Raw genomic sequence first — 72,089 nt, 5'->3', positions numbered from 1 at the left:
GGTAAGGGTTTTTGGTTTTGATATTAAGATCTGGTGCACTGGGATTGTAATCGCTACTTTTGGAAAATTATTGCTATTTTGTTCATGATGAATATTCCATAGGCATTTGAGAAAAGGGAATAACCTCTATTTTCAAGATATAGTGTTTGATATTTTATCTATTAATTGTATTATTTAGCATATATGTCCAATTTTTGTACTATTACAAATAATTTGTAAATTATATATTGATAAATTATAAATAGCACATAGCTGTATCATTAGTATATATGTGTATATACAAACACACACACACACACACACACACACACACAGTGGCTTTCTGTTTGTCTAGTTGAACTGTCATGGAAAAATACTAGTAAATTTATCTCCTATTACCAGTATGTTTCTACTTATCCCCGGTATTTGTGCAGTTTTTGACACATGAGGAAACTATGATGCCCTACTGGTAGGTATTCACTACGATTTTGTTTTCATTTTGAACTGCATGCTCCAGCATTATAATGTGTCTTTTCATTTTTAACTGCACGCTTTGGGATCATAACACACCTTTCTTTGCTTGTTTAATGCTTTTTTATCCTGAATTCAACCAGGCCTGGCATTGACATCATGACCTCTGCTTTTTTGTTTGCATTTATGTAATATGGGTTTGCCTGTCCTTTCACTTCCAACTTTTGTTACAAGTGTGTTCCTTATATTAGCATCATGTACTTCACCTTCGTTTATGATGGTTGCGTGGATCCTAGATTTCAGTTACAGAGAGTGCTGGTATCTTTAGAGTTGTTCAGGGCACAACATCCTTTGTCTACTTGAGCCCTATTCGGAATAGAATTGGGTTTTGTTCTGTAAGTTAATCTAAAATTACTTTCCTTTTAATAGTGGATTTAGTTATCTAAAGCACAGATATGTTTAACCTTACATTTATTATATTATTTTGAGTTATATTTGCTGCAGTCATGATTACCATCATCATCATCATTTTATCTTTCAGTATGTGGTTTGTTTCCTTTCACGGTGTGTGTGTGTGTGTGTGTGTGTGTGTGTGTGTGTGTTATGTTAGTTCCCCAGTAGGAAAAAAATAATAAACTTGGCATGTTTTTTCTTCCTATTTATCTTCTCTCTCCCCTGCACAACCTTATATTAGCCGATAAGATTATTTGTTGTTTCTGCTTTCATGTGATTATGATATGTATATAAATCTATTACTTTGTCAATTTTGAATACCATTTGACTTCCAGTGATTAGAGATGGGATAGCAGAGTCAGGCTACTACCCGTCAGTATACTTAACGTCTCCTTCCTTCTTTCCTCTTATAATTTTTGTCGGTAATATTTCTAATTTATGGGGCATTATAATATTTATATTCTGATGTGTCACTGAAAACTTTTAGTTCTACTGTTGAATATATCCAATTGCATTATCTCACAGTGGCTAAAGTTATTTTCCTGTAGTTTCCCCCAAGAAGAGATCATGAGAATAGTAATTTCTGGTTTCTTGCATGTTGAAAACTATTTGTCTGTGGTCTTTATACACACATGTCAGTTTGGCCATATGAAGTATCTGACTCATATTTTTTTTCTTTAGATGGCTGTCATTGTCTTCTGATCTTACACATTGCAATGGACATTGAAGGAGCATAATTTTTGCTACCTTTTTAAGTGACATGATTAGTTTGCCTGACTATGCAGAAAGATCCTTGCAATCTGCAATATTTCCTAGATTATATTTCAGTATTGACTTTTTTAGATTACTTATCCTTGGAATGTGATGTGTTCTATATATATATATTTTTTTAATTTCAAAACATTTTCTTGAATTATATCTCTAAATATTTATTTTATCATTTTATCTTGGTTTTCTTTAGGATCTCTAATTATGTGTATGTTCCATCATCTTTGTCTTTTTTTTTAACTTTTTTCTATTTAATTTTGTCTTCAGTTTTATCTCATCTTTTCTACTTTTCTCATTTCTATTCTGTTTTTTACTACATTTTCCAAAGTTTCTATTTGCTTATTCTTTCTCATGTCCTTTTTATTTCTTTGCTGATTTTATACTTTTCCTTTTTAACTTAAGTTCACTGAGCACAATTACATCTCTTCTGCTCTTTTGCCATCTTTTCCCTGAGTTCTATTTTTTGTTTTGTGTTCCTACATCACAGAAACAATTGAAAGAAAGAAAGAAAGAAAGAAAGAAAGAAAGAAAGAAAGAAAGAAAGAAAGGGAAAGAAAGAAAGAAAAAGAAAGAAAGAAATAAAGAAAGAAAGAAAGAAAGAAAAGAGAAGAGAAAAGAAAAGAAGCAATTCCTTCACTAAATTTTGGTTTTTTGCTTATTTTGCTTTAATCCAGGGGAAATTTTTGGTCCAGCTTTTCATTTACTCCATGTCAACCTTTTTTCCCCTGGCATATCCATTTATTTTTAAATTTTCTGACATTTCCCTTTTTTTTTCCTTTTAGCATCTTTATATGAATAATGTGCTAATCATTTTTTCACTTACCTTTAAATGAGTTGCACTAGTTCTTTGCAAATTATTATTGTGACTTGTCTTTGGATGAGTTGGATAGCTATTTACAAGGGATTCTAACCTGCTGGGGTAAAATAAAATTGTAGCATATTTATATTTCAAAACCTAAGGGCTTTTTTCTAAGCTGCCACAAAGACATACTTCTTCCTGCAAATGTGATTTTCATGAATAGATCTCCCCTCCCTCTCTGAATGTAATTCAATCCTGAAGGACTTCTGGTATCAAGCTGCTCACCACATTGTTCTCACCTGCTATTCCAGTACAGAGCATAGTTTTTATGCATGAGCATGTATAAAAGCATGGCCATTGCCTTTAGAAAATGTATTCTTTTGGGGGTTTTCTGAAGTCTGCAGCTGCTGGGTTCTCTCCTCAGCTTTTCTATATCTATCTGTTTAGTTCCTACATTCAGTTGGAAGCCTTAAATATACTTTAAAATATCTTGTAGTAAAAAAAATGTGTATCTTGTAGTTTGTCTTCTAATTTCACTAAGAATAGAACTTTTACTGTTATTATCAATTCTCATGGTTATTTTGAGAGGAGAGGAAAGAAGGCTTAGTTGAGGTAGCTACATCTGTCTTATAAATCTGTACCTCATTTATCCATCCCAAATGATAAAAGACATTAGAGCATTATAACTTGCCTGTCTTTCTCTGAGATTTGTGATTTTCAGAACTGTGGACAGCAATACAAAAAATAACCCAAAAAGAGTCTATTTCTAGTTTCACATCACTGTTTTTAATGATCATAATAGTTCTCTTCTCTTTTATGGTTCATGCTACATCTGCTCCACAGGCACAAAAGCAAATCTCACTCCCATTTCTTTTCTGTATTACTTCCTTTCCAAGAGCCAGGTCTTTCTGCCTTTCAGGGGCCCAGCGCCATAAAGACTCTTTGGGGGCCTGGTTGTTTCTAGTCATTGCCAAGCATGTTGTGCCTGTGCTCTAGAGCTGATAAGAGCCACTGGCTCATCCCTGTGTATAACTTAAGCTTCTGAATTTGCTATGTAAAATTATGCAGGTTCTGATTCTTGGCTCCTTCAGGAACTTCTGTTCCTCTCTTTCATTCATGTAGGCAGAAACAGCTGGGGCACCTCTGTTGACAGTACCCAGGTTTGAAATGCAGAGTAATGGGAGCCAAGTCATCCTTAGGAGTCTGGAACACATTTTCTCCTAGGATCTCTGACATAACCTGAATACTGTTGACATTCAGGGCAGAGTGCCAGACTCATCCAAGCACATAGCTATTTCCCTAGGAAACCATCTCTAGTACAGGACTTTTTAACACCACTATTTGATTGCTATTAGATGCCATTACACACTGGTTTATGAACCAGGAAAACAAAACATTTCAAGTGAACAAATAGAAAATTCCTCCCAAAATGGCTGAATCTGTGGGGGGGCATTTAAATATAACACATAGAAAAAAACAGTAAGCATAGAAATGAGACAATACGCTTTTACCTTATGAATTCTCCTTTTAACAGCCTTGTTATCTTTGTATCCTGATCATATTTTAATAAAATGTAAAAGCACAAGTATTATCCAGTGTTTACCTAAGCTTAGTACTCTGCTGTATATGAGCATCTTTTTTTCTTTTTTTACTCTTAGGGCATTTTGATAAATGAAAAACAGAACATGCTACTTTGCTGTACTTGTTCACATACACTTGTTCCTAGCCAGTTCTTAGCATTAGAAAACTGTAAGCTCTCCCTCAAACCCACTTCCAAAATTTGTCAATCTAAAATATACATATTTTAAAAACTTATTTATTTATTTTTAAAATATTTTATTTATTTATTCATAATAGACATAGAGAGAGAGAGAGGCAGAGACACAGGCAGAGAGAGAAGCAGGCTCCATGCCAGGAGCCCGACGCGGGACTCAATCCTGAGACTCCAGGATTGTGCCCTGGGCCAAAGGCAGGTGCCAAACCGCTGAGCCACCCAGGGATCCCCAAACTTATTTATTTATTTTAGAGAAAGAACAGGGTGGGGATGGGCAGAGGGAGAGAGAGAGAGAAAGACATCCCTTCCTGGGATCCAAATGAGATAGATACTATTATTCCTTCTTCTAAATGAGGAACCTGAGGTCACAGAGTGATTGCACGTCTGAACAGAGATTTTAAACTTTTTGCCACACTAGTCTGGAGAGAGGAGCTAACCACATATAGCACAATATTTTTCTGAATAAACAGACCCAAAGATTCGTCCTCAGTGAACACTGTGTGGATACAGAATCCTATAAACACAATGAGATATTAACTGGGGATACACATATGTGTTTTGTGTGTAACACATATATACACACGACGCTCCTTAAAATCTAACACCAACACATCACTCCAATTTCATTGCCAACACCCTTATACTTTGTGACTTTGGTCATTTTATACCTTCTGCCTGGAGTTCCATCCCAGGAACATTAGCCCAAAATTCTACTGTCATCTGCAAGTTCCTCAACAGCCAATCCCCCACCTCCACCTAAGTTTCCTCCTGGTGCTCCCTTGACATTTTTATTTTACTCCTCTTTTAATACTTATCATGGTAGAACTTTCATTAGAGGTAATCACGTACTTTCCTTATGTTTCCAGTAGTTTGTGAGGTCCTTCAACAAGGAAATTAGACTTCACTTATTTTTCTCTAGCATTTAGCATAACACTTTGTTCGTAGTGGTCTCCAAAGAGATGCTTGTTCAGCTAAACTGCCAACTTTCCCAAGATTTTTCTACAAGTGAACAAGGTGTTTACTTTTGCATATCATGTTGTTTTATGCTTAGTTCATGCGGGCGAGTTGTACTGATTCGTTAGTGCTACTCTGACTGGAGATGGAGTTTATTGGAAGAGAGAATCTCAGAGGTCAGCTCCACACAGATCTCATTTCTGGAGTTAATGATGCTGCTCCAGGGACATTCTCAATGTTCAGACACAAAATTCATTTCACTGAGGATAGTTAATGCTTTTCAAGAAGAATAATTGGTTCTCGTGGTGTTTTCAGTGACAGGCAGTCACGCATGGTAGGTAAAAGCATGTTTAGAGCCAGACTCCCTGGTTTTGAATCCTGGCTCTGCCACTTGCTAGTCACATGACCCTGGGAAAATTACTTATCTGTGCCTTAACTTCTTCATTTGTAAAATAGGAATATTCAAAGTACCCACCAAATTGAATTCATATGAATTCATGAATGGGTAATGAAGGCAAATCACATCGAACATTTCCCTGCACGTGGTCAAGCGTATGTAGGTACTGGCTGTTAGTGATGTTTAGCATACATTCCTGTCTCCCTTCCCTTGAATGGTAGATTTTTTTTTTTTTTGAAACAGCAGCCAACCATAAAATATTCTTTCACTTTCAAAAACTCTCAGAATAACATGAAAGAATATTTCTTTTTCTTTTTTTAGATTTTATTTATTTATTCATGAGAGACACACACAGAGAGAGAGGCAGAGACACAGGCAGAAGAAGAAGCAGGCTCCATGCAGGGAGCCCGACGTGGGACTCAGTCCTGGGACCCCAGGATCATGCCCTGGGCCGAAGGCAGATGCTCAACTGCTGAGCCACCTGGGGATCCCAAGAATATTTCTTAAAATGTCTGAATTTTGGAAACACAAACTATTTCAAATAAAATATCAGGCTTAACAAAACTATGCAAGTCATAAATATAAAAAGCTTAAGGGAATGTAGACAAAGGAGCATCACTATTTTGTAGTTATTGTTATACTCTGATGTAGTTAATTCCATCTGCTATCTAAATTATATTTTAAACTCTATAGATCCGGCTCATACCAAATAAAATCTCTTTTATGTATGTGTGCCTGTGTGTGATCTTATAATATCTAAGTATCATAAATCCAAATTGAAATGCCAGATTAGGTGAAAAAAAAAATTCTCCTTTAATGAACCAGAAAAGCAATGCCAGGTAACATATTTAAATTTTCCTGGGTAATATAATCAGTGATTTTATTATCTCACAATTTGCCATTTTTAAACCGCAGTTCTAAATTTATTGTGCAATTATTTTACCTCATTTACCCATAAAGTGCCACAGTTTCTAGAGTAAGATACTTGCCTTGTGGAATTTACCAGCAATTATAGATGCTATCTTTTGAACAGAATTGAATGTGTGTCATCCAGTTGAAGTGATGAAGGAAGGTGGGCAAGCTGGATGTAATGATCAAAGTTGGCGTGTGCCCAGCTCCTGTAGATGGCAGCCAGATGCTCTCATGAATGATGGGGTTGCTAGGCTCGTTTCTAGATGGATTGCATGCCATCGGCCTTGCCGAGTCTTAAAATTATTTTCTCTTTTTCACTATGCAAACTTGTAAAGATCACTCAGAGTTTTTGAAATGAAATTAGAGCAGCTAGTGGTAGGTCATATCAAGGATGTTAGAGCAATCTGACAGTGACATCTGTCACTCCGTTGTATGCCAAGTTTGATTTGAGGGATTTGGCTAGCAGGAAGATGTCCAGTGATTCCCTCACTGTGCTATATTTGTCATCCTGCCTTTGGCATTGGGCGCATCCTCAGGATGTCACTCAAGTCAAAGAGGGTGATACTCCCAGATGGAGGAGGACCGTTCTGTAGTCCAAGCAATAGGATTAGCTAAACACTCCTCCTAAAACCTCAAAATAGATCTACAAGGTGCATACTGAACTGCCAGTTCATGTTTTAGTTTGTAAAACATTAAACGTATTTTAAAATGTAGTGAAATTATTCAATTGAAGGTAAATAGACTCAAGGAATCTACTTGTTGATGAGGCTTTAATGTAATCTGTCCTGGGAAAAAATTACTCATTTAGTCATTCATTCAACAAATATTTACCAATCTCATTCCAGGCAGAAAGAACAGTATTTGAAAGGGCTTGGAAATGAGAGAGGATATGGACATTTGAAGAAGGGAGAGAAGTCCTTATGGGCAGACCAGGTTGGGACTAAGAACAATAAGAAGAAATGTATCAGTTTTAAGCACGGAATAGCTTTTCAGACTTAATTTTCTGATATATTATTTTGGTGCACAATGTAGAGGTACATTGGAGAGGAGGGGAAAGAAAAAAATGTGAGAAGAACCACTAGGAGGTTATTACAGAAATCTAGGTAAGAGGCGGTACCCTGACATAAGATGGTGAAAATGAAAATAAGTGGATGACTTTAGAAGACATTTAGGGAAAGAATAAAGTTTGTAAGGAAGTGGATATGAGTGGTGGCAAGATTCTGAGAGAGAAGGCACAGAAATGGCCCAGGTTGCTGATAGGTAACCAGGTAGAAGGTAGACCTATTTATTGAGACCGGAAACTTAGACAGGAGATCAGGGGAAATGATGAGTTCAACTCAGGTATTCAGGATTCAAGGAAGATGTGAGATATCTAATAGACAAATCCAGTAGGCAGTTGCAAATATAAGTAGAAGATCAGGAAGAAAGACTGGAGAGATCTTCATTTGAGTCAAAGATGTGCTCACCAAAGCTATTTTTTTTAAAGATTTTATTTATTGGGACCCCTGGGTAGCTCAGTGGTTGAACATCTGCCTTCAGTTCAGGTCATGATCCCAGGATCCTGGGATGGAGTCCAACACTGGGCTCCCTGCTCAGGGGGGAGCCTGCTTCTCCCTCTGCCTATGTCTCTGCCTCTCTCTGTGTGTCTGTCATGAATAAATAAATAAAATCTTTTTTAAAAAAATATTTTAAAAATTTATTTATTTATTTGTTTGTTTATTTATTTGAGAGAGAGAGAAAGCAGGGGGGGGAGAAGAGGACTCCTTATACTTGTCCTTCCCCTTCTCCTCCCCTGTTCTCTTTCTCTCTCTCAAATAAATAAAGAATGTCTTAAAAGAAATAATGGAAGGCGTCATGAGACCCAGCATAAATCCCTGAAACATCAGGCGTTAGCAGGTCTTGGCTCACATGGCCCATACGCAGCATCAGCAGAGGAATGGCAGGGCCCTGGTAGATAGGACGAGCTTAGACTGGACCTACTACCAGGAAAGTAGAAAGTGCTCTAGAAACATTAAGATGACTGGTTAGTGAAAGATATGTGAGATTGGGTGGGTAGAATTAATTTAAAGAGTGAGTCGGCATGTCCTTGAACATGGTGGGGACAGAGCCAGAGCCATTCTCTTGCTATTGTCTGAGGGACCTTGCCTTTAACACCAAGCTGGGGCAACCTAAGGCGGGGGGGCGGGGAGGACGGTCTACTTATTGCTTATCTGTAGTACATATCGGAAAGTCAGGTCTTTACATTTGTTTTTAAAAATGAATTTTATATCTCACATTTCTATTTTTAAAAACTAGTCAATTGCTTTTTAATAATATGGATTCTAGTTTGTTATTCTAGATTAGTGGTCTTAAATAAAAGAGTGTGTCTCTGCTTCTCCTTATAGTCAAATGGAAGGAATTTTGCTAATTATAGTTATGCGATTATATTTTATATCAGGGATAATACTTAACAGAAACGAGTCTCCTGCCACGAGCGAAAAGTGAAGAATATGCTCCTCTAATTTAGATTTTAATTTCACCTGATCATTAATTCATTCTCACACATAAACTATGTTTTGTCAAATTAATTAATTAGGGCAATTGCTTCTGGTCTCACGTGCCGAACATTATATGAGGTTGGAGAAGTGCTATCAAATTACGTTTTTAATTTGTTAAGAAGCAATATCTGATGATAAAAGTTGCAAAGAGAAATAAGAAGCTTGCTAACTTTGAATTAGAACACTCAAAAACTTCAAGTTTCATCATGCTATCATTCAGCTTTACAGCTGGGCTTTGAAGCTGCTAGGATCTGCTACTTTGCAATCAAGTTACTTTAACCTCTTTGAGCTTAAATTTCTCTTGGGTAAAATGAATATAATACTTGGAAAATATTAAATCATTGTGCTCTTATTTCTTTCTATAAATCAAGTTCCCTTGATGCCACCTCCATTAGGAAGAAGCCGGGGAAAATCCCTGACGTATAATAATGGGGAAGACAAGAAAGCTTTTCTGGCCCTAGAAGAGGAGGGCAAGGGACTAGGTTATAAGAGAGGGAATCTGGCAGGTAACTAACTTCCAAACCCCTCCTCCCATATGCACTGTCAAGTTAAATCCTCAAGTATGTATGGAAAAGCCGTGATTCATGTGACAAAAGAAGGATGGAGCGGTATATAGGGTAAAGCTCCAGTGTCCTTGCTCAGGCTCTGGAAGAAGGGTGTCTCATGGGAAACCAAATGGAGAAGTACATCAGAATAAAATGGTGGCTAGATAATGAGACGCCCGACCCCACTGCCCTGAATGAGACTTTCCTCCAAGCCATGGGGAGAGTTGAGTGAGACACAGTGAAAGCCGAGAGCGGGCTGAGGCAGTAGAGGAGATAAACGGCCAAACAACCTGAGAGCTTTGCCAACATTTCATCACCGTGGACTTTAGCACCACAATCTGCGATGCCTTGAAGCTTAATAAGAGCCAGCTCGCCATTATGAGGCCCTGTCCCACTACCAGAAGGCGCGTAAAGCTTAACTTCCTTCTTTCTCAGGAGGCCATCTTCAAAGGATGAGATGGAAGCAAGCATGCAACGCAGAGTATTGATACTCTCTACCTAGGGAGTATACTAAAAGAACCTGAATTTCTTTTCTTTTTTTCTGAATTTCTTTTATTTGGTAAAATTGTCTCTATTTCCCATCCCACTACAGATTGAGGCCCATAAGGAAGTTAAAATCAGTTATGGAGCATTTTGAAAACTATATACATTTGGCACTGAGCTATATGTGTAAATTTCTAACCACAATTCCTTTTAAAAAGTACAAGCAAGGCCTAGCCAATATTTCAAATATTTGTTAATATTTGAAAAAAGAATTTTTTATTCACATTTTTTCAGTATTATTGAGATGTAATTGACATATAACGCTGTTTAAGGTATACAAAATAATAATTTGATGTGTGTATATATTGTGAGATGATTGCCACAATAAGTTTAGTTATCATCCATCATCTCATATGGTCACATTCTTTATCCTGTGATGAAATGCTTTAAGATCTACTCTCCAGGCAAATTTCAAATATACAACACAGTATTGTTGATTATAGTCACCATGCTTTGCATTACATCCCCAGAACTTTCTTATAACTGGAAGTCTCTACCTTTTGACCATATCCCCCACCCTCACCCCATTCACATTTAACAAATATTCATCGAATTGTTGAATGTAGCATGGCAGGCTCTCTGCTAAACCTAGAGACAGGTGGGCAGGCACAGTGACACATCCCTGGCTACAGTAGTTTGTAATATCGCAGGAGGGGAGAGTTAATTCAAGGTGACCACTGGACTGAATTAATGGCTCTGGCTGTACTGGCAAGCCTAAAGTGTATCCGTGAAGAAAAAATTAGATGAAAAGAAGGGAGGTGAAGAGAGGCAAAGGTGTAGATAAGGTAGCATGTCATCAACAATTATCCCAACTGCCATTCAAGGACATTTTTGCCTCACCCTGCCTACGCTCGGGCTTGATCTAATTCTGAAAAGGAGTTTCATGGGGTTGAAACCATGAATGGCAATGGCATGGCTCACTGCCTCTTCATGAGCTGACTCAACGTGCCCCAAGGAGATTTACTTTGCTGGTGAAACCTCATCTCTTGAGAACTAAGCAAATTCAAGACTTTTGCTGCAAGTAATCTTAGATACTAAAAGCTAGTCCTAGTTGTTATTTTTATTTTCTAAGTTAAACACAATCTCACAATCTTACACTTCAAAAATTTTATACTTTACAACAATAATGTCATTTACTTATTTAAGAAGAACAGGAGGGAGGATGTTTATTTTTCTGCAGTACACAAAACTCACTCAAAGAGACTGTTATTAATGCCTTGGGGTATTTCACATACTTAATTGCAAACCGTATAGGATAACAATGAGGCTCTTAGAGACTAAGTGACCAGGGATCATTATTACTTTAATGATTTAAGTTTAAATACTGCAACAGAAGAAACCCAGACATCAAAAAAGGATCTCAATTCCAACAAATTAACTCAAATTTATTACTTTCATTGAGTTTATTTAAAATTTCTAAAGGAAATGTTTAGGTTTGATCTAGCAGAACATGGAGAGAGTAGCATGGAAATTCTCATACTTTGAGCCAAGGAACTGGTCAAGAGAGAACTTGTAAACAAAGATATATTCTTGTTCTAACACAAGGCCTTGGGTATGTGGAGATGGTCCCTTAATTTGGTTGTAGCCCGGAGACTAGAAAAGTATTATTTATCTACTAAGTTGGTAAGGGCTTCAGCTAAGAGGCTCACAGCTCATCCCAGGAAGACTCAGGAAAATGATATCATGGCCAAGTTCCATGTAAACTGCAGCACAGAGTACAGTAATACCTTAACATCGTTAGGAATGTTTAATTGTAAAAAACAACACACCATTTTCTGAATTTTCCAGACTTTCTTATTTAAACATATTGATTCCTCTGCTTGAAATTTCTTTCTTCTGCCTGAAATGGTCTCCTTCCTTCTGCCCCATGGAAAGCTTCTTCTCACCCTTCCATTTATTTCATGTGTCTCCTCTGGAGAGTGTTCCTTTCTTTGTCTACTCTCCACAGGCATCTCCTAACAAACTCCATTAAAGCACTTTCAATGCTGTATTTCAGTTGTTTGATGGCATGTCTGTTCTAGCCTGTGAGCAATGTGAAGACAGAGACGGACCCTGATTTCAATTTTCATAATTCCAGTGCCTCACAGAGTGACTGGCACATAGGAGTGGCCCAATATGTATTTATTGAATCGATTTTTAAAATATCAGAAGTGAGTCAGACAAGGTCAGTAGGCCGGTAGATATCAATCACAAAACTAGCTTTGTATTTATGTACCTCCCCTTGCCCTCTATTCTGGTTAATCGTATAACCACCCTATCATTCACGTGGCAGGTCCCACACAGCAAGCAACACTCCAGCTGGTGGAGTGTTGTCCTTGCAGGACAAGGAGGGCAAGAGCAAGCTGGTGAAAAGACCATCACATACAAAGGTAGAGGTGGAGCATGGAGCAGCAAATAGATCTTGAATTTCACAAACGGAATTTAGATTTGACTGTGGGCACTGAGGAGCATTGAAGAGTTGAGTGGATTTTCATTTATTTGAAAAATAAAACAGCAGAGACTATAGAGGAAGAGCATGGTTAGCAGTAAAGATGATGCTCACTTCTTATTTTACTATTTTTTTTATTTTTTGATGCTCACTTTTTAAAAAGTATTCATCTTGACTACACTACAGGAAGACCAGGCCAGAAGTAATACACTGGTGACCAATGAACTGCATCTGGCATTGCCCATCTACTGCTTAAAATAATATGGGGAAAATTTAAAATTCAGAGAATTTCACAGAAAAATCCAGATTTCTGAAATTTCTTTAAAATTTTGGAAATCTGGTGATATTTTGTTCACATGTCCACATGGCAACACTCTTGAGGAAGCAGCAACAACATGGAGCAGTAAGGACTGGGCAGGGGAGCCAAACTATTCAAGTTTTTTTTTTTTTTTTAAGACATTATTTATTTGACAAAGAGAACACAAACAAGGAGAGCTGCAGAGGGAGAGGAAGAAGCAGGCTCTCCGCTGAGCAGGGAGCCTAGTGTGGGGCTCGATCCCAGGATCCCGGGACCATGACCTGAGCCGAAGGCAGACACCTAACTGACTGGGCCACTCAGACACCCCTGTTCTTAAATTTAGTACAATTTATATTAAAAGAAAAGTGAAAATTACTAAATATATACTTTCATCCCTATATTGAATAGCAAATGGATATTCTGGTGTTCTTGTCTCCTGGCCCCATTTGGTTTTCAAGCACCTTCCTCTCCACCTGCCATACACCAAATTTTTAGGAAGGACACACTCCTCCCGTCTCCTTACCAAATCATTTCAAATGTAGCTGTGAAAGAAAGAATTCTCCTCGGAAGCTAAGGGGTGAATCACCGCACACACTCTCTTCTTGTCCATGGCTGTGAAGAAACCCATCCCCAACATGAGCAAACGTCATCCGAGAACTTGGATAAGTAACCAGAAAATAATCCTCTGTCTTGATTCTTAATCGTGACCTCTAACCATCCGTCAAAAAACTGAAATAAAGTCGGCATGAATGCAAGTCTTTCAACATCGTAGAGAGAGATTTCATGTAAATACAAGGTCCTATTCACAGATACCACACCTTAAATAGCTTTCTCCTTTCAATAGAAAAGAAGATGCAATCGAGCCAACCACCTCCCCCCCAAGCCTGCTGATGGACTTGGCTACCAGGTGACAGTGATGATAGACTGAGGAAGGTTAGCATAGCTATTTGGAACCATTAGGGTTTTGATCATTCACTGAACAGTCTAAACAAGATTTAACTCTGAGTTAGATTTGTATCTATTTAAAATACGCCTTTTGAGACTCTTCATTTACTGTGACTATAATAGCATCTGCGCCTACCCCTCAAGGGAGGATTAAGAGCCTGCCCCACCCCACCCCACTCAGAAGTAAATCTTTTGTAGTCCAGTTCTTTTCTGAGCCTCAGATAAATCGTCATTCCACTAAGAGTCAACTCAGGTCAGGGAGCACTTCTTTTAGTGGAATCATACGCTTGTGCAGATAGTGATGTGGGAACGTGCTGGAATCCAGCTGTCCGTGCTCATAGCTAATGCCAACCGTGAGTAGCTGTGCAAACCTGGCCAGACTACTTCGTCTCTGTGACTCAGTTTATTCATTTGCAAAAGGAGGAGGATAACATTACCCACCTCTCAGGACCGTGGGGATCGGTCAGGTAATTTCGTTGCATGCCAAGTGCACGTGTGCTCACGTAAAACCCCTCCAGCAGAAGCAAGCGTCTTGTAGACGGGGACTGGCGGCCAGCACACAGCAGGTGTTTTTTAATGAATATCTATTATTTTTCTATAGTCTCTCTATATTTAGAAAGACGTATTTATTACATGCTAAAAACACTGTTCTAGGTGTTCTACAAATATTCGCTCATTTAATTCTCAGAACATCCCCATGAGGAAGGCACTGATATTAACCTATTTTTCAGAGGAAGAAACTGAGGCTTAGTATAGGTAACTTGTCTGAGTTTACCCTGTTCTTTTGTTTGTTTGTTTGGTTGGCTTTTTTTATTTTTGTTTTTTCACTTTACTCTGTTCTTTTTTTTTTTTTTTTAATTTATTTATGATAGTCACACAGAGAGAGAGAGGCAGAGACACAGGCAGAGGGAGAAGCAGGCTCCATGCACCGGGAGCCCAACATGGGATTCGATCCCGGGTCTCCAGGATCGCGCCCTGGGCCAAAGGCAGGCGCTAAACCGCCGTGCCACCCAGGGATCCCACTTTACTCTGTTCTTAATAGGGGTTCAAACTCAGACAATCTAGCCCCTAAGTCCATGCTGCACTATGCAGAGATTCTCAACCTTCAGCACATAAGAGTCTCCTGGAGCGCTTGTCAAAGATATGGATTCCAGGGCCCCATCGTTAATATTCAAGCATAGCAGGTCAAAGGTGAGATCCAGGAATTACCATTTCTGACAGCGCCAGGGAGTGTCGAGTGCGGGTGATCCTTCACTCACGCTCTACAAAAACACTGGACCATAGAGATGACATTAATCTGTTTAACTAGTCCCTATATTAAATGAATGGCAGGAATGAGAATAAGCCAACCTTTAGATCAATGTGATACTGAAGTTATACTCCTGAGCCTAAAGTAACACTTCTGTTCCACTCTGGAATAAAGTCTGGGCTTTGACACACTTCTGAATAAAATAAGACCTACAAGAAGGGACGTCTGGGTGGCTCAGTGGTTGAGCCTCTGCCTTCAGCTCAGGGTGTGACCCCGGGGTCCAGGGATCGAGTCCTGCATCGAGCTCCCCACAAGGAGCCTGCTTCTCCCTCTGCCTGTGTCTCTGCCTCTCTCTCTGGGTCTCTCATGAATAAATAAATAAAATCTTTTTTAAAATAAGAAATAAATTAAAAAAGAGAGATATAAGAAAATACACCAGAGTCAAATGATGGACTGGTAACAAAATCCCAATACCGAAATGCAGACAGAAAACCAGCACAGCTTTGGTAAGAGTCATTGGAAGTACTGCCATTTCTTCATGGGAGAAATTATGCTTTTCCTTTAGTCATATTTAGAAACCAGCTGAAATTCACTGTGTCCATTCAATGCATTTAAATGAGAAACTGTAGGATACACTTGTATGGCAAGGGCCACATAATCAAGCTTGATTTCCGGCATGTACTATGTACCATGAAAAAGTACATAGTATATCTTTGATTTCAAAGTGCTCATTTTTATGCATTTAATGTTCTAAAACTGGGATATGCTTTACAATCAGTACATTCACTAAATGAGGTAGTATTTTTACCTCTTTATCCAAAACGAGATCTTAGAATTAAAGAAATATGGTAACTTACTTTTGAATCGGTTTTTAGACGGCAGAGATTACAATATATATGTGTACAGGTATGTGTGCTGCTTTATGTAATAGTTAATTTTAAGTTGTAATGAAAGAAAATGGTTTGTAACTACCAATTTTTTAAAAAAAAAATCAAATAAATCTGATATTTTTTAACATACAGATCAAGACTCAAAATTTTGAAATATGAAGTAAGTAGCCAAAAAGTGAATGCTTTCATTACAATGATTTAAATGTCTCTGGTAGTAGACATTTACGAATGATCGTCTTTTTCTCACATTCTTTCTCCACCCCCTGCACGTCTCCCCAAAGCGGCCTAGCGGATTCTCCTCAGAACATGTTTTAGCAGAGAAAATAGTTGATGAAATTAATAGATGATACCATTTTTTTTTCTCTGTCTTGTACCTTTTGTTGCATTAGATGGGCTCCAATGTGGAGTAACTGGGAATAAAGAATGATAACAAAGAAAAGAAAGATGGTAAGGACGAGACATTCCCTAAACACAGTTCTGAGGGATCCGCCCTGAAGCACGGAGTTAAGTAAAAGTTTTGTTAAACAGGTGATGCTGGGATGATTCAAAGTCGTGTTTACAAAGGAGGAATATAACCCTCTAAGTCGAAGGCCACAACCACTTGAAAACGGCATTTGCGGAGCAGCAGAATTCTAAAAATTCATGAAGAAATTACTGGGGCCAAGGCCTAGACGGCGAGCGTGACGTTGGTGAAAGATGAGGGCCGAGAAGACACCCCAGCCCGCGCCTTAGAAATGGGGTTGCCTAGTGGCGCCTTACTCGTTCACCTTTATCATCATCGACAACTGGTTTCGGAGGAAGGGGTCAAGGGGTCGGGCGGGGAGGCCGGCGTGCTGGGGCCCGGCCAGGAGGGAGGCCGCGCGGAGGGCGCCGGGGTCTGGGGAGCCGAGAGGGAAGACTCGCACCCAGAGCACCTGCTGGCCGGGCGCCCCGGGCCCTGATGGAGCCCCACCGGCCCGGCCCCCCGCCAACAAACACAGAAGATGTTTCAAACAAACCACCCAGGGCCTTGATGTTGACTTCTAGAGAAGGCTGCCCCGGGCCTTCTCCCGGACTGTTACCGTATGATATTCCGGGCTCTATGGCTGGTGTGTAGCTGCAGGCGACCCCAAACCAGCCTCGGCGCCACGGCCTTGCGTCGGAGGCCAGACAAGCCTCTGTGCCCTGGACCAGCGCTGGTGGGACTGGGACGAGCGGGGCAGAGGCTGCAACACTAAGTGGCCAAAACGAGGCTCCTTAGCCTGAGGTCCCTCCCTGAGGCCGAGACGCAGGACACAGCGCTAAGTGCATGATGCTCTGGCAAAGAGCGAAGCCCTCGAAGCCCTCGAGTGAAGCTGAAGCCCCTGAGGAGGGTGCGGTGTTTCGGGGAGAAGCCCACGATCCGCGCGGGAGGGGAGCTGACCTAACGGGTGCGCACCTGCTCGCCCGCCCGGCCTGCAGAAGCGCCCCCCGCGGCTCCCCGACCTACCCAAGTGCTTTACCTTCTTTGCCAATTGACTTTAAAGCTCTGCCCCTGCATGCTCTGCCCTGGGCGTCCGGGCTGGGGGCTGGGGGGTCGAGGGGCCGGGGCAGCACCGACTAGGCCCTGGGGCCCAGGCCCCCTCGAGATCTCCCCTCGGCTCCTCCTGGCAGGTGGGTGCCATCCGTACCCTCTTACTGGGCAAGGCCACTGGGAACAGCCAGTGTGGACAGAGCCCTGCCCGCCTACCCCGAGGTCTGAAGTCTCCCCTGCCTTTGGGTCATCACTTAAAAAAAAAAAAAAGTTCCCTCCAGACCTGGCGTGGACGGCGGTCACCGGCCCACTAACCTGGCAGCTGTTGGCTGACGCCGAGGCCCGGCGCTCTCCCAGGGGCTCTCCTCCCAGACCCCACGCCTGGCCTCAGCGGGTCACTGTGTTTCTCCGGTGTCAACCAGAAGTGGATCAGGAGCTGGAAGTGCTACGTGAGCAACAAGACGTGCCCGCAGTCACTCGCTCTGCCAGACGTGACGTGGTCATGAGGCGAAGCATAAAATCACTGCCTGTGGCTTTGCTTAAACCAAAGTGGAGCCGTTGCTTAGCCCCACGTCGGGCTCCCTGTGCCTCTGGCCCTCCCCACCCTCATGCTCCTCCGTCTCTCTCTCTCTCTCTCTCTCTCTCTCTCCTTCTCTCAAATAAATAAGATCTTTAAAAATAAATAGAATAATTTAAACAGTGTGATGTATACATAAGTTGATTTTATGTACACCCCAGGGATGGGGGGTTAAGTTAGGGGCGTGCTAAGGCCTCTCCTCAGCCATACATACCTCCAGGATGGTCGTCAGCATCAGAAAAGCTCTCATCAGATCCAGAGGCGGCCTCTAAAGACTTCAACACTTCATACCCGAGTCTTCACTAGAAGGTTCTCAACGGCCTGAAGGATATCAGGAATAATTTCTAACTGGAAAACTGAATGTGTCCGAGCTTTAGGAACTGGCACAAAATATCATACGAGCACTTCCTTGCGTAAACTCTATGAATGCCTGAGGCGAGGATTTCAATTTGGTGCCGAGTCTCACCACTTAAGGAAACCGCAGATCGCATTCAAGTTCCTGGACCTAAATTCTGACCAAAAGGCTAGCTAGATCCTTCTAGAATGGTATCACATCTGTCTTGAACAAACGGTTCATGCAAACTACCTGAGGATGCATTAAAGGACTGAGGCCCGGAACTGGCCAGCACAGTTAATGCTTTGGTGTCCGCTTACTCATGAATCTTAGCGCCGGGGCACGTTTGTTCTGAAACTTGCTTTGGTTTGACATTCCCTTAGCAGGCGTGGAAGCAGAAGTTTGTAGACTTCCCCATCTCCAAGGTTAGGTTCTGCTGCTGCGTCCCAGTGGCGAGTGGCCAAATTGGCGCGGGTTGGTCTATGACCCAAGGCTCCGAATGAGAATGTACTCACTTTACGATTTTAATTGTAGATCCAGAATCTCCCCTAACCGATCACCGAAAAGACACAGAGTGGTGAACATCCAGGCATTACATGATTTTATTTTTGCTGTTGAGATAGGGAAGTTGAGTAACATGTTAGGTATCGGTAAGCGTTTCCTCTTCTCATTTCTAATTGCTCAGGTTCTTGTCAGGAGTTACTTTATGCTTCTTTCCAGGACGCTCCACGTTCCTTTCATTGACCTGCCTCTAGTCCCCTTCTCATGAAGAACAAGGTGGGCACCGACCACCTTCTCAGCCCCCTTTCTTTGAAGGGCATCTAGGCGCGTCACTAGGCCCGTCTGTGGGAAAAGAATCCAAGCACCTAGTACATTTATTAACTAACCTTGATAAACAACCAGGGATTCAGCTTCTGAGCTGAAGCCCCGGAGAATCACGGGGTCTTGGGGACTTACACTGCAGTCCCCAAGGTCAGAGTCCCAGCACAGGTTTCTAGGAGATACTCGGCCATCCGTCAGCTAGCAAGACATCTCAATGAGCTTTCGCATTTCAGTACTCCACTAAAGACACTGGAAAGCGGGAGGAACCTTTTTAGAGGTTACTGGGACAAGGAGGAAGGGAAAGACAAGGGGGAAAACTGGGAAGAGGCAGGAGGCAGGAAGAAGAGGAGAGTCATAAGGAGGCAGGAATTGAACAATGTCCCATTCCTATTCCCCTTAAAGGCTCGAAAAGAGTCCCATGTGCTGGGCTCCTGCAGCTCTCCCGGGAGCTGCCATACGTACTTTCTGCAACGAGATTCCAGCCTCCAGTAAGCTCATTGGTCACCTTCCACCGACAGGACAAAGTCTATATTTTTACATTTATCAGTACGTTGTCCGTGTCTTCTTGGCACTATCACCCAGTGAGTCCCACGTCGGGCTCCCTGCATGGAGCCTGCTTCTCCCTCTGCCTGGGTCTCTGCCTATCTCTCTCGGTCTCTCACGAATAAATAAATAAAATCTTTTTAAAAAAATTAGAAATTATAAAAATTCTCATTAGACATTAAAAAATGTTTTACTTTTTGTACTAATTTTCTAAGGCCGCTGTAACAAAGCACTAAAACTTGATGGTTTAAAACAACAGAAATGCATTCTTTCCCAGTTCTGGAGTCCAGAAGTCTGAAATCAAGTTATTGGTGGGGCCACGCTTCCTGTGACTTCTCTAGGGGAGGATCTTTCTCGATTTTTCCAGCTCCTGCTGGCTCGGGCATTCCTAGGCTTATAGCAGCATAGCCCCGATGTTTGCTTCAGTGTCACACACTGTCCCGCGTGTGTTTCTCTCTGTGTCTCTTCTCTTCTCATAAAATCAGTTCTATTGGATTCAGTCCTGCTCTAAGGCCCTCATCTTAACTTGATTGCAGGTGCCGAGACCCTTTTCCCATGTAAAGTCCCAATCACAGGTCCTGGGAGGTTAGGGTTGGCACCTATCTTTCGGGAGAACAACAGCCCTCCAGAAATACAAACTTAAGAGGCACAAAGTGAGGCAAGGAGGAGGACGACAGCTGCCAAGGGCACTGAATTTATCCGACAGCAAATCGCCAGCCTATGATAATAATTGTGACGTGTCCTGCCTGTAATACCTTTATGAATATTGTTATTATTCTGTTTTGTTCTTTTCAAAAAAATCTGCTATTCGTTCGATTCCTTTTTTTTTTTTTTTTTAATTTTTTTTTTTTATTATTTATTTATGATAGTCACAGAGAGAGAGAGAGAGAGGGGCAGAGACACAGGCAGAGGGAGAAGCAGGCTCCATGCACTGGGAGCCCGACGTGGGATTCGATCCAGGGTCTCCAGGATCGCGCCCTGGGCCAAAGGCAGGCGCCAAACCGCTGCGCCACCCAGGGATCCCTATTCATTCGATTCCTATAGCAAACCGTGAACTCTCGCAAATGAAGGAGGCCGGGATGATCACATCTTTTTTATTTTCTAAGTCATAACAAAATGTCCTGTCCGCCTTATCATCAGCCATGTCACTCTGCAGGGCTGTGTGTTTCTGTCGCATGAAGCGTCAAAGGCCGCACAGTGATAGGCGCGGCAAGGACAGGTCAGTGCAACTCTCCCGTGGACGTGGGGGGAACCCTGGAGACCTCAGTCCAGGCTGCTTTTTCTTCTCTCTGCCACATGGTGTCGCCCCTGAGAACCGGTGCTGCTGTGCTAGAAGATTCTCCAGGACCTTGAGAATCTCTGCAGACGGAGGGTCTGATTGTCTCAGACCAAGTTAGCCTAGGGGACCCGGCACGTCTGCAGCACTGAGCCCAACCTTTCGGGCCTACACCATCATTCATTCATTCAGGTTACCCCCCGGCCTCAAGAAGGCTGCTGAGTCTGACAGCCTCCCCCTGGCATCGTGGGGACGCCTTGCTCTGTCTTCCCAGGTCACCTTGACCCCACGGCTAAGGTGGCTCCGACTCATCTCCTGCTACAAATACAAGGAAGAGTTCGGAGAGTGTGTCCTAAAGGGACCGGGCCATCCGGGCTTGGGATGCGGGGTGGAGGCCCGTCCTCACTACAGTCCTCCTTCCGGGCAGGTGCTCCCAGGGCAGCGGCGCCTCCTCGCTTCGGCTTCATTCTCAGAGCTGCACCCTGAGCCTCCCAGTGGCCTTGAGACACTGGGTCCCAATGGGCTCGGCCGTGCTCCACCTTTCCCATCTCGTTCCTGTCTCCCCGAGGGAACCCGTCTTGCTCAGATCTGCCAATTTTTCCATTTTCAGTCCTGGGGAAGCACCCCTCTTTCCATACTAGATAAAGTTGTGTTCTGTAATTGCCAGCCACGAAGGGTCCCCTTCTACGCGCACGTCGTCAGCAGAAGGCCCCGCCGCCCTATCCCCGGCCGTCTGAGCGCGGCCGTCTCAGTGGCACAGGATGCCCTTCTCCTCCACGATCTCATGGGTGGGGACAGCTCCTCTCCTTACATCTCAGGTGGCTTCCTCCTACTTCCCTCCTCGCCACGGCGCCCGGTGCTGTAAACACAATGTTTCTTTAGGTGACAACGTGTCTGAAGCCAATCGGGCCAACTGGCCATGTTAGGTTTGGGAAATCCGAGGTGGACAGAGCACGGATCTCCCCCCCAACAACCTCACTAAGTGATGGAAAGTCTTATCCTGTCTCTTGCCCTTTATGCACCTGTCCATCAGCAGGCCGACACTAAAACAGTCAACGCAGCCTGTTGTATAAGCTAGGTGTCGTCTCCATTCTTGTCCTTGCAGGGACCCTGACAAAACTTGGCAAAAAGAAGAAAATCCTGTCATTTGTGAAAGACGCCAGCATCCTTGCCACCCCTGCCGGAGACTGTGATTCGCTAAGTCTGAGCCCTTCAACAGCTGGTTACTAGTTACGACAGAGACCTCCAGCCCACCGATCCTAAAAGATTTAGTGCCAGGCCTTTACCAAAAAAGCGTGTTGACCCCTCATTTAGAGCAGTGCCTTTCAGGTACTTCTCTGTGTCGAAGGGCCTGTTGTTTTTCTTTCTTTGTTTCTCATTTCCGGTCAACAGTGGACCAACACTTTTGCTTAAATACAATAAAGATGAATTCTTATAAAACAAAAAGATGCAAAAATATAAAGCCTGATTGTGTTACCTATGAGGTTCAGCAAACATAACATTACTTTGTCAAATTGCTAAGAATGGGAGGAGGCAAGGGCTTTCTCCTGATGTCTGCACCTACTGCGGGCTGATTCCTGCTGCCCGTGCACTGCTCCTCGGGTGGCTCCTGCCGTCGGGCGGCTTGGGCAGCTGCACGGTAGTGACACCGAGGACTGAGAAATGTTTCCTGCGTACAGGACGCCACCCCTCTTTGGTACGATAGTCTTTTAGGACTTAGCTGACGTTTCATTGACCAATCTGTCTCCCGTCCCAGCTGCTGGCTTCCATCTGCCTTCTTATTTCAGAAATGTATGCAGCCGCCACTGCTACTTTGCATTAAGTGCTGCTCGCTGACTTACTCCTGAGCTTTCAGTTTTAAATATAGTATCTACACGCACACTGTTGAAGGAACAGAACCCCCAAAGGAGAGATCACTCTGCACACAGGGAGAACTCACTAAATTTTGTTGTCTAATTGACATGCAGAGAAAATGAAAGACTCCAGAAAAAAAAAAAAAGATACAGGAAAACACTCTCCAAAGTCCCCCTGGACAAATTACCTGCAGTCTAGGAAAATAAAAAGCCTGCGAATCCCCTTTATTAGCTGGTGTCATGTTGCTAGGCAACAAGCTCTCCCTGCTCTCGGCCTGCGGCTGCAGCCAGGCTCTTAGGAGTCAGGCTCGTCTCCCCTAAGTCCCTAAGAGGCCTCAACCCTGACTTCTACCTTTTCCATCTCCTAGTGAGTTGCTTTTTGGGGACTGCCTGGTTCCAGGACCCAAGCAGGATCCCTCCCTTACAGCCCACTAGCGCTATGGCCCTTAGGAATCACAGGCGGGAGAAAACTTAACAGGGCGTCTGCCCCTGTGTCCCTAGCCTGGGCGAAACCCTTCAGGCCACCAACTGCATCGCGGGCTGACCAAATGCTTCCGTGCAGACCTCTCGGAATCTCGAATGCGTGCACGAAACAGACTGAGCATATATATAGGACAGGGCTGGACGGCACGCGGGCTCAGACAGTGGCACCCCCTGCCAGCGCACAACTGTTCTCTACTGTTTACCCTTCAAGGACATGGATAGAGCTAGCTGTCCATCATCGGAGAGGACGAGCTCCTGAAGCCCAGAAAGTGGGCATTTTTTTTGCATTATCTGTACAGCACACACCACCAGGTAGGCACATAAATAAATGTTAAATATTAATAAATGTTACTTTCTAAGACATGAAAGAATAGAATGAAATCAGCTGCCAAGTAAAGTTGCTATAATAATAGTCAGTTTATTTCAATAATATGTTCCATTTATCACTATACAGAAGAACAGGAAAAATGGTCCAGGACCTTCCATCAGCACATCACAGTTTTGAGCATCAATTCCCAAATGAGAAATCCAGGAGGGGGGAGAGGGAACTGAAATCACATAATTTTCCTGATGAAGGTCAAGGAGAGAGCAAGGTGAAAGGAACAGTGCTCATTGCCTGGTCAGACGCGTCACTGAGGGCTAACTGTGCACCAGGCCACTTATTTTTAACCTTGACAATAGTTAAATAGTAACTACCTTAAGTAGTAAAGGTACAGAAACCTTTTCTCACCTTAAAAACAAGGACATGGAGGCTCAGGCAAGTATTTTGTCCAAGTTGGAGTTTTTAAATGGCAGAGGCAAGATTCGAAGCCGGATCTCTTTTTGTTCATTCTATTCCTACTAATTGCAACATGTCTATCAGTGTCTCCTCGGTGGTGAATCCTAGTGCTCAGACAATTACAGGATCTCAAAAATGTAGCTGGAGATAGAAAAAAAAAACAAAAAACAAACAAAAAACAAAAACAAAAAAAACTCCTTGGGGCCCCTGCATGGCACAGTTGGTTAAGTGTCTGACTCTTGGTTTTGGCTCAGGTCATGATCCCGGGGTTGTGGGATTGAGTCCCATGTCAGGCTCCGTGTTCAGTGCAGTCTCCCTGAGATTCTCTCTCTCTCTCCCTCTGCTCTTCCGTCTCTCTATCTAAAATAAAGAAATAAAATCTTTTTGAAAACCGCCAATATCAGAGACCGTGATAAAAAACAAAAACAGCAGCTCAGGAATCCTCAGTTAGGCTTTCGATAGCAACTGCAAACTGGAGATGGGGTGGGCGTGGGAGGCGGAGTAGGGAGCCTGCAGGAAACGCACCAACAGGAATTTGAAACTCTCTTTGAAGCTTTTTGTGTTTTGTTTCTCAGTCTAATCTGGCATTTAAAGTGTCGAATATACTAAAATAGTAGCTTCTGAGAATAGATTCAGGACATGGTGTTTTCCAGTTATGTTGTACTTGTACTTCAAAGGGTAAACATTTCGAGCTAAATTATTCAGTGAGGATTTAGTATTCATCTATTGCTGCTGAATACTAATGAGAAAATGAGATCGTGGTTTATCATTTTCTATTATAATAGCAGAGAAAGCTATTGGCAGGATCCCTGAGAAATGTCTTTCCCAGGTCACTAGCCTTGAAATATTTTGCATATCAAGCAAAAAGCCAATGCTTATGAAGTTATCAGTTGTGTACGATCACCGGCAGAGAATGTGTGTGCGTCTGTATACCTCAGTGTCTCTCCAGCACGTCTCCAACATGTGTGTCCAGCAGAGGGTGAGTTTGGGGATTGAAAGCATGGAAAGCCAAACAGGAGAATGACCTGTCACTAAAGAACTAAAAAACATATGCACAGAAAGCTCAAACAATCCATCAGGGAAATAAATAATTAATAGTTTTTCAGGAATGACAGCATCTTGATTGTCTCTTGTCCCCTTGAACCTCTTTCCCTCCTTTTATATGATTTCTTCCTATCAAGATCTAAACTTTTTCCATTAAAAACAACACTTTTCCTTCAACTTTATGTTATGATTCAGCTGCCACCTTATGCCTCTCCTGTCCTTTGCACTTAAACTTCTCAATCCAATGCCTACCTCAGAATCTCCAATCATTCAATCTGGTCACATTTCCCATTGCTCCACCTAACTCAGCCTCTGAGATTGCTGTTTACCCCAGATCACCAAACCCAGTGCACCTGTTGTTACATCGTTCTACTTCTTACCTGAAATGCCCTTTTTTTTTTTTTTTTTTTTGCTCCCAACATCACTCTCAGTTCTCTGCTATCTCTTTTCCAACTTCTTTTGCTGATTTCTACCCAAACCAATTTTCAAATGTTGGCATTAAGGGACTTTTCTCTTCTTGTATATACTTGCTACCTCTCAGCTATGCACATAGGTTTAATAATTCTGAACCTATATGACCTCTAATTATATGCAAATTAGTCTCAAATTTGTATCTGGAGTCCATACCTTGCTTTTCCTGAATTCCAGATATGAATACATTTCCCTAGTCAGCACCTCTACTTTAATGTCTCCCAGGTACCTCAACTTAAAATATCCCAAGATGAATTCATATTCTTTCTTCCTGCCTTCCCCCACAACTGAAAATGTAGCATTCTGAAACTTATGGTTGCAGTAAAAGCAGTGCTCAGAGGAAAACATTAGCTGAACATTTAAAAAAGAGAAACAGGGACCCCACGGTGGCACAATCAATTGAGCATCTGATTCTTGGTTTCGCATCAGGTCCTGATCCCAGGGTCATGAAATCCACCCCATGTCTGCTCTGAGCAAGGTATCTGCTAAAATTTCTTTCTCCCTCTCTCTCTCTGTCCCTCCCCCTGCTGTCTCTCTCTCTCTCTCTCCCTCTCTCTCTCTCTCTCTCAAATAAATAAATAAATCTTTGGGGAAAAAAAGGAAGAAATATCTCACACCAACAACATAACCTTACACAATAAGGAACTAGAAAAAGAAGAGTTAATTAAACCCCAAACTAGCAGAAGAAAGGAAAAAACAAAGATTAGTACAGAGATAAATGAAATAGCGAACAAACAAACAAAAAAAGAAATAGCAAACAGAACAACAATAGACAGAATTGAAGAAATCAAAAATTGGCTCTTGGAGAAGATTAACAAAACTGACCCATCCTTAGCTAGACTAAGAGAAAAGAGAGAACATACAACCAAAATCAGAAGCGAAAGTGAAGACATTACTGTAATCCTACAGAAATAAAAAAGATTATAAGAGAATGCTATGAACAACAGCTTACCAACAAAATAGATAACCTAGATGAAATAGAAGAGTTCCTAGAAATAGATAAATTACCAAAACTGACATAAGAAGAAATAGAAAATCTGAATAGACTTATAAAGAGTAAAGAGATGGAATCAATTGAAAAAATTCCAGTGAGACCTACAGTCTCACTTGACAACATTTCTTCCTTTATGGATGGCCCTGGGGCTTTGGAAAAACACCATCCATCAAAATCTCTGTTTCTGAGACAGCTTTGAGAAAATTCCAATCAGCATACAGAATTAGGCCAGTACAAGGCCTTGATCCTGCCTCTGAAGCTGACTGAGAAGGAACACCATTCCTTTTTGAGGAGGCCACAACTTTGGCCTCTACTAAGCTAGAAAGTATCCAGAAGTCCCTGAGCTAGCCAGATGTGATACCCTTCCTCTATAACCTATAATTCCAAAAGCAAGAGCATGCTTCTTGGCATGACAAACCTGTACATTTACGGCCAACTGATTTTTGAGAAGGGTGCAAGATCATTCAATGGGGAATGAATAATCTCTTCAATAAATGGTGCTGAGACAATTGAACAGCCGTACACAAAGGAATGAAGTTGAACATTTCAGTTATGCAAAATGAGTAAGTTATGAGATTTAATGTACAACATGGTGATTATAGTTAATGATACAGTATTATATACTTGAAACTTGCTAAGAGGGTAGATCCAAAGCACTCACAACAGAAAGGAAGGAAGGCAGGAAGGCAGAAAGGCAGGAAGGAAGGAAGGAAATAGTAACTATGTGAGGTAATGAATATGTTAATTAGCCTGATTGTAGTGGTCATTTCACAATGTATACATATGTCAATGTATATATATCATGAAGTATTAAGCCAGGAAAAGACAGAGAAGAACCTTATGCATGTTATTAAGTGAAAGAAGCCAATCCAAAAAGGCTATACACTGTATGGTTCCAACTATACAGCATTCTGGAAAAGGCAAAACTATAGAGAGAGTAAAAAATCAGTAGATGTCAGGGTTTTGAGGGGAGGTAGAAATAAGTAAGTAGAGCATAGATTTTTTTTTTTTAGGGCACTGAAATAACTCTGTATGATACTATAATGAGAGATACATGTCATTATACATTTGTTCAAACCCATAGAGCATACAACACCAAGAGTGAACCCTAATGTAAGCCACAGGCTTCGGGTAACTACTATGTGTCAGTGTAGGTTCATCAATTACAACAAATGTACTGCTTTGATGTAGAAATTGTTGATAATGAGGAGATTATGCATGTGTGGGAATAGGGCATACATAGGAAATCCCTATACCTTCATCTTAATTTTGCTTTATTTAAAACTTAAAACTGCTCTTAAAAAAAATAGGCCTTTTAAACCTTTTAAAAAGTAAGAAAATAGTGCCTATGTGAAGTGATGGATATGTTTGTTACCCGGGTTGTGGCAATCATTTCACAGTGTGTATGTGTTATCAGAACATTAAGTTGAACATCTTAAATGTATACAACTTTTGTTAGTTAAACCTCAATAATGCTGAAAAACATAAACATTAACTCAAAATGCATTAGTAACCTAAATACAAGAACTACTAATAGGAAACTCTTAGAGGAAAACATAGAGGTAAATCTTTAGGGCCCAAATCTTTAGGATTTGACACTAGATTCTTATATATGAAACCAAAAGCACAAGCAACAAAAGAAAAAAATAATAAACTGAACTTCACCAAAATTAAAGACTTTTGTGCATCAAAGGACATAATCAAAAAAGTGAAAAGACAACATATCAAGTGGGAGAAAACATTTTCAGACCATATATCTGATAATGTCCATAATATATAAAGCTCGTTATATATCTAGTGTCCAGAAATATAAAGAACTCTTACAATGAAACAACAAAAAGATAAATAACCCAATTTAAAAATAGGCAGGAGATTTGAGAATCTCTCCAAGTGTATATAGTGACCAACAAGCACATAGAAAGATCTTCAACATCATTAGTCATTAGGGAAATGTAAACCAAAACCACGATGAGATACTACTTTATATGCACTAAGATGCTATAATTTAAAGAAAAGAAAAAAGAAAAGAACAAGGGGTGGGGAGCATGTGGAGAACTTAGCACCTTCAAACATTTCTGGTAGGAACATAAAATGATACTGCTGCTGTGGAAAGCTGGCAGTTCCTCAAAAGGTTAAATATAAAATTACCGTGTGACCCAGACATTGCCCTTCTGGATCTGTCCCCACGGAATTGAAAACCATACGCAAATACTTACACACCTATGTTCATTGCAGGCCTCATCGCAATAGCATGAAGGTAGGAACAATCTAAATGCCACCAACAGACGAATGAATGCGTGAATTGTGGTGTACACGTCCAATAGCAAAATTGCAAGAATGAAGTGTTGATACCTGCTTCAACATAGTGGAACCTCAAAAACATTTTGCCATGTGAAAGAAGCCAGACACACAAGATCGCGTATTGTGTGATTCTACTCATATGAAATATCCAGAATTGGTAAACGCCTAGACAGAAAGCAGCCTGGCAGTTACCAGGGTCTGGGAAAGGGGGCAACAGGGAGTGACTGCTTAATGATATGGCTTTCTTAGGAGGAGATGGGAACATTTCGGACTTAGACATAGGTGATGATGTGCACACCATTGTAAGTGTACTAAATGCCACTGGGTGTACATTTAAAATGGCTAATTTTATGTTATGTGAACTTAACTTAAATTTAAAATCAACAAAACCAGAGGTTGTAGAAGACCAGGAAGATAACCAACAGCTTCTCCCTTCTTTCCTAAACTCCCTTTAGAATCAATAACTCAGTTATGATACCTTATATGATAGTAAAATTTTTAATGCATTTCCACCACCTTGAAATAAATGCATGATTTAAAAAATTAATTTAAATATTTTAATTGAATAGTTATGCCTTTTCTTATTAAATTCAATGGCTTGTTGCCAAATTGTATTTCTTTTTTATTTTTCAAGATTTATTTATTTATTTTATAGAAGGAGAGAGGGTAGAGGGAGAGAGAGAATCCTCAAGCAGATTCCCTGCTGAGCACAGAGCCCAATGTGGGACTTGATCCCAAGACCCCGAGATCATGACTTGACCCAAAACCAAGAGTCATCTGCTAACCGACTGAGCCACCCAAGTACTCCCAAATTATATTTCTTTTAACTCACAGAATCAAGACTTTTTTGATGTCATTTAAATTAGGATGATAGAGGGAGGGACACCTGGCTACCACCCTAGGGAGCCTGCTTCTCCCTCTGCCTGTGTCTCTGCCTCTCTCTCTCTCTGTGTCTCTCATGAACACACAAATCAAATCTTTATAAATAAATAAATAAATAAAATCTTTTAAAAAGTGATTCAAGGAAAACGGGTAATAGCACATTAACTGAAAACGTATTACCTTTATACATCTTATCTCCCTTTCTAATAAAAGTCATAAAAATATTCACAATAAGAACACATTTCATTGCAATCAGCAAAGGAAGTGGGTGCTTGGTCTTTGGTATCTTGATTAGACAGTTTTATTTTCATTTTTTAAATTAGTTTATGTTTAGAGAGACAGTGTGTGTGTGTAAGTGGGGCAGGGAGGGGCAGAGGGAAAGGGAGAGAGAGAATCCTAAGCAGGCACCATGCTCAGTGTGGAGCCCACGGCAGGGCTTGATCCCACGACCCTGAGATCATGACCGGAGCCGAAATCAAGAGTCAGAGGCTTAACTAACTGAGCCACCCTCACACCTCTTGATTAGACAGTTCTAAATGGACCCTTCTACAATGGGTTTTCTTCAAAAACTTTTTTTAGGGGAGCCTAGGTGGTGCAGTCTGTTAAGCCTCCAATTCTTGGTTTTAGCTCAGGCCCTGGTCTCAGGGCCATGACATCAAGTCACATTGGGCTCCCCAGTCAGCAAGGAGTCTGCTTAAGACTCTCTTTCCTTTGCTCACTGCCTCTCCCCCTGCTTGCACTCCCTCTCTCTCTCTAAAATAAATAAATAAATCTTAAAAACAATTTTTTTGGGGATCCCTGGGTGGCACAGCAGTTTGGCGCCTGCCTTCAGCCCAGGGCGTGATCCTGGAGACCCGGGATCGAGTCCCACGTCGGGCTCCTGGTGCATGAAGCCTGCTTCTCCCTCTGCCTGCGTCTCTGACTCTCTCTCTCTCCTCTCTGTGCATTCTCATGAATAAATAAATAAAATCTTAAAAAAAAACCAATTTTTTAAAAATTTGAGTATAGTTGACACAGTGGATTTTCTTGAAGTGCAACTAATTTCAAAACGTTCTCTACATATGAACTGAGACCAGATGCAAGAGGATTATTAAAACAGTCCTCCTACAGCCCCAGAGTGCTATTTTCATAGTCTGTATGTGGAGTCCTATGCTATTCTTTTTTCAGGGTTATATATTATTTATGACTTAAATTATTTAAACTTTCAACAACAACAACAAAAAAAGGAAGGTGAGAGAGATACAATAACCAAAACCAAAAAAAAAAAAAAAATGTGTACAAACCAAGTGGCGTGAAAAATGAACTACAAAGTCTCAGATCTTGTCTTAGTTTGGATTCCCCAAAGCAGACCCTGGAACTCACAATGGGAGTAAGAAGCCCAGGCAGTCAGTGAACAAGTTAGGAGGTTAAGATATGAAAGAGAGAGTGCTCATAAACTGGTCCTATGAACATGTTACCATTGTAGGTAACTGTAGGTAAATGTCCTTGAGGACCCCCCCGCCCCGAGAGATGGGGTGCCTACCACACAATTTTCTCTCCAAGATGTGAGAAGGCTGGAATATATGACCACCAGATCCCTTCCATTTCCATCCTCGTTAGGTTGGGAGCTGCTCCTGGCTATTTACTCCCAGCTTTTCTATCTGAACCCAAAAGAGCTGAGCATGCTTCCACAGCCAGAGAGCACCTTCAGGCAGAGACACACAAGAAACTGCCCGGATGGTCAGGAGCTGCCTAAAAAAGGCCTCTGGGGTGGCCCAAGGAGTGCTAGCAGGACACAGGTACAGGCTGGGTTCTCCTGCAAGCAGACCGACATGAAGCATAAAGTGCAGGCTCTTACTGACCAGGGCCCCGGGGAACAAAACTATGAATGCAAGAGAGGGGAGTGACATCAGTCAGAGGGCCACGTCAGGCTTCAAAGATGTAACACATTTACCTTAGGGAATGAGAGCAGCCTACCTGGAAGCATGGAGACTCTTTATCCTGGGATATTCTTAAGGGAATATGACCAAGTACAAGATTTTTCTACACTTTTGTTAAAGATAAATTGTAATCTATGTGAACTTGCCCCATTATCAGGTACGCTCAAATCCAAATAGTTAACATATTTAAGCAAATAAAAATTAATTCATAACACACCTTTTATGTTACTGCTAATTCACTTGATTTTAAATTCAAGTTAAAATGATGAACTTTTTCTTTAAATGATGAACCTTTAAATACAATACGTATCTTAGAGACATTAAATTATTTATAAATAGTCCCCACACTACTCTTCAGTGCCTTTCTAGGCTGCATGAACATGGGAATAAAAATGAAGCACATGTACACATACTTACATAGGTTTTATTTATTTATTTATTTTAAAGAATTTATTTATTGATTCATGAGAGACAGAGAGAGAGAGGCAGAGACACAGGCAGAGGGAGAAGCAAGCTCCATGTAGGGAGCCTGATGTGGGACTTGATCCCGGGACTCTAGGATCACACCCTGGGCCAGAGGCAGGCGCTAAACTGCTGAGCTACCCAGGGATCCCACTTACATAGGTTTTAGACCAAAGTGATGATTGTGTCAATGCAGAACAAATTTTAATATGCCAAAGACTCCATTCAGCATATTTGTTTATTTTTTCTTTTAAGCTTTTATTCATCCATTCATGAGAGACACAGACAGAGAGAGATGGAGACACAAGTAGAGGAAGAGGCAGGCTCCCCAGAGGGAGCCCGATGCAGGACTTGATCCTAGGACCCTGGGATCATGACTTGAGTGGAAGGCAGATGTTCAACCACTGAGCCACCCAGGAGTCCCCAGCATATTTGTTTAATTTTCAGATGTTAGCATTCTTGGGGGCGGGGGGAGCTTAGTTGGGAGTATAATGGACACAATAGACATATTTAATGTATGTAATTTGATGAGCTTGGACATAGGTATACATCCCTGAAACTACCACCACCATCAATCATAGGCACAATAATAGACATATCAGTCACTTCCAAAAGTTTCCTAGTTCTAATTTTTATTTGTTTGTGGTAAGAATGTTTAATACAAGATTTACCCTCTTAAAAAATTTTTAAGCATCTAACAAAATATTGTTAACTACAGACACTATGTTGTGCAACCACACCATATGTGCCCATCTTCAGATGAATGGTTTTTTTTTAAAGATTTTATTTATGAATTCTTGAGAGACACATACAGGGAGAGAGGTAGAGACACAGGCCATGGGAGAAGCAGGCTCCATGCAGGGAGCCTGATGTGGGACTTGATCCCGGGAACCCAGGATCACACCCTGGGCTGAAGGCAGGCGCTAAACCACTGAGCCACCCGGGAAACCCCAGATGAATGGGTTTTTAAGAGTGGGTTGTACATACAATGGAATATTATTCAGCCTTGAAAAAGAAGGAAATCCTGCCATTTGCAAAAAATACTGGTATTCTTACCACCACGTCCAGGGATTCTGATTAAATAATTCTGAGCACAGTACAACTAAATAAATACTCCACACCTTTCTCAAACAATATTCCAGGTACCAAAGTCATGACATCCCGAGTTAATGGAGTGTTTAGAAGAGCTAATGATTTTTACAAACAAGGAAAGAGAGATCTTTAGAATATTTTTTTACAGTATTTACCTTTGATTCACTGTTGTTTTTCAGCCCAAATCAAAGCATTTTTAAAATTAGCTTTAGTTTGCTCTCTTGAATCTTTCTGGTAATAAGTTAGGGCACAATGAACATAATGGCCAACAGCATAAGTTAAACCACAAACAACAAAGTAAATGAACAAGTTTTTAATGTTCTGAATCCAACTTTCTTCTACTCTTGTTTCAATTCTTGTACTAAAAAGTGATAAATAGGAATATGCACAAGCAGGCTTATTTATGTTCAGAAACTTATTTAGATTTAGTGATTTAGTGGTGTTATATATAAATGAATAAATAATATAGCAAAGTTCTCCAAAATGTTATTTTTATCACCAAATCTTTCTTCCATAATTTTGTCATTGTATTTAATTTTCTTCAGGCAGCCTGGGTGGCTCCGTGGTTTAGCGCTGCCTTCAGCCCAGGGCATGATCCTGGAGACCCGGGATCAAGTACCACATCGGGCTCCCTGCATGGAGCCTGCTTCTCCCTCTGCCTGTGTCTCTGCCTCTCTCTCTCTCTCTCTCTCTCTCTCTCTCTGTGTCTCTCATGAATAAATAAATAAAAACCTTTTTTAAAAAATTAAAAAAAATAATTTTCTTCCTTCTTATCATTTTCTTTAAAGTACAATGAAATATAAGCTCCATTCTACATATAGTCTAAAGGATTCTTCTAATTATTAATAACAATTATTTCCAATAATCTCCTAATTAGTAATAATAATTTCTATACTAAACATATTTACATACATTATCTTTTGATTCATCCAAAAATTCGATGTGGAAAGTAGGAGAACAATTGAATCCTTATTTTTAAAAAGATAATTGATATTCAAGAAGTTTAAAAGATGTGTCCATGGTTATACAGACAGCAAACAGGGTACACAGAATTAGAAACTAGGTCTCCTGGGTTTAAATTCTACTCTCTTTCATACATACCACCTTGATTTTCAACTTAAAATTAGTTCTTGGGGGATCCCTGGGTGGCGCAGCGGTTTGGCGCCTGCCTTTGGCCCAGGGCGCGATCCTGGAGACCCGGGATCGAAACCCATGTCGGGCTCCTGGTGCATGGAGCCTGCTTCTCCCTCTGCCTGTGTCTCTGTGCCTCTCTCTCTCTCTCTGTGACTATCATACATAAATAGATAAAAAAAAATAGTTCTTAATATGGATCACATCAATGTACAATTAAATTCAAGTTCAAAATGACCAGAGAATAATATTTTACCAGTTAGTGCTGGAGAGAGGCATGTGGCAAGCTAGAAAAAAATGAAAAGTCCACTATAATCTAGCCAGCATCCATGGGTCCATTCTCAAATTTTATAACCAACCAAATCTGGTTCTGTTGGAGGGGACCAGAAAGACTGAAATCTTTCCGGGTGAGATAGGTAGACAGACAATACAGTGACTCTGCTAAAATGACCGTCAGCTACAGAGGTCAGCACCAGGCTGTGAAAAACGCTATTTTCCTCCCAAATATCATTTTGTAGCATCGTTTATGACCCTTAAATTGAATGTATTTTAATGAAAGTTACAAACTATGATAGTGTCACATCATCGTTTATTCTGCTCATTTCCTTTATGGCTATCCGCAAGTCAAAAGGATTTAAAAGGGAAATAAAAGAAAGGAAACAACCAAGATTTTTAATCAAACAGTTTTACGTGAAATGCAGTATTTTAGACCCCATACTTCTTTACATCAAGTGAATGGGTAATGCCAGGAGCAGCACTCTCTTCACCTGGGAGCTGCAAGGGAGGAACTCAGAAAACAATCTCAGGGTGCACATGACCCAGTGTCCCCGGCTGTCACAGTCAGTGCCCTACAGCATCGCCTCCAGGACCCATGAGAGCTAAAGAGGGAAAACTCTGGTCTGACGGTGTCACATTGGCCTTTGTGAACAAATTAAAACCTGATTTTCTGCACACTTACTGTAGTTCTAGGAAAGATCTCAAAATGCAGAGAATCCAAAATTTTCCTTCTTTCTCAAATACCAGTAAAATGATTTTTAAAAGAACATTTGGGTTATCAAACAAAGAGGGGCTAAATATCTAATATTAAGCACAAAGAATAATCTCCAGCAATACTGTGGTTAAGATGAAAAGGTACAAAAGAGGAAATTTTCAAGAGTTTTAAATGTTTAGCTATTGGTCGTTTTCATGATTCTCTCAGTGGTATCAGGTCATACTTGCCGGGTCGCTTAAAACATAAAGAAAGGGTAGCCATCCATTTCAAGAATAATCTGGCAAAGAAAGAATGAAGAGACGACAAACCACAGGTCATAAAGACAATTTTAACTCTTGGAATTAAGTGCACTTGCATATAATGGATTGGTAAACCCTCGTGGCTGTAAGGAGGGCTCCGGGGAAGAAAACCTATTACCCTGTGAGCTGCTCAGAGAAGGGGTCACGTGCTATTCAGCTGATATCCTTACTACCCAGAACATAGTACACAGTTAATGTCTGCTGACTGTCTGTTATCTCTAAGGAGAAAAGCTAGGTTTGGGGTATTCAGAAATAGAAAAGTCTCCTAAGTCTGTATTTGACTGAGGTTCTGGATTGTAGGCTTTTGGAAGCATCCTTCAAAAATATACTAACACAGTTCCATTTTTGACATCAGATGTTTGAAACAAAATTTATTTCTTAGGATGCCTGGGTGGCTCAGGGGTTGAGCGTCTGCCTTTGGCTCAGGGCATGACCCCAGGGTCCTGGAATCAAGTCCCGCATTGGGTTCCCTGCAGGGAGTCTGCTTCTCCCTCTGCCTGTGTCTCTGCCTCTCTCTGGGTCTCTCATGAATAAATAAATAAAATCTTTAAAAAAGAAGAAGAAATTTATTTCTTATTGCATTAGAAGAAGGACAAAAGGAGTCAAAAAGAACAAACAGAGGTACCTGAGCATCTCAGTCAGTTAAGCATCTGCCTTCAGCTCAGGTCATGCTCTCAGGGTCTTGGGATGGAGCCTCTTATCAGGCTCCCTGCTCAGCAGGAGAGTCTGCTTCTCTCTCTGCCCCTCCCCTCCTCTTGTGCTCTCTCTCACTCTCTGTCTCTCAAATAAATAAATACAATCTTTAAAAAGGAAAGAAGAGAAAGGAAGAAAGAAAAGAAAGAAAGAAAAGAAAGAAAAGAAAGAAAGAAAGAAAGAAAGAAAGAAAGAAAGAAAGAAGAAAGAAAGGAAGGAAGGAAGGAAGGAAGGAAGGAAGGAAGGAAGGAAGGAAAAAAGAAAGAAAGAGAAAGAAAGAAAGAAAGAAAGAAAGAAAGAAAGAAAGAAAGAAAGAAAGAAAGAAAGAAAAGGAAACTTAGAGTGAAGGAATGGAAGGAGGAAGAGAAGAAACAGGGGAAGAGAAATAAAAAATTAAAAGTCACAGACTACAAATAAAATATAACTAAAATAAGAGCTCATGAATTATTAAGCAGGAACTAAAATAATCATATGATTTACTTTATGAATTAAATCAATTTTTTAAATGGACTTTAGCTACCATATAGGTTGTTGGAATTATCGATGGACTTTCATTCACTTATTCTTGCAGCGTCACGATCACTACTACGTGGATTACTCCCAAATCACTGATGCTTGACCATTCCTCCAAATATCAGGTTTCCAACCCTCAGATGCCTTCACCAGAAAATCCTACCGGTGCCTTTTAAACTTAACGTGCTAAAGCTGACGTGGTATCATCTGCTGCACCAACCTGCACTGACCCTTTCTTTGTGGTGGCATCATCCTTACTCCAGGGAAACAGGGCTGGAGAATCAGGGTCATCTTCATCTCTCTCCTCTGCCTTCATATTCCCTTAGCCATGAAGCAGGAAGCTTCCCTCTCTACAAAGCTTCCCTTGCTGCCCCCACCACTCCACCCCCACCGCTGCCATGAGCATATGACTCCTGCCCTCATCCTTTTGGATCTGGACGTGACCAGGCTTGAGAAATGCTCCAGCCTCCCAACGTTGACACCCCGTTCCTTGCCATGCTTCAGGGTCAATGCCTGATGTTGTTCCCTGCACGTGCTCCGTACATTCAGGTGTCAATCAATGCCTTTGCTTTCATTATTCCTCTGCCTAAGATATTCTTCCTGAACCAAAATTCTACTACTATCTGAAGCTCTTCCTTGTTCTAATAGTATAATCCATACCTTGTCTGCCTCCTTGAGCAGTTTGATCTATGTTTCTCTGAAAGCATTTTTCCCACTCTGCTTTAGATTAAACTTGCTTATTAACATTATTCTCCTTGCCAATAAATCCTAAGTAATTTAAGGGAAGTGATGGTGTTTTTTTATGTCTTGGAAAGTACTTGACTCATAGGGAGCATTCAAAAAACATTGATTAGTTACACTTTTAACACCCAAGTAGTTTAAAGGCAATAGGAAATACAGTTTCCAATAGAAAAGTAGATTTTATTTGGCAAACATAAAACATTCAAATGATTATAAAAAAAAGAATTATTTGCACTGACATTTAAGTCTTAAAAAATACAAGTATCATATCAAAGAATGACACTTATGCGCTTGTCTTAAATAGTCATAATGGCTGACACATGAAATGATTATGTGCTGTGCACATGAATTAAATTATTTGATCTTTAAAACCAGCCCATTCAACAGATGAGGAAACAAAGATGTGAGAAACTAATAATTTTCCCAATGTCTTACAAATAGTAAGGAACAACACAAGGATCCAAGGGAAAAGAGAATAATATAGATGCAGAAAAATCACATCATATTTTATCGATTTTTTTCACTGAATTTTCTTTTTTTTAATTATTTATTTATTTATTTTAGAAAAAGAGAGAGGGACATAGCGAGTGGTGGGAGAGGAGCTGAGGTAGAGGGACAAGCAGACTACACTGAGTACAGAGCCTAACTGGAGCTTGATCCCACAACCTTAAGATCACGACCTGAGCTAAAATCAAGAGTCAGATGCTTAACTGGCTGACCTACCCAGGCACCTCTTTTCACTGAATTTCTTAAAGTAATTGGTGTTACTGTGGTTAAAAAAACTTACCATTGGTTTCCATTGCCAATTGTTCAAGACTCTTGCTGTTTTAAAAATTAAAAAATTTCTAAATCATGTGCTACACTAAATGTATATTTAAGAAATACTACTGTACAGTCCATTTCAAAGTAAAAGTAAGTTTGAAATTATATAAGACATTATGATAATACAATTGCTTGAGGAAATGTTTGATTCTGAATATAATTTTCTACTCTTAGATGAATTTCTTGAGGTCAAAATATTCTATTTTGGGGGCATTTATTTGCATTTCTACCACTGTTTCTTCAGAGTCAAGTGCTATTGCTCAGTTTAAATGACCCCAAGCATTAAAGTAAAATGAGAATAATGTGAAATGATTCTTTATCTCATAAAAGCAATACTCACCACCAACCCACATATAATTTTACATAAGCTCCATATTTGACTCAAGGCAAACATCTGTAGTAGAACATTAGGCATGGCATTTTTCAAAGAAGGCTCCGGGAGCTTCAACTCTTGTATTAGGCACTCACGGAAGCAGGAGTTGTGCCCTGGGTTGTCAGCCAAGGGAACTGGAATGAAGAGATAGAGGTTTAATGCGGTCCGGAAATACCATGGCTTCGTCATAACTTAATATTTAAGCCCCAGGAGAGAAGTGAGGAGATAGAACTACACACACTCGCGTGAGATTGTGATCCTTGACCTGATTCTCATCAAGTGTGAAACCTCATCAGCCTGTCATCATCCAGCAACATGCAGTTAAACAAGGCAACCGGAGAGGATCAGAGCATCACCAAGTCCAGATCCTCCTTCATTCTCAGCTTTTCCCTTTTAACAAATTCCAGTCTTTTTTCTTCATTGCTCATGATTCCACCAACAAAAATAGTTCCTTACAGAGGGCATGTGATGCAGTGAGCACTGGGTGTTACGTAAGACTAATGTCACTGACCTCTACCTCTGAAGCCAACAATACGTTATATGTTAATTAACTGAATTTAAAGAGAATTAAAAAAAAATAGTTTCTTATATGAAAGGAGATATTTTTTTCTAGAATGGAAGAGGCTGAATTTTCCTAAAATATAACAACTAGGAGTGTATACCTAGGCTTCACTTTCACTTCTTATTGCACATCTTAGTAATAGAATCACGTAGCAACAAACATTAAGTGTTCCCCTTGCGTGTAGCACTGCCTCTTGTAGTAGGAGTCCAAGAACTGGTCCACCAGGATATTCTTTATATTTGTACTGTGTTTTATCAGTTACCCAATTCTTTCACACATATGTAGCTTTAGCTTCATAACCACCCTATGAGAAATAAAGTAACATTACCATCACTCTATTTTAAAGAGATGCAGAAATTGAAGCTTAAGGTATTGTCTCCTTAGGTCTCATGGATGGGGAATGTGAAGACATAGGACTAGAACCCACAATTATAAGGCAAGATTCGAGGACGGTTATATAAGTCACACAAACAAGCAGAAACTAAAGAGAGAACAGGATGTGTTTATCAAAATAGCAGGTTTAAGTCAGGGAAAAATTAAGACATATATATAGCTTAGAACCACGGCCTAGAATTTCCTTTGATGAGGAGGGGTCGAATGTCCTTTGTTGTGTTAATGAGGTGACTTTGGGAAAGCACCTAAGGATGATGGCCAGTTGCCAGTGGTGCCAACCATGTAATTAGAATGTTGGAACTTTCACTCCCACTTCTCAACTTCTGGAAAGAGGAGAGGGAGGCTGGGGATTGAATCAATCACCAATGGCCAATGAGTAAATCAATCATGCCTGTGTAATAAAGCTTCCATAAAAACCCAAAAAGATGGAGTCTAAAGAGCTTCTGGGTTGGTGAAGGTGTAGACATGTGGGGCAAGTGGTGCACTCGGGGAGGGTATGGAAGCTTGGGCTCTTTCCCACATGCCTTACACTGTGCATCTCTTCTATCTGGCTGCTCCCGAATTGTATGTTTTTCTAATAAACTGGTGATCTACTAAGTAAAATGTTTCTCTGAATTCTGTGGGCTGCTCTGGCAAATTAATTGAATCTGAGGAGGGGATTGTGAGAACCTCTGATTTATAGCCAGTGGGTCAGAAGCACAAGTGACAACCTGCATTTGTGACTGATGTCTAAGGGGTGGGACAGTCTTATAGGACTAAGCCTTCAGCCTGTGGAATCTGACGCTACCTCTGGACAGGTAGTATCATAATTGAGTTGAATTATAGAACATGCAACTGGTGTCAAAGCATTGCTTGAATATATCTGGAAGCCCCCAGTCCACACTTTGAAAATTGAGTACAGGAACTGAAAAGAGGTGTGCTAATGATACGCGAAGACAAAAGGTATTTGCGAGGACTGTACCAGGAAATGGGACACAAAGTCACTCCAAACTAGAAGATTACTGTGTGATCTGCTCTCACAGAAAAGTCAGGGTATTTGAGGACAGAATTTCCAAAATGGGAACCCAAAACTATTCGTTATGACTTAATGCTGCTGGAGATTAGTAAGGAACAAATGGTGAGTGGAGGAAAGTGTAGAGAGCCAGAAAGAATTGAACACGGTTTCTGGAGGTAATAATTGGGAGAAGGGGGCACCTGAGTGACCCAATTGGTTTAGCAATTGACTTGATCTCAGTTCAGGTCTTGATCTCAGGCTTCTGAGTTCAAGCCCTGAGTTGGGCTCCATGCTGAGTATGGAGCCTGCTTAAAAATTGGAGGTAGTAAATGGAGATGCAGAAAATTATAATAAATATGATTATAATTACATCAACGTCTACTATTTATTGAGTTTCTGCTAATGCCCTTAAAACCCTGAAACTTACCCCTTGCCACCCTTATTTTACATATGAGAGAATTAAAGTTCATAAGAGTTAGGTTACCCATATTGCCTGAGCTAGTAAAAAGCACAAAGTAGATTTGAACTCAAATTATTCTGAATCTTACCAAATATTTTAGCTGTGGGGTAAAAGGACCAATACAAAGCAAGCTATTATTTGTGGCCTAGAAACCAGGACCTCAAGAGGTTGCCTGAGTGTCAGAGCCAAGAATAGATGGAAGAAAAGGGATAGTAGCCAAGGTCAAATTAGGTTATCTAGAGGCAAGACAGAGTCCTGCAAGTAGAAAGTTTTCAGCTTCATCTCCTGCATCTTTCCTCATCTTAAGGCTTTATGATAAACCTTACTATCATATGAGCCCTAGTACTAGGAAAATGGTATTTGAATCCATAACTCAATATAATTGAACTCAATATAATATAAGATCCTGCTTCTCCAGGATCTGAGGTCAGAAAAGAAAAAAAGGTTAATCTAGAAATGAATGTGAATGTGCAATGATCTCTGGGAACAGAAAAGAGAATAAAAAAAAGTTGAGTATGGAAGGAGGTTCTTCTGCAGGGTATTATGGAGTGAAGTAAGTCAATCAGAGAAGGACAATCATCACATGGTCTCACTCATACGGGGAATATATAAGAAATAGTGAAAGGGGTTATAGGGAAAGGAGGGGAACTGAGTGGGGAAAATCAGAGAGGGAGATGAACCATCAGAGACTCCAAACTCTGGGAAACACACAAAGGGTTGCAGAAGGGGAGGTGGGCGGGAGGATGGGGGTGACTGGGTGACAGGGACTGAGGAGGGCATGGGATGTGGTGAGCACTGGGTATTAGACTATATGTTGGCAAATTGAATTTAAATTAAAAAAAGAAGAAGGCAGTTCCTGTCCATAGTAATGTATCTGAGCCAAATAAAGAAAATATAATGAGAATTTGGGTTAGTTAGACTAACTGTGTGAGTAGAGTCTTGCCCAGACTGGAGTCTGTAGAGTATGCATTGGATTCTGTTGATGTCTGCTCTTAAGTAAAGAGTCACTGAAGTCCAAATCCCTGTCCCAGGATTTGCAGGGCCATGACAAGTGTATCCATAGCAAAGGACTTGAAATGAAGAACAGGCAAGTCATAAGGAGCAGGATTGAGTGGAAGTACCCAGAAATATTTCCAGGGGCCATAGGATGCAACAGGAGCACTTTTGAGACACACGACTAGACAATGAGCAATTAATGTCATAAATCAGTCTGCTTAGCAACCTAAACTCTCTGGTTTTTAGTAATCTCAGTGCATACCTGAAGAGACCATGAGTGTGCCATTTAGTAGACACCATGTTACAGGAAGAGGAATGATCAGAGGAACACCAGCAGGAAAGACCTTGGTATCGAGGCTGTAATCTCCTATTGGGGTGCCCCATAGCTCTTTATGATCCTGCTATGGGGGGGTGAAGCCTTGAAAATTGAGCTGGGGATATACTTTCTTGACAGAAGCCCTGAGAGGGCCTAATTCCTCCCAAGAGTAATGGTTTTTGCACATTCGTGGGTAAGTCTGCGCACAGGAAGAATGAAGTGTTTTGTCAACTTCTTACTTCCCCATTCATGTCTCCTCTACACTTTGTGCCTCCTGTCCTCCCCAGAATGGTCCCTCTGGAGGCTGCATAGGACCAGAGGAAAGGGGAATTTCGAATTCCTCAAGTGATGTTTTTGATGTTATTATTTGTAATACGTCCTGCTGATTGAAAGATGCTAATATTAACAAAACCTTGTTATTCCTTTGCAGTTGATGGTAATTGGTAGTCACAGTGTCAGGATTTGCATGAATGGGCTGGACAATAAACAGCCGTATTTTGATTGAAGTAGTAATTACTGTTTCTTCATTAATTCATCAACCACATGCGTCTTTGAAGTGTCCCTTGTGATTCCATCTCATGTCACTCTCAGTGGGGAAGAAAATCTTGATTGATCTGATTCACTCTCTCACAGTTAATCAATAGAATCAACTTTAATGTAAGCTACTAATTTTTTTTTTAAGATTTTATTTGTTTATTCATGACAGAGAGAGAGAGAGATTGAGAGGCAGAGACACAGGCAGAGGGAGAAGCGGGCTCCATGCGGGGAGCCCGATGTGAGACTCCAGGACCACACCCTGGGCTGAAGGCGACGCTAAACCACTGGGCCACCGGGGGCTCCCCAGCTACTAACCTTTATACAAAGAAGTGTGGTAAGGAAAGAGAACTGGAACAAAAAGCAAGTTTTTTAGATGGGTATTGTTATTTTGATGACATGTCATTCTCCCCATGGGTTGCCAAGTCCCAGTGCCTTTCATCAAAGGGTTCTCTCAGGAGTGTTCAGAGCGATGTCTTAATCTTACAGAGTATTCTTAAATTTACTTATCTTATCCATGCCTATAAGGCCAAGCAAGTATATATGAATCGTGTGTGGCTGTATATGATTTTATACACAAATCTTCCTTGATTTATGATGGGGTTACAGTTAGAGAAGCCTACATTAGCCTGTAGTTGGGCCAAACCATCTAACACAAAACCTATTGTATAACAGAGTGTGGAGTATTTCCTGTAATCTATTGGATACTCTATTAAAAGTGAAAACCAGAACAGTTGCGTGGGCACAGAATGCATAACTTATATAAGTGGATCACAGTTTACCCCCGTGGTCCTCATGGTCGTGTGGCTGACCAGCTGCTACTGCCCGGCATCATGAGAGAATATTCTACTGCGTGTTGCTAGCTAGGGAAAAGATCAAAATTCAAAACCTGAAGTATGGCTTCTACTGAATGCATATTACTTTTGCGCCATCATAAAGTCAAAAAATCATGGAGACATTGTAAGTTAGGAACCATCTGTATATGTAGATGTTCACATCAAGATGAATATATTATATCCACATGTATCAGGATAATTATTTAAACCTTAGAATACTTCCAGGTTTTCTAAAGGGAACAGGATCCAAGAACAAACCTTCATCAAGTTTGGTAATGAAAGTAAAATTTAAAGACACTGAAAGAAAGCCAAATTTCACTTCATAAGTAGAGTCAGATATGCCAAGAGAGGAGGTGTGGAGGGAGGCTCACAAAAGGAAGAAGATGTAGCTGACGTGACTAGACAAACGAACAGAAGAGGGTTACAGTGACTGACGTTGGGGCAGAACTCTGGGAAAAGACCATTCTCAAAACTGCCCCTGACAGGTCTCCTATCAACACCCCAAGATGCTTATCAAAATATACCTGCAACATCACAGAACTGTCCCTGTGAAGAACTCTGACAAGGTTTTAAGACAGATACGCAAGAAAAACTACCAGAGGTATAAATGCACTTTCATTAAACGGAAAATGGGAATGTGCTGTTGTGATTGTTAATTTATGTGTCTCCTTGACTAGGCTAAAGGATGGCCGAATAGTTGAGAAACAGTATTTTTGGGTGTGTCTGAGAGGGTGTTTCCAAAGAAATTAGCACTAGAATCCAAAGACTGAGTAAAGAAGATCACTCTCACCAATGTAGGTGAACATCATCCAGTCCCTCCTGAGGTGGCCCTGGACCCAGTCTCCCCTGAGGTGGCCCTGGACCCAGTGGCTCCTGAGGTGGCCCTGCATAATAATTGCTAACATGTATTGAGTGCCTACTGTGTCATGCATCTGGAAGGACTTCTCTTCCTTTATTATAAGGGACTACATCTTCCATGTATATTTATAATTCATTGCCATGATCCATGTGAGTTAGGACAGCATGGCCTAAACACAAACTCTAATCGTGAGTGGCTTATTTTGAAAACATTAAGCAATCCAGTATGTGATACGCAATTATGCTAATTATAATCCCGTCTCTAACACTTTGAAATGCTCAGGTAACTTTCACATTCTTAGTGCAAAAGGACTCACTCTTTTCTACGATCTAGTTCCCTAGATCATTTCTTTCCCCTTGACCAGGGTCTCTCTCATGCCACACTCCCAGCGAGAATGCAGTTAGTCTTCCTCAATGACAGCTTCACTCAAGAGAATTGCACTCCTCTTATTTCGGAGGGCAGGAGGGGGAGACAAGATAATCTGGCTGTACCTGCTTGTTCTTTCCCAGAGGGAGGGAGAGGGAATGCTCTGAACTAGTAGTTCGTCTCCAAAATACACACCACACCACCACCACCACCACCACCACGTTGGCCCAGCTGTCATATATACCAAAGGAGAAAGCTCTTATCAGGCCTTTTCAAGACCCTAAAATTTAATGACCATGTCAGTGTGCCTTTGTTTTAAGCAAAAGGTAATGCATCAAGTATGCACTGATTCAAAATTAAATTAGATACTATTTCTCACTTTATACAGGGGTACTTCACATGTTTCTTTAAGTAAGTAGCTATTCTGGTACAATTATAATATAATTCTAAATATAGAATAAATATATCCATGATTTAAAAAAAAACACTGGTATTAACATAACAAAGTTGAACTGCAACTCCAAGAGATTAATTTATAAAATACATGTATCATACAATCACATCATATACTTGACCCTATAAGTGGGGACCTAAAGAATTCTATAGTTAATAATCTGGGTGAAGGGATGGGAAAAACAAAGAGAATTAAGAGATAAAAACTTCCAGTGATAAAATAAATTAAGTTCACAGAGATGAAAAGTGCAGTATAGGGAATATAGTCAATAATACTGTAATAATGTTGTATGGTGACAGATGGCGACTACACTTATGGTGAGCCCTGAGTAATGTACAGAACTGTCAAATCAATATGTGGTACACATATTGATTGATAATAGAATATTGTATTCTAATTATACTTCAATTAAAAAAGGGATCATCTTCCCTTCAGAATTTAAAATTTTCCAAATATTGACATTTCACCATGTATTTGAATATAAGACTCCTGATACCAATAGTTATAATTTATATATAGAGTCGTATCATAGTGGCACAGTAACATTTGAGCATTAAAAAAAATTATTATTACTGCAGGTCCAAGTGTATCACCAAGCTCATCAAGTAGGGGACCTCAGGCAGCTACGCACAACCTGTGTTTTCCCCTGTTTGAAGCGCAGAGCCAGGATCCTTGATGGAATATTGAATTGGAAAAGCAGAAGCCTCCACTTTGGTGTTAACTCTAAAGCATTATTTTAATGAACTAATGGACTTCCCAAACATTAGATCAAAATCTATTAAAAGAAAAACACACACACAAAAAAAAAAAAAAAAAGAAAAGAAAAACAAATACTCACTTTTACCACGTATCAGAATTTTTCAAGTTAATATGTTCTTTTCATCCCCACAAAAAAAGACTGGAAATAGTTTTGAGGAAACATTTTTTTTTAATGCAAAATTTTTCTGAAAGACAATTTTTAGCTAGAATTACTGATCTATAAAAGCTATCTACAATGTCATTTCCTTCCTCAAGTAGGGGAAAAAATGCTCCTTCTGACAGTTTCATTAAGTACTTTATTAATCTCAGTTACAAAAGTGATTTAATTCTTACTGGCACTGACATTTTACTCCTTCCAAATCATTGAGGACAGGACTAGCTCTTTATCCCATTCTCTCCCCAACAGTAGCACTGAATTTAGCATATTTTTTCACTTGTATTGAATTAACAAATTTGGGAGCATTAAATATATTGTTTATAAGTTAATATGTCATAAAAATATGTTAACTGAACCAAAGAAGTAGAAATAAGACCTCAGAGAATTAAATTACTAAAGGCCAACAGCCAGTTAATGGCAGAAACAGATCTAAATCTCAAGCCTTCTGACGTGCAGTACAATATTCTTTCCTTAACCAAAGTTTCTTGAATATTTATTCAAATGCTAATTATAAACTTACCATTTGAGGGGCATCTGGGTGGCTCAGCGGTGGAGTATCTGCCTTTGGCTCAGGGTGTGACCCCAGGGTCAAGGATCCAGTTCCACATCGGGCTCCCCGCAGGGAGCCTGTTCCTCCCTCTGCCTGTGTCTTTGCCTCTCTCTCTCTCTCTCTCTCTCTGTGTCTCTCATGAATAAATAAATAAAATCTTTAAAAAAAATTACCACTTTAAATTTACTTTAAAAAATGTTAAGTTACGGGGACTTAATATAATTGCTATATTTTCACTTATTAAAAATAGTCTATATTGGATTGTGTTGATACTTTTTCTTTACTTCTTTTGCTCTCGTATATAAAAATAAGTTCCCAGTAATTTTAATTTTTAAAAACATATTCTGCTACTAAATTTCATCACAAGAGAGTATATACCAGATATCTATAATGATGTGATGTTTTACAGTAAGGGATCAAATGAAGGACACTAAGAAGAGCTAGCTGCCCCTCCTCCGCTCCGGGCTTCCTCATACGGTCTGCTCAGCCTATACCAAGAGGAATCTTTTCATGGCTACAAGTCGTTGGTTCTGTATCCGATTAAGAATTAAATTAACTTGACTTATAGAGCACTTTATGGCTTAGACAGAATTTAGTGCCGGCATCATGGAGACGTTGCATGAATATTTATTGAATATAATCTGTGTGGGAGATTCCTTTATCCCCCTGAATCTTCATGCCAGTTTCGTGAAGTTGGCATGTATGTGCTCACTTTACAAATGAGCTTATATATGTTATATGTAATATATGTTAGAGCTGGGATTTTAATCCAAGTTATCCAATTCAAGGGGCTGCTGGGTGGTTCAAAGGTTTAGTGTCCAACTCTTGGTTTTGGCTCAGGTCATGATCTCAGGGTCATGAGATCGAGCCCCATGTCGGGCTCCATGCTAAGTGCGGAATCTGCTGGAGTTTCTTTACTCCTCCCTCTCCTTTCCCCCTTTGCCTCCTCCCCCTGCTTGCGCTCTCTCTCTCTAAAGTAGATAAATAACTAAAATATTCAGGTTATCCTATTCAAGTTCTCCTTCTCTCTAGTAATATTCAGATATGCAAATTTCCTAAGATGATGTGGGTAAATCGTATTTTTGCCTTAAAATACTTAGAGTACAGAGTTGTTGAAATTCTGTTTATTATTGCTTCAGTCAGAGCCATGATGGAACACACATGGCACACTCTAATAAGTTAGTCAGGGTTTAATAGAAGGACAACGTACAAGGGTGTGACAGGATGAAGAGAAGCCAACAGGTGACGATGAAGGACCTGGAAAGCTAGCCACAGTGAGTGGCGAGCTATTGCCATCTCTTGCCCGAAGGGCAAAGGGAATAGGTGGTGATTCCATTCCGTCAGCTACCATAAGCCAAGTGAAAAGAAAAAAGTGGAGACTGCATCAGGTTTGGGGAATCTGCCTTCAGGGCCTACTTGGTTAAGAAAAAAGTTCTAGAAAAAGTTCTACCTGGGTAGAACTCTTAAAAAACTCATACTTGCATTTCAGGTAAGAGAGCCAGTCCTGGAATGGAGGCGTAAATATTTGGCCTTTCCCATATTTCCCTTCCCAGTTTCCAGTGTAAGAGGAGAAAAGTAAACCCAGAGAGGGATGGGAAGAATTAGGAAGGGAGAAGAAATAAAAGAACAGGACTTACACACCCTCCGCAGTGCAGTTTCCTTAGACTTCTAACCGCAAGACATACAGAAAGGAACTGTGTTAATTTGCCATGAAGTTGAACTTATGTCATTCCAGAATACAAAAGATTTTTTATATCTTGGAATGGATGAAAAGTTACGGAAATCTAAGTTAATTTTAAGAGGACTAGAAAGAGTGATTTGACAGGGCATGGTTGAAAATAGCCTTTGGAGAAAAAATAAAATCATTTTATGCTTATATTTCACTAGGTTGAAATATTTAATAAACCAGTTACCTACATAAACACTGAACACCATCAAATATATATTTGACAATAGTACCATGAAGAGTTAACCGCAAATAACTTTCAGCCTTGTTAGACTTACATTACCAATAAGCCTGGGTAAGAAAATTGGCCATAAATCTTCAGTGTAGTACTCATGTTTTGCTAAGTATTACAAAAATGTATTTAAACATAATTTACTGTTTGTCATCAAATGCATATAGATGCCTATTAAAAAAAAAAAAAAAGCCAACCTGAAGTTTATTTCTGGTTTACCTCCTCTGTGAATGTCAAAGTCACAGAGCCAAGAGTGTAAGTGTCAACTTCAACTTTTGACTTGTTTTCACATCCCTCTCCTATGTATTTTGAGTGAGCGTAAAAATGAGCTATTTTTATGTTTTCCACAAGATTAAATTCTTTATTCTTTCACTTCCAGCCCTTTGAAAACTAAGCAAGGCAACAGAAACATATCCACCAGCCTCTGTATCAAGTCACTAAGAAGAGTCCAACTCTTTCACAATGACTCAGCCCCCTAAAGGTAAGAGTATAGTTAATTCTTCCAGCTGGAAGTTGGGTTGAATGGCTTATCTCCAGCATCCAAAGATCATAATCATCTGATTTATTTTGAAATACAGTTTTCAGCAGCAGTGTTCTAAGAACCAAGTCTGTTCATCACTCTATAATCCCCCACATTGTCTACGGCCATACCACGCTGAACGTGCCTGAGCTCGTCTATAATCCCCCATATTAAGATTTGTATTAATCTCTTTGAAAGCATGAATAATACAATGTCCATTCTCCTATTTTTCAGTGAAATATCAAAAAGCTTATTTAAAAAAAAAAAAAGAAAAAAGAAAAAACAATTTCTTCCCCCTCCTCTGCCTCCAGATGAATGGATTTTCCCCTGAGCTTTCACATTTCCAACTTTGCTTTTGGTTTCCTTGACTATAGTTGACCCACTTGGTCCCTATTTCCCTGAAATCTTCCTTCGCCTTTGAAAATGTGATACTCCTATTTCCCCAGCTACAGTTTCATTTCTCCCATCTCCTCCTCTCTTCTTGACCCATCCCGCAAGGCCAGTCAAAGCTTAGTTTAATATTTTGTTCTTCTCTTTCTGTAGATTTTCTATCTTACCAATTCTAGCAGTTTTCCACTATCACACTTATATTGGTGATTCCCAAAATGTACAACTTATGTCTTCGCATTTCGTCCTTTCCCATCTTCTGTGTCAGAGAGCATGTCTTAGGGAACCTGTGACATCTGAAATGTCAGTAAGCATGAAATCCAGCCGAATGCCCCTACCCATTTACTGGCACCCTCATCTGCCCCCAATCAATCAAATGTTGTCCTGGCCCCACCCTTTCTGCATTTGTATCTTCCTTTTCCTTTCCCCAGAGCAGACCTTCATCTCATCACTGGAATTGCTGTGAGGTCCCCAATTATGTGCTAAGTCTCTGCTCCTGAGCTTGCCATTCGGTGCTGCACACAGCTGCCAGCATTATCTCTTTTATCACTTCTGTTATCGTGCCAGTCTCTTAGACTCTCTTCCTCTTACCTATGAGATCTCATTTAAATTCTTGAGTATGGCCTCTAAGGCCCTGCATCAATGGAGTCCACAATCCCCATGTTTTCTAGACAAATACCTCATTACTCTTCGACATACTATTGCTTTAGCTTCATCAAGTAAATACTCACTTCCCACATATATCTTAATCATCCCCCTTGTATTTTTCTCACAACCTCAAATTCCCTCCTTTGTCCTTTTTACTGGCCCATGCTTATTACTAGCCATACTTACTATCTTTGGCCATATAATTACCATAGCATTGTCATTCCTGAGACTATAACATTTCCTCTACTTCTCATCTAGCCTATTTTTATTTTCCCTGAGGGTCTCATGTCTAGCAGTCTACATGTTGCTGACAATCCCATATCATTATTCAAATAAATTGTCAACCTAAATGTAAACAAACTATGTGTAATTTCAGATGAATGGACTAATGCTTAAAATGCTTCCTTTATTCATGAGATCAACAAACATTTATTTAGTATCTGCTATATGGCAGTGACTATGCCAGCAGCTAGGAATAAAAAGATATATTTTTAAAAACCCTCCTCCTATAAAAATATGCTCAATGATTTGAAAAGCTCCTCTTAAAAGTTATTTTCCCATTCACCAGCAGGCACTAGTCATTTTTGAAGTTTAGTTATCATTGGGTCATTTAAATATGTGCCTTTTATTTCTAGAAGGCATTATTTATGAGTTAAAATAATTCCTTAATTCAACAAATATTCATTGAGTACTTACTAGGTGTGGAATGCATGAATGAGTGAGCTCCTTAAGGAAGGGAGTTTTTTGTTTGTTATTTTATTGTATCCTCTGTCAGAGGAAATATATTTTAAGCTTTCAAAAAAATGTTGACAAAATATATGAGGACATGGAATTCTTGCTTTTAGGAACATTAAAAATTACTCTCCATAGTTAATAATATTGTGCTAAATGAAAATTCCAACACCATCCTTACAATAATATCAATGATCTGAATAACAAATGTCTGTCTATCTTCAAAGGCAAACCAAAGCCTTATCCACTCTCCATTTCCATATTATAAAATTCTCTAGAAACCGATAAGAGTAAAAAAAAAAAAAAAGAAAAAGAAACCGATAAGAGTAATTTTAACTTCTGAAACAAAAAGATATTTTAAACTGAAAGCAAGAATGCCATATTTATTTTTTACAGTTGAACTGTTTACATAATTAAACTAATTAAGATTCCAACTAATTTTCATGGAAGGAAATCCTTCGGGTACTACAAGTGTTCTTAAAGTAAAATTATCACAATTCCTCTGTGATTTTGTTACATTTTAATTACCCTCTTAAGTTTCTAGACTCTCTTCTTTATAGTTTCTTGGTACAGATCTGTTGGTTGCCCTTATGTCCCTCCCTTTATCAGTTTTACCATGCAATTCTCTAGCAGCAATAAACCTATGGGCTCCACATTGACCCCAAAGCTTCAGCCAAACATGCAAGTGTCAATGCCCTGGACGTGTGCAGCTGCCTGTGAGTGCAGTTTCTCATTTCTCTTACATAATATATATGATGAACAGGTTTTTTCACCCCTTAACAGTTTTGTGTTAGGAAAGCGAGTAACAGTATTTGTACAATCAGCGCTGTTAGAAGGCAGTCTCAGGACGGAAAACCTCTGCTCTGCTCCTGACCTTGTCTCTGAGATGGGTCTTTCTAAGGCAATCATTCTGACACAAATAGCAAACACTATCATTGTTCTGACCATCTGTTTGCAGGATATGTATTTCTAAGGTGTCAAGAGAGTCCAGCTGCCTATTTGAAATTGTGAACAAACTACAAAATAAGGGCCAATCCAGATTTTGTTTGGTCTGAAGCTTGTACGATACTGGGAGACCCTCCACAGAAAAGTACAGAAATGCAGGGCCGCCCGGGTGGCTCAGTGGGTTAGGCAGCTGACTCTTGGTTTCAACTGAGGTTATGATCTTGGGGTCATGAACTTGGGGTCATGAAATGGAGCCACATGTTGGGCTTCATGTAGCCCCATGTTGGGCTCCACGCGAAGTGTGGGGTCTGCTTGAGATTCTTTCTCCCTTTCTCTCTGCCCCTCCTGCTCCTATTCTCTCTCTAAAACAAATAAATCAATCTTTTAAAAAAAATGCTGAATACAAAGACAGTATGAAGTACAAAAGTGGACATTTAGCTCTGTCTTCTCCGCAATGGGAACAGTTCTCCTGCCATTCTCATCCCCTGAAAATGTGCACCTGTGCAAAGCTCGTCTCCACCCCCTTCTTGGTCAGGATCCCCTCCCAGCTGCCCAGGTCATCGTCTGCAGTGGTGCTAAAACCACCGGAGACACTGACGGATCAGAGCCTCAGCAGCTTGGCAGCCCCACACCCCCGACCTCACTCCTAGCCGCAGCTTCCGAACCAGCACCACTTCTAGGGACATTGACCCAGCAGCCACGTTCACTGGGGCTGGGGCTGCCACTGTGGGGTGGCTGGCTCTGGGGCTGGAACTGGGACTGCATCTAGGAGCCTGATAGCCTGATTGTTGGGTATTCCAGGAACCCTCTCTGAAGCAATAGCTCTTCTCCTACTCCATTCTAGGCCTTGCCCTCCCAGAGGCTATGGGACCCTTTGCTTGATGGTGGCCTTTCTCATCCTCTTCACCAAGTGATGGAGCCCTCTCCACCTCCCACAGGTCTTTCTTTCCTTCTCATCTGCCCCATATGTTCCTTTAGCTATACCTCCCCAGGCAGTCTGTGGAGTGTGGTTGGCTCAGGGTTTGACTGAGGGAAGACAAAGAAATATTGTATTAATAAGGAAAAAAAGGTGGACACTTACGTAGAATAAGAAAATAAATGACCAAAAATTAATGTAGATCCGAGTCCTTTTCTTTGGCGATCTCTTGGGCCATTTGCCAGAGATACCAAAAGAGAAATGCTCCTTGTTGGCAACCTGGCTTCTTCCCTTGACCTGAAACTCACAATAACGCTCAGAAACACTCAGCCCCCTGGACGAGGCTCGCTGAAGCTTTAACTCATAAGCTGCATATGGGAAATTTACTTCTGCACAATTGAAACAAACAAATGAACAAACAGAACCTTAATACTCTTTCAGATGGTTTTTTCTATTTTCTATCTTAGCTTTGGCCTTCTACTAAGCTTCTGGCCTTTTCTGAGTTTCCTTTAATGGGACCATCATTTTTATTAAACAAGCCAATTTTTATGCTGCAGAACACGGTATCCAGGGACGATTCATGTCCCTACAAGGCTGTCACCATTCCCTCTTCTCCCCGACTGTGCAGAGGAGGTCGGCATGACAACGATGCAGCCTTTGGTGTTGCTCCCCCAGATTCAGTCTGCATGTTCCAGACTAACATCCAAGCATTTCAACTTTTTTTTTTTTTTTGCCTTGTTTGTTTTCTTGAACTTCTCATTGTCCACCATCAGCATGGTATTCAGGGCCACATAGCCTCAGGACTAGGCGAGCGGAGGATACTAAGTTCTTAGGTTTTCCAGCTTCCAGGAGCACCTGTAGTACAGCAGCTGAGCCAAGACATTTGTTGAAGCCAAAGGGGAATATCTTTCCTAAAGATATTTCAGATACTAAAGCAAAACTTGCCCGCATACTCTAGAGGATCACGGTGTCTTTTATAAAATACTCCAGTTTCACAAAAAATTCTATATTGCCTTTCTCTTACATCTATACGTTTACAAAATGGTTTATACTAAAAGTATATTTTCTGGCTTTAACTAGCATACTTAAGCACACTATTCACGGGGAGATCTTGAGTCCTCAGGGAGCTACAAATAGTAACAGTAGGCTGTCATTGGGGATTATCTCATAAGGATAATGAAAATAAATTTTGCTTTGATATTTCAGATCAGGCTTTTAGGAACACTAGCTGGGGCAGAGCCTCAGACTGGAATTTGGCCCCATGGGTCTATTTCTAGTTTCTGAATAAAAGTGTCTTTGGCAGTTCACGTTAGACAATTCTATTGAAGCTCATTAAGAAACTACTGGACATTTTTCTTATGGTTTATGTAAAGATTGTTGAGCTGCTTTTTATTTTTAAGAAAAAAAATTGATTTGCCTCAATTTTAACACTTCTAAAGAAAATTCAAAATAATACCAAGCTGTCTCTCTTGGAGGCCAAGCTGTAGAGCCTCCAGCACTGTTACGGAAACTGGGTAGAAGAAAATTTTCTCTTATATAACTATATTGCTAATCATTTAGCAGCTAAATTTGCTGGAAAAACTAGCCTCCCAAGAGAATAATGCTCACCTTGCCAGGTACTTTCCAGTATGTTTTAGAGTCGATCAATCCCTTATCAGTGTCTTTTAATAGTCGAAATTTATCCATAACTGAAAATGTGCTTGCTATTTCTATTTTCTTTGTACCACTTTTTACATAAGTTCCCTAAATATAAAACTGTGTCATTCCCACTAGGATATATAGGATACAAATAGCTAATACCTTGTAAACAAATATTGCTATCAGATAACCTAGAACATTTTTTCCAAGGTGAGCATTTTGAGATTCTACTTTATTAATATACAGATATGGAAAGCACATTAATAAATCTGCCTTTTGAGAAAATATCCCAGTGGTTTTCCTTTTGGGAATGAAGTCTTAGATCAGTGATCTTCCAGGTATGACCCAAGGACTGATATGAAGGGCCTCCTCACTATTTAGAAACTTATTAAGTGAGCTATTAAAGTTTATTAATACGTTCCATTCACAAACCATTACTTTCTTAGAAAATTTTTCTAAAGGCTACAATGCAGCATTCTGTTAAGAAGCCTGGCTGCTGTGCTATGCTTGACAATGTTGTAAAGTCCTACTGGGCACATCCCCTCATATTGTTAAGCTTCCTAAATTGCTCCAGCAGAATTTCACACTATTATTAGTGTATCGTCAATGTAGCTTTTAGTTAATCACAGCATTCACTTGTTGCTATTCTTTCTTTGTTTTTAATACCCATATCATTATTCATTTTACTTTATTATCAATTTTTTTGATTTTCTCTCCTTTAGTTAGTACCGATGCAGATTTTCATAAGCATATGAAAAGGGTCTCAACTTCAATAGTCATCAGAGAAGTGCGAATTAAAAAAAAAAAATCGGAGGGGCACCTGGGTGGTCAGTCAGTTAAACGTCTGCCCTCTGCTCCAGTCATGATCCTGGGGTCCTGGGATGGAGTCCCACATCGGGCTCCCTGCTCCGCAGGGAAGTCTACCTCTCCTTCTCCATCTACCTCTCTCCCTGCTCATGCTCTCTCTCTCAAATAAATAAATTAATTTTAAAAAACAAAAAAATAAACAACAGATAACAGATATCATCAAGCCTACTAGTATGGCTAAAAATAGAAAGAATATCTATATTTATATCTATGTAATCTTGTGTGGATGCCATAAAGCTGAGCGTGTTCTTACCATCATTAGGGAGAGGACAATCCTGAGAGAGTTTTAATAGTATATCAGAAAGGAGAACAGAAAAATCAGGGTGTTTGTGAGGATCAGGAGCTTGGCTTAAGGTGGATATTCAAGGCAAGCGCTTGATTAGGATTGGTGCGGATCATTAGAATTTAGTACTGGTGGATGCAGCAGGATTTTGAGAATTTTGAAGCAAGGAGTTTAGGGAATTACACAGTTGTTTGGTGCTATCTATTAAGCAGTTAAACAATTTGATGTTTATTTAAATTTTTTTTTCAAAAGCTCCCTGAACAAACTATAAAATTATCTGCATCTAAAAAATAAATAAATAAGATAAAATAAAATAATAAAATAAATAAAATTATCTGTGTCTTTTATTTTCCTAGACAATGGAATAATAAATTCATGTTGATGAAGAACAATAAAGTCAAGTTGAGGAAGACGGGCAAAGTCATGTATATGTAGATTATATTTAATATGCATATACATGGTTTCAGTTCTCACCGTCCCACTGTGATCGTTCTTCAGCCTGGACTATGAGAGGGTTCAATAACATCTCGGGATATGTTCAGTCCAAATTCTCATCAATATTTGAGTTACCATGATACTCCAAGGTATCCAGTATCATGTTTCCAAGGATGGTTGTTTCAACCTGCACAGGTGTCAGTTTTCTTTTTATTGGAAGATCGATTGTTGGGTTATTCGATGACACAGTGGCTGCTCAGTAATATTCAAACATCTAGTGATCACACATCTGAACATTACAACCACACAAGTGCCAAGGGAATAATTATGATTAGAGTTTATAATTCACTTGTTAGCCAGGAGACAAGATGCCCAAATCAGACAGAGGATAGATCTCATCTCTCAACCAAAAAACCCACATAACAGATAGAGGTTTGTTAGCTAAATTGACAATTCTGTGGTTTATTCCTTCCCAAATCTTTTTAATGATATTAAAGATACCAAAGAGGCCTTTAAGAATATAAATACAACATACTTCCCCTAAAACATCACATATTCCCTCTCAAGAAGCCAGTATTCTATATGTAGAGGCTCTATTCTGAACCAGCATCTGTCCAATTTAACTAACATCCTAAGTGGCACTTCTCTTGGTGGCATTCTCCAGTTTAGCTGGTTTGTAAACCATGGCATGTTGGAATCTTCCTATTCTTAGGCCCATTTTAAAGCACGTGGTGAAATTTTTCATGGTGAAAGGGAAAACTGATGGGCCAAACGGTCCCTGAGTGATGCAGAGGCTACCCTAAAGCAAGGAGCTGGATTACCAATATAACAAGTTTCTGTCCAGTGGCAGTTAGAAATGAGTAGTCCTTTGTACACAAATCCAGCCAGTCATTGAGAGCCAATCAATGATCTGTTTTTAGATCGACCCCAATGGATTGTCAGTGTTGTAAAATTTGGCACTACTTGTCAAGCATAGTTGAGTACTAAGCAATGAGTTCGTGGCATTGAGATCCTTAAGTAGACCTAAAGCAAAAGAAAAATAGTATGTCTTTCTTTGAAAGTTTTTTGAAAGTTAGTTGGCCTTCCCATGTATACCATTTGTACTCTAGCCTGTGTCTCAGTTCTATTTTTATGTAAGTTCAATTTCAAAACTGAGGCTCAACAAAAGATCACTGAATGTTTCAGTGGAGGCAGGAACTTTCTTTTCTAAGTACAATGTGATGTGGAGTTTCAGATTTCTCACTGTCTGATCTGTTGTGGGGTTTTCTATCCACAATGTTAGCTAACAGTCAAGTACAGTGACCCCGGAAACCAATGGATCTATTACAGGGAACTGGTACCAAAGGGAGCTGTGTGGCTCCAAATGGAAAAGTGTGTTTTCTTTGCTTTAGTCATATGCATAAGTTTATTAGCAAAGTATAACCATGCGTGGGACTCATACAATGGAGTGACAAGGTGGCAGGCATTAAAATTAGGAATAAAAAATAAAAAAAATAAAAAATAAACTAAAATTAGGAATAAGGTTCTTATAATAACTTAAAGCTAGCCTTATATAAGCAACAAGGGAAATAAAATGTCCAGAAAAATAAAGAACAAAATAATGCACATTAAAGCATTATAATCTATTTATTCTGTGACTCTTGGGCAAAAGCTGCCTATGTATCATTTAGTCATTTACTTGGCCCAAAGATCTTGAGTTGAAATTATCTCCTTCTGATGATTGTCTGCCTCTGGAGATATCAAAAAATCTTCATCTTGAGATCTCTGCTAAGGGCCATTTCTAGTGATTTAGAGATAGCTTGCACCTCTTTATTTGAGAGACATGAATCCAAGGATCAATCACTTAGAAGTTTATTGTTTTTCTAGTTGTGAACAGTACCTAATGGGCTCTTTCTAAAAGAACTGGTCTCAGGTTTTTATATCCTTCAATGATTGTATAGAAGGAATGTAAGAAAGGCTGCTCAAACCTCTTGATAAAAACACTGCATGTATTTGCTGAATCCCCTGCAATATCGAACAATGTCTATTTTTAGTAAATGGAGCCCAGAATTGCAAGTGATTTTTCTAGATGTGTAAGTGAACCATTATTAATTGATACGGGAGAGCCAATGAATCCCAGAGGGAGTTGATTTCAATGGCAATATCTTAAGCCTTAGAAGTTTGAGAATCTCTGAGAATTTTGCCAATTGAGTTTTACATGTTCTTTCTTCCTTTCTAGAGCTTGTGGGCAATATGAGCAGTAAAGTTTCTAAGTGGTGGGATTTTGCAAAGCTTTTTAACAGCAGTTACAGTAAAATAGATACTTTTGTCACTAGAGAGATAGATAAGAAATTCCTCGGTCAGGAACACAAAATTAGGTAATATTTTTATACTGTTTCTATCTCTCCAGGTAGAAAATGCTTCAAAAGTCCTGAGAATAAGCAATGACCAGAACATATTAAAAATCTACTGGGCCATGTGGTAAAAGAGAGAGCAGAAATAAACTCATGCATATACGATCAACCGATCTCCAATAAGAGTGTCAAGAATACACAATAGGGAAAGAATAGAGTCTTCAATGAACAGTGTTAGGAAAGGCTCTCTGCTTTCCACTATGTGAGGATAAGAATAGAAGCAGCGGTATGCGACCATGAGGAGAACCCTCCCTGGAACGGGCGATGCTTGCACCCCAGTCTCAGACTTTCTAGCTCCCCAAAATGTGAGAAATAAACTTCTGTTGTTTAAGCCACCCAGTCTGTTATTTTTGTTATAGAAACTTAAACTGACTGAGACAAGGAATCTGATTCTCATCACGAATTCTGATGTGTTGGCCTTCGTTCCCCACACCAGGAAATTTTCTGACACCGTCTGGATATTCTACATTTCAGTTCAGTTCTGACACTAATACTACGAGATCCCACTGATAATAGGAATCTAATATAGTCAAACTCATAGAATGGTAGCTACTAGGGGCTGGGTGGAGGGAATGTTGTTTAAAGGCACAAAGTTTCGGTTATGTGAGATGAATAAGACCTAGAGATTTTCTGTACAGCATCATGCCTACAGGTAACAGTGATGTATATATTCTTAAAAAATTTGCTAAGAAAGTAGACCTCTTATAGTATTCCCATCACAAAAATAAATGGAGCAAGAAACTTCTGGAGGAGATAAGTTTATGGCATAGATTATGGTGATGTTTCACTGCTTTATACTTTCTCCAAACTCATCAAACTGTATACATTAAATATATACAGTTCTATCTGTGTCAATTATACCTCAACCATGAAGAGATGCTTAGAACTTTCAGTCCTACCCCGATTCCTGGGAGGGGAGAGGGGCTAGAGTTGGCCTGGTGTTCTGATTCAACTTAAAATCATCAGAATCAATAGCTTACCATATATCCCTCTTGATTCAGTGGCAAACACCTACCTATGATGTTTAAGGGCAACAGCCACAAACTAATGGAGGCTTCTGTCAACTTGGTTGGTTCTATATGTACGTTAGCCACATCTTTATTCATGGTTGGTCCCCTGAGCTATCAACCTCCATCCATAGGTGCTTTAGAAAGTCACCTCACGAGCATAAACCAGTTGCAGTGGAAAAGGTCTTGTTATGAATAACGAGATACCCATTTCACCTTTATGACCCTGAAACATTTTCAGGAACTGAGAGCAAGAGACCAAATATAACAAAAGATGCTCCCATTGCTCTTATATCTCAGGAAATTCCAAGAGTTTGCATTTTTGTGATCCAGGAAGTGTGGGTGAAGACTAAATATATATATAAAATGACCAAATATAAAGAAATGACCACACCTATATTTCTTATATATTACAATGTTGTAGTAATAAAGCAGAGTTCCAGAAAGAATAGGAGGTCTACAAGTCTGATTAGATGATCAGAGAGTTCCTTTAAAGGCTTATCAGGAGTGGGAGGGTATTTGGCTTATTCCTAAAAGACAATTAGTCAAGCTACCATTTGAGGAGCTAAAGGGGAAAAAAAGAAAAGAAAAAGAGAAACAGGAAGTTGGGCCCGATGCAATACCCCAAGGTGAATGCTCCAGAGGTCTCAGAGGATTGCTCTATTTCCAGATTGAGAGTTGGGTTGCAGAAATGTGATGTCTTGATCAGATCTCAATGGGCCTCCAAAACTGTCAAAGAGTGGCTTGTTATTAACATCACCAAAATAATCTCTTGATGAGACAAAGCTGAATTTATTCCCCACGAGATATAGGAGAACCCTACTTTGGCAGTGTTTTCATGGTTGGAGATACACAAGACTTTGAGACTAGTTTAAGACAGTCTTTCAACACAAAGAACTTCATTGACATTGTGGAAGGATCATGATATAATTGGTTAGAATTGGTGAACATGCAAAAGGTGAGGTTTTCTAGAGGAGAGTTTCAAAGAGTCTTGACAAGTAAGAATTATTTGATGCTATCAATGAAAAGTTGAGCAACCTAATTTAATTTCGGGTTTTTGGTAGCTTTTGGAACAAAGAATAAAGCTATTTGCAATTTATATTTCTTGGGCAAGAGTTTCCTGAAATAATAAAGTCATGTTGATAAAAACTGTGAAACAGTAAAATGTTAGTGAGGACAGCTGAATAATAAGACACACTAACGTAATGGTAAACTGTATAGTTTAGAAGTTTTCATTTCTGACTTTAATTCTCCTCCCACAGAAGGATTTTTTTTCTCTCACCTCCAAGAGCTTTGAAGAGCTGGAGGGCACTTTGTTTATCAGTTACTAATGGGTGTTCACAGGAACCTAGAGAGATCGCCATCTCTTGTCTAAAACTCTGCAATAGCATCTTCATCCCTCCTCCATTCTCGTCCTACTCCAGGGTACTCTCCACACAGCAGCCAGAGTGAGACTTTGAATATGCAAAGTAAAACACTTCAATGTTTTCCCATCTCTGCTAAAAGCCAAACCCTTACCAAGGCCAACAAAGCCTACTGGACCATCCTTAGAACCAGCCTGGAGTGTATGCTTTAGGAGGGCCGTCCTGGCTTCTCTCTAACTGTATCACCCGTTGCCTCCACCCACCCACCACCAGCTGAGGAGTCTAAAAGTCAGTGCAATGTGCACAACTGGATTCCATGGCCCACTTATAGAATATGCTGTGGCTTCCCAGAGGCCCAGAATTCCCAGCCCAGACATCTATAAGCCTGCTTCCAAGTCCTCAATCTATTCTTGCCTGTGATCCAAGATGCAGACCTAAGAGGGAGTTGAGAGGCAGCTGTTTGCAGGAGTGAGAGTGGACCTTAGAAGCAATGGTCTGGGATGTCCGTGTATATGTACAATATCTCAAGATATAGAATAGAGCTGACAAGGGAGAGAGAAAGGGGCAGACCGAGGACCGGGGCCAATTCCTTATTCATCAACCTGGAGTAATGAATCCAAGAACTTTTTATTTAAACCTGGCCTCCTGGTTGTTATAAAGGTTAAAAAAAAAAGGAAGTTAGAACATGTTTTATTTATGAGGATGGCTTGATTTATAACATTTAAATATTCAGACATGTCATACATGGGCCTACATGTGCTTTGGCCCTTGGTCCCACATGTTAAGTGAGAGCTGTACATAGTTAGTGCCCCTCCTCCGCCTCCTCTCTTCCTCGTCACCCTGCTCCTGTGAGCGGCCCTCCTGTTACTCAATCAACGGAGTCTTTGCACTTATAGGTGCTTGTGTCTGAAACGCTCTTCCCTAGAAAACTAAAAACATTGGTCTCAGACCTTATTTAAATCTCTCCAGAAATATAGCTTCCGTCGAGAGGCCATCCTCCTTCACCACATCAAATACCCCTTCCCCATTGTCCTCTACGCCCTTACACTACTTTAACTCTCTTCACAGCATTTTTTTTTTTAACATAACACTACCTGGCCTTTTATCAAATAACTATTTGTTGTTGGTCTTCCCTCCACTAGAATTAAGTTCCCTAAAGCCAGGGAGTTTATCTTTTTATTTACTGCCATAAACCCAGCTGCTCATACACTTCATGACAAGTACTCGGCTTTCCACCACACGCGCACACACACACTCACACAAAATACTAGCGAACTGTGACTTGCTCAAGACACCAATTTTAGTGAAGCAGAAAGAATGAGTTGCCATGGTCTTTAACTTTTTAAAAGTGTTTTCTCTTTCAGCAGTTAAAAGGTGAACTATGGTTGGTTTCTAAGTGTATTCATTGGCAATAATACAAAGAATTTCACATTTTTTTAGTGATGTTTATTTTTTTAAGATTTATTCATTTTTACTTAGTGTGTATGCTACCTGGGGAAGGGCCAGAAAGAGGGGGAGATAAGTAGACTCCCCACTGAACAGGGAACCTGACCCAGGATGGGGTCCCAGGATCCTGAGATCATGACCTGAGCCAAAATCAAGAGTCAGATCTTAACCAACTGAGCCACCCAGAAACCTCAATGATATTTATTTTTGATCCATTTAAAATCTTTCAAACAACCAACAGTGTAGTTTCTCAGAGATGTACAGAGATCGATGAGTGAGGGAAAAGGAGCATTTGCATGGACTTCTTGTTATCACTGAATATATAGTGTGTGGGTGGACTTGAAGCCATAAAAACGAGAGGAAAAACAGTCTCTACCTGATGCATCATATAAAATATATATATCATAATATATACATACATGTAAAATAAAAACAGAAAAAATCAGAGGCTGTTGTCTTTAATTTTCATGTTTGTAATTCCTATATTATAAATTTAACACAAGATACATTTTATGGGGCACCTGGTAGGGCAGTCGGTTAAGCATCTGACTCTTGGTTTTGGCTCAGGTCCTGGTCTCAAGGGTCTTGAGATCAAGCACCATGTCAGGCTCCACCATGAGACTCTCTCTCTCACTCTCCCTCTGCTCCTCCTCCTCCTCAAAATAAATAGGGTACATTTTATATGAGATCAAACTTTGAAATATAACATTTAAAATCTGAGGTCATAATGTTATTTATTATATTCATGACACTACTTACAGTATTTGTGACATTTCCAATATGCATAATATCCAGAACATGCACATAAACAGTTGAGATAATTTAGATATTTGGTACAGGACTTTAAAACCCAAGGAACATATGGCAACTGAAATAATATTGAACATAAAGAAATATCAAAAAAAAAAAAAAAAAAAAAAAAAAAGAAATATCAAATTGCTTTCCAGGCCCCTCTGATAATCTATGACGGATGATGTGAAGCTGTCTCTGGTTTTTCAAGTATCACACACACATACACACACACACACATCCTTTTCTTTTTTAACATTTATCCTTAGTGCTTAGCTGCCAGCAGGCACTTCTTCATAAATATTATGAACTAATAAATAAATAAACTAAATGAACTTAAATTGAACATAAATAAATGAACTTGAATTGACTAGATCTGGATTCAAAAAAAAAAAGGGACAAATGTACAGTAACAGAAAGACACTGAAAACTACAGGAGGAAACACACAAATGACTGCTTTATTTATTACAACAATAGAAAAGGGTGAAGAAACACACATTAAAACCCATAGTCATGAGCTAGAGGCCTCAATTATATTTATATAGTTTTTTTGTTTGTTTGTTTTTTATGATAGTCACACAGAGAGAGAGAGAGAGAGGCAGAGACACAGGCAGAGGGAGAAGCAGGCTCCATGCACCAGGAGCCCGACATGGGATTCGATTCCGGGTCTCCAGGATCGCGCCCTGGGCCAAAGGCAGGCGCCAAACTGCTGCACCACCCAGGGATCCCTATATAGTTTTTTTCTAAATTGCGTTCTGAATTAACACCAACATATTTCCTTGACTTTTTAAGTTTGCCCTGCTTAATTAGGTTGCACAGGTTCCTCATGAGGTGGCCATCATCAACCCTGTAGAGTCAAACGTTTGCAAGTATTATAACTTAGAACCTTTTTACCACAGCTTCCCTATCACTGTCTTACTCCAGAGTTTAGCCATTATCTTTCCCTCTTTCATAAGAAAAACACTCTTAAGCCAAGCCCCAACTTGCTTCGAGAGTGCGGAAAGATCCTTTATGCTGTAGTATATCAAGTACCGAGGCATGTGCCTCGAGGATTTATCTTCCAACCTGAGATAAGTTTAGACTTGTATCAGGGATTCCAAGGTAGAAATCATCCTCATTTTTTTTTTTTACATCAATTGGCACACTGATTGTATCTCCCCTGAACAGTGACTCATCCGTGACTAAAAACCAGAAACAGTTGCTCAGGACTTCTGGCAGATTATTCAAAAAAGACCCATCATTATCCATCATCAATTTCTGCCCCAAAGTACAGTCCAAGTAAACAGGAGGTGTTCGCAACAACAAAGTACAGGCCTGATGCTACAAGAACGAACCCTCCTGGGTCAGGCAAGCTTCAGGTTCCAATGCATTAATTTTTCAAAATATCAGTAATTTCTACTCACCCGTTCAGTTCAAAATGCATGGAAATCCCTTTGGGAAAATGAACAAGTCACAGCATGATTAGAAGTTACAAAACATGGCATTTCTCCTTTCTCTCCTCTAGCCAGCAAGTTCTAGGACCGCAGGGACCATGTCTTTCTTACTTACGATGTATCTGGCATAAAGCGAGCACTAGATAAATGTGTCTTGTTAAAAATAATTAAAAGGATTAATGGGCAGAAGTCTTTGCTAGCAGTTCTCTTATAATAACAACAGAGATATTTAAATCATACTTAAATGTGAGAAAAAATGTGTTTTCTGGCATCTTTAATTGGTAGCCACGAGTTGAGAAGGACCAACATGGTACCTGCCGGGTTTCCATGTACTTAAGCAGACCCCACGTCCCATCGGTATTCCATCGTGGCTCTTTTTCGATGCCATAAAGCCTCAGAAATGAGAGTCATACAACCAGTAGTACATCTATAAACCAGTAAGGATCTCCTAAGGCTCCACTTGTAAAAAAAGAGAGTCAGCATCTTGGGGAAAAAAGGAATCGTGCTCTCTTATCTCACACCGTGATTGATTTCTGAACAGCTAGTCTCAGGGAACGTCGGACTATACATAGTTGATGTATCCGTATTAACACAAATGTCTGAAGTTTCTCTTGCAAACTTTATCCAGGATAGCCTGAGCTTTTGAAGTGTTTGGTTGTCAATCATCCCACTGCTTTGGGGCAGCGTTTCCCCAGAAGCGAGATCTTTGGGTCACCAATCCAAGCAGATGCTCCCATGGGGTAGGGGAGGAAGAAGGAATCTTTCTCAAAAAAATGATGAGGAACATTAGCATATTAAGATTCTGAAAAGTCCTGCAGTCAGGATAATTTTCCTTTTGTTAAGACCAGCATTTCCAACCCAAATTTGTTTAATCTGGTAATTTTCTTGTACACACCTGTCATAGAACACTCTTACGGATGCAGCGCTAGCACAGGTTGCTTTATGCAGTTCTGTATCTCCCAATTTCATCTTGCTAAACTTCATGACAAATATGTTGGTGTCTTTTTAAACACTTGCATCAGGAGTACGAGACTATTTTGTTGATTCTAAATGTTTTCCCCATGTCCTAGAAGTCTTAATCCACTTCTGTGTGGGCAAACTGGAAAGCTTAACAGTGTCCTAGCTCTATTGTTCAACAAACGTTCAGTACCTGGAGACACAGCATGAGATTATAATTCAATGTGATCCCAAACACAGGAAAACACCATGGAATGAAGGACAAGAATTTCTGGGAATTTCCTGGGAAACCCAAGGAAATGCAAATAAGTTTCACTTCCTCCTCAAGACAAATGACGTGCGTGCCCAGAGTGTGCTGGGCCATACAGGAAAGCGAGGAAGCCTTGGGCTGTACATGTGAACACAGCCACTGGGCTGCCTTTATTAAGTGCCTCCCCGTGAATGAATCTATATTTCAGCCTCTTTAATAAAATCACTATATAAACTAGTTTATGATTTTCTTTCTCCGACCATTGCAGCTGGTCATTACTGCAAGCGATGATCTCAGAGTCGGTGGTTCCTGCCAGAGAGCTTGCATACAGAGAGATGCCTTTGTGAGCCCGCCATAGAAACCTGCAGAAAATTGGCCTTCTTTCCTTAATAGAGCCACACGAACAAAGATGAGTTTGTTGCTGACTCAGAGCTGAAAGCTTTGTTTTGTCAAGCCCTCTGAATGTATTGCACTCTGCCAAAGAAGAAGGACTCCTTCTTAAAAAAAAAAAAAAAGAAAAGAAAAGAAAAGAAAGAAAAAAAAATGAAGAAGAACAGTAAGCGGAAACCAGACAACAAATCAAAGTGCTCACCCTTTGGGTAGATATTTGTGACTAAAGTGGCCTGAAACTTTCTTCTTTCTTTCTTTCTTTCTTTTTTTTTTTCTTTTTTTTTCTTTTCTTTTTTTGTGAATACTGGTCACATTTCACAAGCTGAATAAAAATGAAAGGAAAAGGAACTTTAATTAATGGGATGTCTTTTGATTCGCAGAGCAAAACTGCCAGAGCAGATGTACTAGCAAAGAGGATTAGATTGTCCCTTCTATGATGCACTGACATTTTCCTCTTTCCCCTGTAGTGACCCCATTGAAGAGAGGCTGTCTTTAGTGCCGAAGGCCCCGCTCTGCAAAGGAACCGTTGTCCGCCGCACAATGGCCCCTCTCACAAGACTAGACGGGAGATGTGAGGGGAGAGCTAATGTCCCTTTAAATATGGGTGAGACGGTTTCAGTTTTACTATTTTTAAATGGCTAAAAGAGAAATTTGTGATGCATTCAAAGTTGATAAAATATGCATTAAAGTGAGCCCTAAAACATTCATGAACACCGTCCATCAATTTGAAAACGCAAATGGAATCAAGAAGGCCTCACTGCTAATTTTCCTTTGCTTTAATTAGTTCTAGGGTGTTTGGGAGGATTGTCTTGTTGTGTTTTGTTTTGATTCGTTTTCCAGTTATTGAGATCTAAAAAGATACAGCTACTTCCAGTAGACGGGAGTAATTGCCATAATGTTGACCTTAATCACCATCTGAGGAACCAGAATAATCCGTGAAGCACTCAGGTGGTACCTGGTGTGCTCCGACGAGTCCTCAGGGAGGGGAGCAACAACGCGCTGCCTCTGCTGTCATGCTTACCTTGCTTCTGGGAGGACCAGGGAAGAGGAGACGTGCGTGCATCCTTCGTGCCTGGTGCCAGGCCGGTTGGCATTTCTGCAGTTCTGGGAAAAAAGGAAAAGGGCAGGATGCTACTCAGCTGGGGTCTGATTCTACTGGAAATAGCTGTGGTTCCCTGCACAACTCAGGTTGTGGAAAGCCATGAATGCTGGCACCACCACAGAGTCACTTATTCAAGGAAAAAGTGAGGGCAAGCTACTGCGGAAGTGAAAGAAATAATCCTCTCTCCTCGCCCCCCAACTACAGCGCCTCAGTGATGGGGTGCAAAGCTGCCCTGGGGAGGGAGGAGGACTTACGTCAAGGATTTCTCTCTGCGCTCAGCCAACTCTGGGGACGGTCTATCCCTTTTGCATCCAGGAAGCTTTGTCTTCGGACAACAAATAAATATGCAATTCACACACCTGCGGACAACAACCACACAAATAAGTCTGGGTCCCCCGCATCCCCCCGCACCGGTCCCATTTCAATAGCAAAACTATTTGTTACCAGTTATGGCTCCTTAAGATAGAATTAATGCTCCTGTGAAAAATAACTTTCACGTTATGGTTGTAGTGATTTTTCAAATAACATCTATTTCAACGGGTACCAGAGCAGGCCCACCAAATAGTGAATACATGGTGACCCCACCTTCTTCTCCATTCTCTTAGATCTCTAAGAGCTTGGCCAGGCTTCTCATTCTGACCGGTGGAGCAGGTTCTGAGGCCCTCTTTGTCATATCCTGGATAATTGTGCAATACATTGCTGGATTTCTCTTGTCCTCATCTAGACCAGCACTGCCATAAAGTGTCACCCGGAGAGAGTACCACCACTCCTGGCCCAGTCTAATCATGATCATTAGCTACATTTACCCAAAGAGCACAGATTTGGGAGGGGCCCCTGCCACAGACCAGAGAACAATACTCTCAGAGATCCCTGAAAAGCAATGTCAACATCGACTAATGTTTAAATCAATTTCAGACATGAGGACAGTGGCCCACGTGCTGGTCACTCTCTATTCTCACGTATCAGCTTAATGAAATCCTAATGGTCTATAAAGTATCATCACTCCCTTTGTTTCTACAAAGTTACACAGAAATGTTGTGGACAAAGAAAAGATCCTGATGTTGAAAACTAAGCGAAGGAATGTTGGACAAACTATATTATATTCTCCTTAATTTCATCCTCAGTAGAACCAGAAAAGAGCTGGGAATCTTCCTTTGCTCAATCCCTTGATGTACATAACTAAAGCCTTTCATAAACTTCCCTAAATCCTTTCGTTTTCATGCTAAATTATCCCAGTTCCCCTGATCTAAGTCTTCGTTTTCCAGATCTCTAATCTCCTTGTATCTGAACACTAGAACTCCTCCAAATTCTTTCTTCTTTCCAACTCTTGCAATCATTTCTAGGAGCATGTTTCATAAACGCAACGGTTTTCCTCCTCTGGGCAACAAGACCTTTTTTCATAGCTCGATTTCTGCAGTTGAGCACATAAGTACTTGCTGTGAAACCACTGATTAATTGTAGAAGAAGCTGTGGGAGAAATAGAGAGTCCTGCAAGTAAAAATCCAGTGTCCAGGAAGTTCACAATCTCTTGGCAGATATAGATACATACCACATAGCTCTTGACTCAAGACAGAATGAAATAACTGCTCTACCGGAGGTTCAAGAAATATGCCCGGGGTGGGCAAAGACATGAGCACTGACATTGGACTAAGGGACAGAGGAAGCAGCCTATGGACAGGTGGCATCTGAGTCTGTGTTAGAAAGGAATAAGTTTCACTTGGGTAATGAGTGATCCCTAAAGGAAGGCTCGGTGGGTAAAGGTCAGCCTTCTAACAGTCCTAGTGTTATATGACACCTTTCCTGCAACATCTTTCTCAGCAGGATGACTGCTGGAAGCTTTCATGTGCACCTTGCCTGAGGACAAATGGGCTTTTGACCTTCTCAGTCTGTGAGTGGGGCTCCCTGGGTCCTACAAGCAAGGAATACACCTTTCTTGTTTTTCTTGATATCCCTCCTCCTTTATCATCAATGAAAGGAGGTTTGGTAGATGAACCTGTTAGGAAATTTTTAGCACGATGACATGAAAATGAGCTGAATGTTCAGAGATGTTAGGTGATCCAGTGTGAATAGTTCAGTCATTGAAAAACTGAGGGGCACCTGAGTGGCTCAGTCAGTTGAGCATCTGACTCTTGGTTTCAGCTCAGGTCATGATACCATGGGTCATGAGATCAAGCCCTGAATTGGGCTCTGTGCTCAGCTGGAAGTCTGCTTGAAGATTCTTTCCCTCTGCTCCTCCTCCTACTCGCTCTTTCTCTCTCTTTCAAATAAATGAATTAAGAGAAAGAAAAAGAAAGAAAGAAAGAAAGAAAGAAAGAAAGAAAGAAAGAAAGAAAGAAAGAAAGAAAGAAACAGAAGAAGAAAGAAAGAAAGAAAGAAAGAAAGAAAGAAGAAAAAAGAAAGAGAAAGAAAGAAAGAAAGAAAGAAAGAAAGAAAGAAAGAAAGAAAGAAAGAAAGAAAGAAAGAAAGAAAGAAAGAAAGAAAGAAAAAGAAAGAGAGAGGGGATCCCTGGGTGGCGCAGCTGTTTGGCGCCTGCCTTTGGCCCAGGGTGCGATCCTGGAGACCCGGGATCGAGTCCCACATCGGGCTCCCGGTGCATGGAGCCTGCTTCTCTCTCTGCCTATGTCTCTGCCTCTCTCTCTCTCTCTCCCTCCCTCTCTCTGACTATCATAAATAAATAAAAACTAAAAAAAAATAAAATAAAAAAAAAGAAAATGAGAGAAAGAAAAATTGAACCTAGTGATTAAAATCACACCTATCTGCTCACTTCTCAGGCACTCTATTTTTTGGCCACATTTCCCAAGTGGGCATCAGGAAAGGGTGACTGAAATATATTTTCCATGGCGCATCCCTCTCTGGTTTCCACATACTACTTCTGTGCTGTGAGAGTCCTCCTGCCCTTCTCCAACCCTTCATTTGCGTGTTTTCTGTAACTTGTGGAGCTCCTTTAAGATCTGACCACAAATGACATGTTTTCTGTGGCGTCTATCTCAAACCAAGTAGAAATATTCAGTAGCTCGCTGTGTTCTCAAAGCACTTTGTACATATGGTGAAGGTCTCTTAACCATACTTAACAACCTTTTGCAGCGGGCTGAATTCATCAATATCCTCTCCACTCCCTCTGCAGCCTCTGGACAGTTGTCCACTGCCTAATCAAAGATCGTGATGAGTAATCTCTCTCCAATGTGCCTACATCCTTCTGCCTCTGCTAGGAGGTGTATCCTACCAAGAAGCAGTTGACTTGTTCCCCTACTTCTTTATGCCATTTGTATTTAATACTTTATTTATATAGCATGTAAGCCAGTAAAATATGAATGAAATGAAAACCAAATCATAAAACCTCTATTGAGTGAGATCTCATTTAGACAATAATAAAAAATTAAAGAAAAAATCATTAAAAAAAATGACAGACTTCCATAAGTGTCTCTGTGAGCTTGTCTGTTTTCCAGGTATCTTTGAAATTTCATTCTACTTTAAGAAAATTGTAATTTCTAGGAGTTATACAGAATGGCTTAGGTTTATGGAAAAGGGGGAAGTCAGAACTTTAATCAGTGGAGCCATATTCAAAGGAATTACACAAAATATTGAAAGATTGACCAAGAAATGTATATTTTTATATTTTGATAACCAACCTTTTATCAGTCTGAGTCTAATGGGTAAATGGATTTTTGTTGTATCTCTATTATGTACTTATTGTGATAAGCAGCCATTATTTATGTGTCTGACTCTCTAGCTGAGCCTTATTCATTGTTATGCCTTACTGCCCCCAGGAGATTAACTGGTTTGGAAATCACCTGGGTAGGAGATTACCTACCCAAAGACTACACACCTTGGTCCATAACATCTCTTCAATAAAATGTCATATGTTATCTTAGTTGATTTTAAGAACAATTGGTAAAATAGCTGATGTAGATATTATATTCATTTTATAAGGGAGGAAACCAAGTCTTAGAGGTTGACTGATTGCCCAGGGACAAGAGTTTGATGTAAAAGAAACCTAGGCTCTTCTGTCCTGACCACAATTCTAAAGAGATTATGGCATCAATAAGTTTGACAAAGCAAGTTTGCTCTGGTGACCTTGCAGTGGAAGTTGGATCTTGTCTATCATAGGAAGTGAGACCCCATTCAGTGCCCTATATATTTTTCCTTCTCTAATCAGTCTTATGGAAGGCATGCATTTGGAAACTCTTTATGTCACAGAGTTTACGTAAGGGGAGCAAATTGGACACGGATGTCAATTCCAGAAAGGTTAGAACCTATGGACCACGGTTGTTGCCCTAAGTGTCCAAAGGCCACAGGGAAAATCAACCCCCCGTTGATTTCCCAGCAAATCCTCTGAAAGTTGCTGAAGCATTTGGTTTTACTCATTTTACCTGTGCCTTCACTTAAGAAAATAGCATGGGGAGAAACAATAATGGAACTGAGGAAATTGAAAAGCCTCCTGAAAGAAGAAGTAAATTGGAGTCTTCACTTGGCAAAGCATCTGAGGAAATGTTAGCAATCAGAAATCCAGAATCTACAGGGCCCTCGGTGAGTGAAGAGCCTGAGGCTAAGTCAAAAGGGAAAG

General features: G+C 40.3%; 2 long non-coding RNA genes across 5 annotated transcripts; one reads left to right on the top strand and one right to left on the bottom strand.

The window, feature by feature from the left end:
- Positions 1 to 33,982: 33,982 nt before the first annotated feature.
- On the bottom strand, positions 33,983 to 67,886 carry LOC140609413 (uncharacterized). 2 transcript variants are annotated; one of them, XR_012011245.1, is made up of 5 exons: positions 67,780 to 67,886; positions 67,445 to 67,527; positions 66,626 to 66,745; positions 38,796 to 38,962; positions 33,983 to 35,664 (listed from the first exon to the last, which is right to left on the bottom strand). It is a non-coding gene; the product is annotated as an uncharacterized lncRNA (long non-coding RNA). The 2 variants fall into 2 exon arrangements; XR_012011244.1 differs by lacking the exon at positions 67,780 to 67,886 and having other exon boundaries at positions 67,445 to 67,736.
- LOC140608561 (uncharacterized) lies at positions 42,470 to 59,121 on the top strand. 3 transcript variants are annotated; one of them, XR_012010536.1, is made up of 8 exons: positions 42,470 to 42,742; positions 43,256 to 43,420; positions 44,405 to 44,520; positions 46,177 to 46,312; positions 47,474 to 47,591; positions 49,402 to 49,503; positions 56,315 to 56,588; positions 58,783 to 59,121. It is a non-coding gene; the product is annotated as an uncharacterized lncRNA (long non-coding RNA). The 3 variants fall into 3 exon arrangements; XR_012010537.1 differs by lacking the exon at positions 44,405 to 44,520; XR_012010535.1 differs by lacking the exons at positions 43,256 to 43,420; positions 44,405 to 44,520; positions 46,177 to 46,312 and having other exon boundaries at positions 42,472 to 42,742.
- Positions 67,887 to 72,089: the final 4,203 nt, after the last annotated feature.

Source organism: Canis lupus, chromosome 18 (assembly GCF_048164855.1).
Source record: "Canis lupus baileyi chromosome 18, mCanLup2.hap1, whole genome shotgun sequence".
Taxonomy (NCBI): domain Eukaryota; kingdom Metazoa; phylum Chordata; class Mammalia; order Carnivora; family Canidae; genus Canis; species Canis lupus.
Note: the sequence above shows the minus strand (reverse complement) of the source record. Positions and strands in the feature narration are given on the sequence as shown.